This window comes from Vicugna pacos, chromosome 36, assembly GCF_048564905.1.
Source record: "Vicugna pacos chromosome 36, VicPac4, whole genome shotgun sequence".
NCBI lineage: Eukaryota > Metazoa > Chordata > Mammalia > Artiodactyla > Camelidae > Vicugna > Vicugna pacos.
In genome coordinates, this window is record NC_133022.1 from 3,954,067 (window position 1) to 4,026,155 (window position 72,089).

At 41.0% G+C, this 72,089-nt stretch overlaps 3 pseudogenes; 2 read left to right on the forward strand and 1 right to left on the reverse strand.

The window, feature by feature from the left end:
* Nucleotides 1-5,028: 5,028 nt before the first annotated feature.
* LOC140691717 (H(+)/Cl(-) exchange transporter 3-like) lies at nucleotides 5,029-46,393 on the reverse strand (annotated as a pseudogene).
* A 10,528-nt stretch (nucleotides 46,394-56,921) lies between these two features.
* LOC140691637 (olfactory receptor 6C2-like) lies at nucleotides 56,922-57,475 on the forward strand (annotated as a pseudogene).
* Nucleotides 57,476-64,889: 7,414 nt separating this feature from the next.
* On the forward strand, nucleotides 64,890-66,620 carry LOC140691638 (olfactory receptor 6C2-like; annotated as a pseudogene).
* Nucleotides 66,621-72,089: the final 5,469 nt, after the last annotated feature.

Genomic DNA, 72,089 nt, shown 5'->3' on the forward strand with positions numbered 1-72,089 from the left:
TTTTAATCATTAATATATTCTAGATGACAATAATAATCCCATTACCAGCTGCCCTAGAAGCCAAAAGAAGTGTATGAACAAGGAATGTCAGGTCTGCCACATGGGGTAAAATATGAGATGGCAGAAGGTGGGCCATGAGATTTAGCAACTTTGGGGGTCATCTGTGACTTTAGTAAGAGCAGTTTTGGTGAAATAGTGGGTGTGAAGGTCTGGTCACAGGGAGTTTAGGAGAGATTAGGAGAGAAACTGGAGAGACTGAGTAAAGACCGTCCCTTCCAGGGGTTCTGTTGCAAAGACTAGAAGAAATAGTGTAACAACTAATGGGAAGGGAGAGGACAGTAAAAGATGTGTTTTCTGTTTTGCTTTTTAAGATGAGAGAATTAATATCATGCATATGTGCTGATGAGGATGATTTTGTAAGGAGAAAAAACTTGGCAATGTAGAACAGGGACAATGCTTGGACTAATGTCTTGAGTGTGCAGCAGGGTTTGAGATGGAGTACCCACATGGAAGGATGGGCTCGAGAAAGACCATAGAGAATCCTTTCCAAACAGCAAGGCAGGCCGAGTGAGCACAGGTTCCCGTGCGGGGGGAAGGCAGCGGTGGGAGTTTCAGCAGGTTCTCTTCTGAGTGCTTCACGCCTCACAAGGGGCAGGTTGGTGTGGGAGAGTCACCTAGAGAGGGGACTGGGAATGAACCAGAAAAGCGCTTCTCCAAGGGCGACACCGGACAGCAGCAACAGCGTCATCTGGAAACTTGTGAGACATGCAGATTCCCAGGACTTCCTTCAGACCCACTGCAGACCTGGCTTTGGAGGCCGAGCCCAGCCGGTCCTCTGGAGCCCTGATGCACACGGAGGCTTCCAAGCCACTGGAGAGGGAGTTAGTGTATGACTTTGGGGGCCACCCTAACTACCTCGAATGCGAAGAACATGCAAAGTGAGATGAGTCAGCTAGCATATTGCAGGGTTTTCTCCAGACAAAAATCAGGTATTTTTTTATTGGATAGGCAGAGTGGGATGTATGGTCATTATTTCATAAAATATTAAATGGTTAAGTCTGTAAAAATTACAGTAAAAAGTTGCTATGGCCTGAGATGTGTCCCCCCCACCACGCTCCAACATTCATGTTTAAAGTCCTAACTCTCAGTACCTCTACACGTGACTATATTTGGACACAGGACCTTTAAAGAGGTAGTTAGGTTATAGGGTCTCAATAGGGCGGCCCTAATCCAATGACTGGTGTTCTTAGAAGAGAAAGCCAGGAGACAGACACGTAAAGGGGAGGAAGATCATGTGAAAACACAGGAACGATCAGCCATCTATAAACCAAGGGAGAGTCCTCAGGAGACACCAACACTGCCAACACCTGGATCTTCCACTCCAGCCTCCAGAAGTTTGAGACACCTGTGCTGGTTAAGCCACCCAGTCCGTGGTACTTTGCCCTGGCTGTCCAAATAAATGAACACGAAGATGCCAGGAAAGTATTTTATTTTTTAAATACTTAAGGTGAAAAGGGCCAACTTTCTGCACTGGATCAGCACCTTAGCCAACGGACTCCCTCTAAGTACCTTTATTCCTTTGTGCAAAGGGGAACCAGAACAGCATCTTCCTCAAAGGGCTGCTGTGGAGCCGAAATGAGGTAATTCACGCAAGGCTGTAGCTCAGTACCTAACCCACGAAGTCCTCCAGCATCTCAGCCTGAAAGAGCTGGCAGCACCCGGAAAGAGCATGCGTGCGTGGCCAGGACTGTTCTCCCTGGCGCAGCCACAGCTAGGACTCAGATTGCGAGGGGTGTCCCCGAGCCTGGTGGCGCTGCCCTCTTCTTCTTCCCTAGGGCTGATTTCCGAAGCAGTCCTGAAGGCCGCAAGGCAGGGCTGGACTCCAGGGTTGGTTTTCTGTGTTGACACAGCAGGCCAGGCCCTGTCTGGTTCATAAATTGATGTGATGCTATTTCCAGGTCTCCTGTGAAAGTGAGCCAGGAAAATCACTCTAACAGGGCTGCTGGACCTTCTCTTGTGCTGTTTTGTTTGTGGGGCTGCAGAGGCAGGGAAGGGGGATAGAGAGGTGACTGGGAGCAATCCTTTTCTTCTCTCAATTTTGTATTTAGCCATTTCAAAGTGTCATCACCAAGAAATTACTACTTAATTGACAATATGATAGTTTCTTAAATAAGACTGAGCCGGGGGGGTGGTGTGTTGTGTGGTTATCACTTCTAAGCGTGGTGCTTTGTTGAATTTTTCCTCCGCAAGCAGTTATTTCCTGGTGATGGATTTCCCTAAGCCAAATCACGTCCCCTCTTTAAGGATCATTTTGACTGTGCATCTACAACATCCTTTTCAGAAAGCACTGATTATTATTGGTAGGGATGGTAGACAGATTCTCCCTGTTCTGGGCAGTTAAACAGCCTCTCATCCCAGTTTACTTTGCATGGGTCTGCCACTGAACCAGCATCCTTGATTTGTGTTTAAACTACAATAAAAAATAACCTTAGGAAGTCTTACTCTATCCAAAAGCCAGTGCTCCTGTGAGCCTAAAGCCTTTTAAAACTTCTGCAGGTGTACTGTCTGTAGATTTCAGACTACTATTAGGGTCACTCAGTGTAAACTAACCATCTGTAAATGGCTTACTTGACCATTAAGGAAAGAAGCAAATGGGTGGACTAGGGTTGAATCAGTACTGCATTTCTAAGAGCTTTGTCCACTTACCAGAGTTTTATTGTTTTTCTTTTGGTTGCATGGACCTTGGTTTACTTAGAATCTCAATCCAGCATCTTCCATATTTGTTAAGCACTTTTTTCAAGGTCGTATTGGACTTTCCATTTTATGGATGGTGTTTCCTATGGTGAGTACTGTAATGTGTCTATATTTCTCTATTTATATTTTCCTCTTTGATGTAAGGTGAAATTCACTGTTTCACTCCAAACCCCAAGAACTCAATAATTATTTCCACGTTCTTCTATCCCTCCTTGACTTGACATGCCTTTCTTATGTAGTATTCTCTCCTCTCTGCTAAGGAATCGATCCCAGACATCTGGCTGGTTCTGTGATGTGTAGGTCTACTCCTTTATCAGTGCCATCCTACAGAGGAGCTTAGAGTCTCCTTTCATACACAGTAAGGGTTGTCCTCATCTTTTACTCTCCTTTATCAAAACATCTTGTTTATTCTGAGCTCTCTGTCATTTCACATTTAATTTTTTACATTGCAATTACATACTGAATACTTACATATTTTTCATTATAAAAATCATCAAATGAGGAAGGATATCACGTTCAAAGTAAAAAGCCTCCTTGATTTTTCAACCCCATCCTAGAATCAAACACTTAACAACTCTGAGTTTACTAATGGGTCTTTTCTATGTATTTCCATGTTATGTGTTTTAAAAGTAGTTTTGGGACACAACATTGTAAAATGACTATTACTCAATAAAAAATGTTAAAAAAATAAAAAAATAGTTTGGGAGTTTTATTCTTACATGAATTATAATAATAAACTTTGTTTTTAGTATGTATCTATTAAACAATCACTCATCATGTACCAGGCACTGGGAGACATGGGCAACCAGGACAAGCAGACATCACTGGGCTTGTGGTGCTTATATCTGAGTGGAGAAAAGCAGGCAATTAACAGTGAACATAACATACAATTAAATCATTTAAAATTGCAGAATATACCAAGTGCCGTGGAAAAAGCAAAGCGGAGTAAAGAGTGAGAAGTCCCGGTGTGCACAGTGGAGGGTGCTGCAACATCAAACAGGGCACGCAGCCAGCTTCCCGAGGAGGGAAGGTCTGAGCAAAGCCCTGGAGGAGGGCTTCCCAAGCTGGGTTGTAGCACTTGCACCCTGAGGATCTTTCTTGTTGGCACATAAAGATTCCTTCATTCTTTGAATTGTTCTTTAATATTCCATAGCATTTTAATGCCTTTTTCTTAGAAACTAACCAAGTATAGAAGATTTAAAAGCTACAATGAGCAATTCTTGTTTACTAGACATAGAAGTGTGTAACCCAGATAAGGAATACTCATTTCCTAACATTATTGAAATACCTACAAATAATTTACCATACGGTAAGCATCAATCACTATCTCAGTAACTGACAAACTAAAATAAAAAATGGATATCATTCAAGCTATACCCTTAAACTATAGTGCAATGAAATGAAATAATAGCCAAATAAATCACTTCACATAGGAATAAAAAAATGGAAAACTGTTACAATTCTTTATTGGCCTTTAATATGAATTTTGAGACTCAAAATTGGCATTAGAAACTCTTTTAACATAACTCACTATTGTACTCCTGAAACTATGCTTTAATAAAAAATAAACTCTTAAAGTTAGTGAGAATAATATTCATCAATTCCTATGAGACAATAAAAGCAATAATCAGAGTTAATTCAGATGCTCTAAAGTACTTGAAAAAACTTTAAAACTAAGTATTCTACTCAAAATCTATAAACAGGTAAGTAATGTGCAAGTAAAATAGAACTTTTTAAGAAAAATGTATTAAATGATATTTAAAACACAAAAATATACACGGTAGTTTGAAAAGAGCCATACCAATGCACTTTGCAAATTAGTTGAAGGAAATAAGGTAAGTGAATATAACTACAAATAATGAGAAAACTTTCTTCATTAAAAGAGATCTATGCATATGTAAAATAATGCATATATTTTAAAAATCTAGAATCTAAATGAAGTACAGTTTCTAGGAAAAATGAAAATTACTAAAATTGAGTCAGGAAGAGTAGATAATCCTGACAGACCAATTACAAATAAAGAAAATACACAAAATATAGTCCAAAATATTTTCTTAAAAGGGCACTAAAAAGTTTCCATTCTAATGTGGCTGGTCAAAGCCTTCATTTCTCACTTACTCTCTTAAATATAAAAAAGTAACTGGAAAAAATAAGAAATAAAAATGTAAACCTAATGTTTTGCTGAGGTATGTGGACTACTTAAATTCCTGAACAACAACATAGGAGGGGGCTGCCCAAATCAGTAAATATAAAACAGAGAAGGACACGGGAAAATAAGTTTTATTTTTTATTTATTCATTTATATTTTATTTATTCACTTATATTTTAGTTATTTATTCATTTATTTTTATTGAAGTACAGTTAATTTACAATATTGCATTAGTTCAAGGTGCACAGGATAGGGATTCAGTAGTTCCATAGGTTATATACTCCATCTAAAGTTATTGCCAAAGAATGGCTATAGTTCCGGCGCTATACCATATATCCTCGTTGCTTACCTGTTTTCTGCATAGTAGTTTGTGTCTTAATCTCCTACCCCTATCTGGCTCCTCCCCCTTTCCCTCTCCCCACTGTTCTCTGTATCTGAGTCTGTTTCTGTTTTGTTGTACATTGGTTTGTATTATTTTTCACATCCCACATATAATAACATAGGGTATTTGTCTTTCTCTGTCTGACTTATCTCACTAAGCAAATAATCCTAAAATTTGTATGGAACCCAAAAGACCCAGAATTACCAAAGCAATCTTGAGCAAAAAGAACAAAACCTGGAGGTGTCACACTTCCTGACTTCAGACTGTGCTTACAAAGCTACAGAACGCCCATGACTTTGAAGCTCAGAAAGTGTTGATAATGCTTAACTTTCTAGTGTAAGTAGCACACTCTAGAGCAAAAGCAACATTTTTTCTTTATAACAACAGGAGCAGCGCCTAGAGGACATCACTGGGAACGTGCACGGGTTTGGTTCCGAGAGAGGAGGAGAGCTCACGGGCAATCTTCACAGACAAGCTGCATTTGCAGGAAGCAGGAAATGAAGCGGTGGACACAGGGAAAACGCACACTGGGAGCAGCTCTGCAGAAGTGATTCTGGCAGACTGGGGAGAGACAACACTGAAAAAATCCTAATTTTATCTTTCTGGACTGGCACATGACTCGGGCACCTCTCTATTTGGAAAAGAGCTCGGCCTGGATTTCTAGTTGAAATGAAGAAAAAAAAAGAGTTCTTAAAAAAAAAGCTAGTTAGTATTTTAGTATTTATACAAAAATACTATTTAAAAAGAAAAAAGAGAATATAATAAAATGGCAGATAATGAAACACTCTAGAAAACAAAACAGCTTTTCAAGAATGGTGAAAGGTGTTAATGTATTATGAGAAACATGACTTATTAAAGCAATCATTTTTACAAAACAGAAGTACAACAAAGATAAACAAGAGTTTAAGGAATATATCGGAAGCCTATAAAAGAAAGATGAGTTGGCAAATTATAGAAAATAAACAGAAAATTAAAAGTAATCAGAGCAAAAAAGGTGAAATGGAAGCAGCACAAACACACAAAGGCTAGACAGCACTGAGATCACAGTAAATTATACTGAAGGGTACAGAGACCGTGAGCGACTTAAAACAAGCAAATGGAATGGAAGTGAGCAAGAGTTCAAAAGAATGAGAGAGAAAATTATAAATCAAATAAACATCATCCTGAAGTGGCTTCTGCCCCTTTAAAAGAAAAGAACAAATCTGACTCCATATTAGGTCTGTTCCTCTGACTTTAACCCTGTGCCCTGTTTTCCAGGCTCAGTCTTGTCAGCGCCGCACCTTTTGTGAAACAATGTTGCCTTCAGCCTGAAATAGACAGGAGAGCCTGTTCTCAAGGCTCTGACCTTTAAGGATATTTACACTTTTGCACTCCTGCAAAGATAACAGGTTGCAGAATAGACAATCACGTTTGTTTTGTTGGAGGTTTACAGGGATCTGACCCAGGTGGAGAGCTGCAAGAACAAAGGATTCTAACAAAGAATTCCTACACCAAGAAGTCTGCAACAACCAAGCATACCCTTTTCCCCTTTTTAATATAAAAGGAGCCTGAATTCTGACTTGGGGAAGATGGATCTCCAGAACATTAGTTGGCCATCTTCTTGGTCAGCTGGCTTTCTGTATAAAGCCGCCATTCCTTGCCCCAAAACCTGGTCTCCCGACTTACTGGCCTGTCATGCAGTGAGCAGAACAAGCATGGACTCGGTAGCACAAAAATACGTTGGAAGTATCCATTTGGTGTATTTAATGACTTGCTTCCACTGGTCTTTGTTCCTGAATTTTCCTTTTCTTGCCCACTCCTGCTGTTTACGAAAAATCTGTCAGCTGCTCATGTGGACACATTTCCATCTCGAGCCACTACCCTTCCAGGTAAGAACTGATGCCAAGAAGACAATGGAAGTTGCTAAGAGTTATTACCTGGTCAGAAAAGAGCAGAAGTGGGTTCTGGCTGGTGTTCAGGAGCAGGCTGGGACACCTGACAAGATGTCATAAGTACGGATAGACAGCTGGGCACCAAAGGAGAAGTTTCTAAGGCCCCATGAGGGACTTGCTGGATAGGAAGGAAAAGTCCCAGACTGTAGCACTGATCCCACCATGAGTTTCCTGGCTGAGGCTAGGCAAGTCATTTAAATTCTCTAGGCCTGTGCTGTCCACCCTGGGAACCACCAGCCAGGTGCAGAATTATGAAGTTATTCTGTAGCCAGGCAGAATTATAAATAAACATTTTACTGCAATGGCTCAGCATGTATAATGTTTAGAAACATTAGTGGTTTTCTTGCCCTAACAAGTTAGTTTTGTGTGTCTAGCTTTCTGTGGTTTGTAATGCCTGTGACTAGTGACTCCCCTATAGTGAGGTATTTTGAAGCTGTAAGTTACTGGACACAGTACCCTCATATCACAGTTGAAAAAAATTGATCCACAGAAGCCAGGCCATCTGATTTGGTAGTTAAAGCAGGGGCTCTGGAGCCAGCCTGCCTGAGTATAAATTCTCACTCTGCCTCCAGGGGGTTCTGTGCGAATCTTTGACAAATAATAATAATAGTAGTAATAGTAATAGTAATAGTAATAGTAATAATAATAATAATAATAAAATAATTAATACTAATATACAAATAATAATATTATTATATAATATATAATTATATTATAATAATATATTATTATTATTATTTACTAACTTGTGCCTCTTTTTCCTTACCTTTTAAGTGGTGAGGAATATGTAGACTATCTCCTACTGTGCTGGCAGGATTAAGTGAGTTAACATCTGTGCTGCCCACTTCCCGGGGTTTCAGCATTCTCAAGGCAGTCAGTTCCAAACTTGGAGGCATTCTCCGCTGTCTTCGTCAGTCTGGGATGCTGTAACAAATCACCATGGGTCAGGTGGCTTAAACAACCAGCATATTCCTCAAGTTTTGGAGGCTGAGACTTTCAAGGTCAGGATATCTGGGAAAGGACTGGCTTCATGGCTTGAAGATGGCTGTCTCCCCATGATCTTCATGGGGCAGAGAGCAGAGAGAGGCAAGCTCTCTGGGGCCCCTTATAAGGGCACAAATCCCATTCATGAGGGCTCTACCCTCATGATCTCATTTTACCCTAATCACCGCCCAAAGGCCCCACCTCCCAACACCATCACACTTGGGAGATCAGGTTTCAACATACAGGTTTCAAGGGACACAAACATTCAGTCCACACATCGGCTAACTCTCCCCAGCAAGTAGTCATCAAACCTATACTAATTCCTTCAAAGTAACACTTATATCTCTGCCCATTTCCATTCCTATGTCCACTACCACTGAAGCCCTGTGACATTTTACTCCTTATTTTCCTGGTAGAGGTTTAATTGATTCCTCTACTCCAATGCTCTCCTCACTACAAATAGTCTGCTTCACAGCCCTGCCAGGTAGTTCTCCCTAAAACTCGGCTTGAGGGTCTACCTTCCCACCGCACCTCATTGTTTTTTAGGTGTAAATGTCAGAATCCTCTCCACACCCCATCCCAGACCTTTAATCCCTTACACAACCCCTCCCTAATGTTACTTTTCTATTACTACTGTGACAAATTTCCATTAAGCCATTAAGTAATGGCTTAAACCACCACGGATTTATCACCTTATGGCTCTGGAGGTCAGAGATCCAGCACAGTTCTCACTGGGCTAAATTCAAGGTACCAGCAGGGTGCCTGCCTTCTGGAGGGTCTAGAAGAGAATGTTTCCTTGTTTCTTTTTTTCAGTTTCCAGAGGTCACCCACCTTCCTTAGCTTGTGCCCCACGACTTCCACCATCTTCATGGCCAGCAACCTTTTTGAACACTGCTCCATGGCTGCACCTCCCTCTGACCCTAAACTCAGCTGGGAAATGTCCTCCACTTTTAAGGACGCCTGCGATTACACTGAGCCCACCTGGACAATCCAGGCTACTCACCCTATCAACCTCATCTCAGGATCCCCTTTTCCCACCCCACTCAGGCATTATGTATATGGCTGTGACACTCACCTTGGGTAACGTGTCCTCTCGTGAGCAATTTAACGTTCAAGACACTTATGAATGGCTTTGTTTTTCTTCCTTAGTCTTTCCACATTCAGTACGTCTGGTGAGACTACATGAATCCGTTTATTTGTGGCCCAGCACTAATCTTTAATAATCTATCATGTGTTTAAAAGGCTAACTAGTAGACACTTTAGAAGACAGAAATCCTCTAACATTTTTGTCCTAAAATATCTGCTGTCCCTTTTGCCGTGTACAGTGTAACATGTCACAGGTGGCTACACTGTTGGGGGGAGCACGCACATTGTTCTACCACCACATTCCCCTCATTCACACCAACGCGCTGGTCTCCTAACCGAGGATCTGTGCTCCCACCTTTGCTCACTTCCTCCTCCTTTCCGTTGACCATTCTGTTCCCACAGCTTCCTTCGTTCACCACAGCAGGATGTCATGGCCACATTCTTTTCTAAATGGAGTGGATATTGTGCATCTAATGTCTGATAATTGTTCTTATTGTATACGCACACACTCACCTACATGATCCACATCCATCCCTATTTCCCTAGACTCTTCCAGAGGAATCAGTTGCATGATGGTGCTGATGATCCTGACAGTGACGACAGGGCCTCTCAAGGACTCTGATAAAGAGGGAATCAGTAAAGAGAGGGAATCATTGCAAAATTGCCACAGAAACAGGCTTAAAGGTGAATAAGTGATACAGAGTTTAATGAAATCGACTAATATTTAATTATTTAAAAAATTTTGTATCACCGTACTTAAAATTTTAAGGGGAATTTTCATTCACCACTAACCAAAATTTGACTTTAGGACTGAAATCTAAGAGGATTTCTATCTTCTAACAAATTGTCCACTGGCCTTTTAAACACGTGATCCTTTAAAAAAGACGAGTGCTGGTCTGGAAATAAACAGGACTCATATAATCTCACCAGACACAGTGAATGTGGAAAGACTAAAGAAGAGAAACAAAAAGCCATTCATAACATCTTGAACCTTATGTTGCTCACAGGAGGAAGGTGAGTGTCACGTCAACATAATGCCTGAGTGGGATGGGGAAGCTGATCTTCCTCATCAGACATTTATGCTGATTTGTTAGATGCCAACACGATTTCCTCATTGGATTTGCTTAAAATAAGCATGGAACAGTTTAGGCTGTACAAAAAGCAGACTAAACATTTTCCCCTGCTGCCAGATCTCTGGACTGAATGTCCCCACAAGAGGGACAAGATCATATTTCATAGGGAAGTCTTCCTGAGAAACAGTAGGCTTTTAGAGGGCAGAACTGCAGGTCCCCCATGGAGGGCTGGAGGAGGGCTAGAGGGGACACTGGAAATACAGAAGGATTGAGTTCAGATACTGCTGCTCAGGTCACCAAAGACAGCAGTGCTAGCACTAAGGATATGACATGCTCCCAAAAGTGCCATGAGTGAAGGAGCCTGTGAACACTAAGCAGGTTGTTAAGACACAGCAGCACATAATTAGCATCACAAGTCAATTACAGCATGCTTTGATATTTGGAAAATAATTAGCCCATTGCTCTTTGAAAGTGTAGCAATAGCAATAGAAATAATAAAGTCTGAGCTGCCTTGGAGATAACAAACAATAAACAATTCTAAATCTGCAGGATTCCTTGACAATATGCAAGCAATGAGCTAGATGTCGGCTGCAGATACCTCTTACTGCAGGGCTCACTCCTGCAAAGCATACAGCTTAGTTTTCTCAGCAGACAGAGGGAATCACATCAAAATTCCTAATCTTGAGAGGTTTACTATATGGCAGGAAAGATCAGACAAGTCCACACAGCCAAGTATGAATAAATGCAATCAAATATCATGAAGTGTGAATGGAGCACAGAAGAAAGAGAAATTCCTTTCACCTGGGGTCTAGAAAGACCTTAGAAAATGTGGCTTTGCAGATGGCCAAAGAAATGGGTGAAATTTTGGCAGAACAGCCTGTAATAAGGAAGAGAATTTAAAAACTGATTCTAAAATTAAAAAAAAAAATGCAAAGCATTCCAAATATCCAAAACAACTTTGAACAAAGTTGGAAGACTTACACTATCTGATTTTCAGACTTTTTAAAATAAAGCTACAGTAATCAGAAATTATGGTACTGATGTAAAACAGGAAAGCAGAATAATGGAACAGAATAGAACATTCAGAACTAAACCAACACTTAAATGGACAATTGATTCTCAATAAGGATGCAGTGGAGGAAGGGTCTTTTCAACAAGCAGTGCTGGAACAATTAGATATCCATATGCAAAAAAAAAAAATGACCTCTGATCCACACCTCACCACATACACAAAAATTAACTCAAAATCGATCACAGATCTTCACAGAAAATCTAAAACCATAAAACAGCTAGGAGAAAAAGCATAGGCTTAAGCTTTATGACCTTGGGTTTGGCAAATATTTCTATGCTATGACACCAGAAGTATCATCTTATTTAAAAAAGAAACTGATACAGTGAACTTCATCAAAATAAAGACACTTCAAAGCTCTTCCTAAACACTGCTAAGCAAGTGAAAAGCCAAGCCATAGATAGACAGAAACTATTTGCAGATCATATATCTGATAAAGGTCTCTCTTTGTATCTGATCCAGAATAAAGAACTCTAAAAACTCAATACTAAATCAAGGGACAATGAGCCAGACCTGAAAACACACTTCACTAAAGATATCCAGACGGCTAATCAGCATGAAAAGATGTTGATTAAAGATGCCATTAGTCATTAGTGAAATGCTTTTTAAAACCACAATGAGATACTAGTACACATACAAACTAGAAGGAATACAATTACAAAGACCTCACAAAGCACCGGCTAGGAAGTAGAGCAACCAGAATTGATACACACCATGAGGAACTTACAATAATACAATCATTTTGGGAAACTGTTCAGCAGTTTCTTAAAAAAAAAGGTAAACAGCTATCTACCATACGACCCAGACATTCCTCATCTTGGTGCTTTAAAAAACAAAAGCATACATCTATACAAAGACTTGTAACCAAATATTCATTGCAATTTTATTTATAATAGCCCAAGTTGTAAATAACCCATGCATCCATCAAGAAGTAAATGGAGAAACAAATGATGGTCTATCCAAACACTACGCACAATAAACTTCTCAGCAATAACTCAGCACTAAACAATACTCTGCTGTAAGAAAAATGAGCTATTAATACAGCAACACAGATGGCTCTGAAAATAATTATGCTGAATGAAAGAAGTCAGACAAAACAGAGTAGATACCATATGAATCCATTCATACACGGATCTTGAAAATGCAAACCAATATGTTGTGATAGAAAGCAGATCAATGGTTTCCAGGGGAAGAGATGGGGAGGGAGGGAGGGAGGGATAACAAAAGGCAGGAGAGAAGTTTTGTGGGTGATGGGTATGTTCACTGCCCTGAGTGTGGTCATGGTTTCTTGGGGATATACTTATGTCAAAGTGTATTAAGTTGTACACTTTAAATATGTGAAAATTATTCTGCCAAGTATACCTCAAAGCTGTTTTAAGGAAAAAGGCACTTCAGTCCTGACCCAGCTCAGCACCTGATTGGTGTGACATGATCAGTCCCTCACCCTGTCTGCCCAATGGGAAGGTAGAAAACCTCTCATGGAAGATAACATATGGATTTTCCATTTGCAATGTCTGCCATGTAATAAAGAATTTCTAGACATGCAACATGTCAAGACCATATGACTGATACTATGAGAACAAGAAACAAATGCAAACCCCCAGGTGATGTAGGCCTCAGAGTTAACAATAAAGACTATAAAATGATTACTTTTAATATATTCAAGAAAATAAGGAAATGATGGGGAAATAGATAACAGGATAAAGATTTTCACCAGAGAAATATACTGGAATGTATTTTTAAGAAAAATCAAACAGATAGTCTAGAACTGAAGCTTTTAAGTCTGGAAACAGGTGAACAGAGTTAATTTGGATCTTTTTTTAAGTAAAACTTTGAGTAATGCTGCATAGAATACAACAAAAATAATACAGAGCTAAATAATAATAACAATAACAACAACAACAACAACAATAATAATACAGAGCTATCTATGGAGAGAGAAGTTCCCAAGTGACAATATAAAGAGGTTTCATGTTTGTCAAAGCACTGTCCTATCCACGTATCTCCCCTGATTCTCAAAACTGACCAGTGCAGTCCCACTGGGCAAGAAATGCCACACCATTTCACAGTGCATACGCAGGTTGCCCGACTGATCGATACAATCAGTGATAGGAGAGGGGACAAAACTCAGGTTCCTGATCCCTTGTTTCACTTACTGTGGGACAAATGACCAATTCAAGGGTAACAATTCAGTGAATGAACGAGTAACATAACTCTCAATTAGTCCCACAAGTGCCTGGAAGAGCGCGCCTGGGCACACTGTGTAACGTAACCGCCCATCTACTTTAATCGCCATCCTTTCCAGATTTATATAAAGGTTACTTCCACCCAGGCAGTGACTCCTGAAGGGCAAGAATCATGTCTGAACATGCTTTCAAATCCACAGCAGAACCTGACAATTCGGCTCTGGAGCCTGTGTTTACTGAGTGTGGAATCTCAGTGATTCCAGCTCTTATGCCTCTGCCTTCCCACCCACCTCTCACAACACGGCCCTTATGACCAAGTTCTCCCGGGGCTGGGGCCACAGAACCCATTTACAGGATGGGAAAAACCTGATCATATGAACTAACCTCCAAATTATTATCGAGTCACCTGCACTTCAGGGATCAGTAATCCCAGAAGCTTTGCAGTTCAGGCAGCTGAGGGAAATTTGTATCGGCTGTATCTTCTACTGTGACTGCCTGGGTGACATCAGACAAGGAATTGTGCTCAAAAGCCTGAGTTTCTCCTTTCAGGGGTAAGCCTGATTAACAGATCTCATCTCTCACTCAACAAATGGGAAGATCAATGCTTTACACAGGAGTGCAATACTCACTAGGTTCTGGATTTAGACTCAGAAAAATCATTTGAGAAAGACTGACAGAATGCTGCTTTAATGCAAATTCAAGTAGTCTTACCTTTCAGTAAATCATCTTCTTCCCCTACTTGTCACTTCATCCAAGTTTAAAAGATGTTGGAGAACAGGGACGAGTGTGCCAGCAATCTGTGACCCAATAACCTAAAATGTCACCTAGGAAAAAAAAGGGAGTAACACATTAAGAAAAAACATGGTGAGGATGGCGGGACCATCCCCCAACTCCAGGCTAAGAAGATCTGAGTAATAGCCTTCCTGCCTGCCTGGGGCATCAGCTGTTGTGAAAAACTGACCCGGAAACCACACTGTGTCCAGCAGCTCTTCCGTAACACAGGCTACACTTTCTCAGGGTGAAGAACTGGCTCCATTGACCCCTTTGCTGAAGAATAAAGACAAAGGAGACCAAGAGAGTTCTGCGCCTCCCCAGGAGAGAGCCCACTTCTTGGTCTGACTCCACTGTGCTCGCCTCCCAGGAGCAGGATAAACTGGAGACAGGCATCCTGTGAATCTGGGGCAGCAAAGGTTGCCCCTGTGCCAGGCTGCAGGGGGGATGGGAACAAACTGACCGGCTGGCCAGGGGCAGCCCCCTCAGGGCAACGTGCCCTGACTCCGGTGGTTAGGCCGTCAGGCAACCTGTGTCTTTCGACCTGGAGCAACAGGCCGCCCCCAGGCCAAGCTGCAGGGAAGACAGGAGCTAATCCCCGGCTCCCCCGTGGCAGGCTCCATACCCCCGCCACCACCCCACAGCCCCCAGGATGATCTGGTTAAGAGTGATCAGCAAATGAGGGGCAGCAGAGGCTGCCCCCAGGCCAGGCCCCCAGAGAGATGGGAGCTAATACACCATCTCCCCCGGGGGCAGCTCTGGCCCCCAACCTCACCCCGCCGGCCTCTGCTGAGGGAGCAAGCTGAGTAGGACAGGTGTGTCCACCGACCCGGGGCGCAGAGAACGCCCACAGGACAGGTCGCGAGGGAGAAGGAAGCAAATTGACTGGCTGGACCCAGGCAGCACCCACTCTGCGGCCACAGCCCCCCACCGCACCGCGCCCGCCTCCGGGGGTTGGACTGACAGGAAACGTGTGTCCTGCGACCCGGGGCAGCAGAGGCCCGGCCCAGGCCAGGCTGCTAGGGAGATGGGAGCTAACCTACCAGCTCGCCAGGGGCAGCACCCCCCCCGCCACTGCACCGCGCCCGCCTCCCAGGAGCAACCTGACCTGGAGTGGGGTGTCAGGTGAATCTTGGGCGGGAGAGGCTGCTCTCAGGCCAGGTCAGGAGAGAGAAGAAATGGACCCGCCAGCTAGGGCAGCCCCCCTCCACCCACCGCCGCTGCCCCGTGACCGGGCTGGGCCCGCTTCCCGGAAGCAAGCTGACCTGCTTCTTGGGCAGCAGAGGACGCCCCCAGAATTGGCCCCGGGGAAGAGGGGAGCAAACTGACTGGCTCCCCTGCGGCAGGCCCTCTACCCCGGCATCCCTCCCCCAGCAGGCTAAGTGGGACAGGTGTGTCCGGCAACCTAGGGCAGCAGAGGCTGCTCTCAGACCAGGCCGCTGGGAAGATGGGAACCAATCTACCATCTCCCCAAGGCAGCCCCCTCCCCCCGCAGCCGCCACCGCTCCCGTCCCCTGACCTCACGGTGGCCTCCTCTGGGGAGCAGGCTGACCTGGAGACGGGCATCTGGCGAACTTGGGGCAAAAGGGGCTGCCCCCAGGACAGACCGCGGGGGAGATGGGAGCAAATGGACCGGCTTCCCCGCTACAGGCTCCCTACCCACGCCGCCCCAGCACCCTGACCGCCCCGCCCCCCGCACGCAGTAGGCAAAGTGGGACAGGTATGTCCCAGGACCTAGCGCAGCAGATGCCACGCTCAGACCAGGCGGCGCAGAAATGAGAGCTAATCCACAAGCTCCCCCGGGGCAGCGTCCCTCCCCCCGCAGCCGCCACCTTACCTGGCCCCTGACCACACCGCGCCCGCCTCCCAGGAGCAAGCTGACCTGGAGTTGGACATAGGAGAATCTCCGGTGGCCGAGGCCACCCCCAAGCCAGGGGGCGGGGAAGAGAAGTCGACCGGCTTGCCAAGGCAGCCCCCTTCTCCCCGCCGCCGCCACTCCAAACGCACCGCGCCAGCTCCCGGGGTCAGGCTGGCAGGGACACGTGTGTCCCGCCACCTGGGACAACAGAGGCTGCCCCCCAGGCCAAGCCGCGGGACAGACGGGAGCAAATGGACCTGCTTCCCCTCTGCAGACCCCCTACCACCGCCGCCGCCCCGCCGTCCCCGCACCCTGACCGCACCGTGCCCGCCTCGCTGGGACAGGCTGACCCGGAGTCGGGCCTCTGGCGAATTAGGCAGCAGAGGTCGCCCCCAGGCCAGGCCGCGGGGGAGAGGGCAGTAAACTGCCCGGCTCGCCTGGGGCAGCTGCCACCGCCGCCGCTGCCGCTCAGGGTCCTTCTCCTCCTGCCGCCGCCGCCGCTCGGGGTCAACGCCGGCTCGGGACGCAGGAGGACAGCACGGCCGGGGGCGGGACACCTGTACCAGGTCTCCCAGGCACACAAGCCCAGGCTTTACTCTCACAGGTGACCCTGAGGGAGGAGAGACGCACAGCCTCTCACCGCGCCACAGCCTTTCGCACCGTGTTGACACGTCAGCCGTACCCAAGGTCTCATCCCTGCAAAGCTCACAGCTCCAGCACAGAAACGGAAACCAGCAAGGGAGTCTTTATACCTTCAGGCAGAAAACAGCAAAGAGGATCCAGGCCATGCTGTAAATGTCACATTAAATACACGCTTCATTCTAAACCAATCTGTAAAACATTCAGCCTCACTTTTAGATCCGGACACAGACTGCAGGAGGGACGTCTCCATTTGGACTAAACTTGCACACAGTAAACTGTCATTTACTGCTGGGGAGAGCACATGGTGCAGTCCACAAATACCTCACTAAATGACAAATGCACCTCTCTGATCCAACGATCCTCTGCCAGTATCTTCCCACAGGGGCACACGGGCACAACGACCACTGCGCGAGGTTCTCAGACTTACGAGGCGACAATTTTTATCACAGAAAAGGCTGCAAACGTCAGCGGGAAACTGATGTAAAACATCATGACGCAGGCCCTGGTACACCACCCCATGGCACCCTCCGTAGTGTAAAAAATGAAAGGAGAAAACTCTACACTGATCTGGAAAGATGTCCGAGAAAACGTTGCTTAGTGAAAAAACAAGATACAGAGCAACGTGTATCAGACAGCATATACAGCGTGTCTAAAAGTAAAGGAAAAAGCATACGTACTTATCATATAAGCACGGAATGGCAGCTACCGAAAACACGTGAAGCCAAGCAGAGGGCTGCCCGCGGACAGTTAACCTGGACACGGCGAGGCCACGGGTGATTCCTCACTCTATACTTTTAATCGTCTTTTTCTGTTTTTTCTTATTCTTCCTTTTTTTAAATTAAAGTACAGTTGATTTTCAATGTTGTGTTAGTTTCTGGTGTACAGCACAGTGATTCAGTTATACAAATATTTCTATATATACTTTTCATATTGTTTTTGATTACAGGTTATTACAAGATATTGTAGTTCCCTGTGCTGTACAGTAGGTCCTTTGCTGTTTCTCTATTTTATATAAAGTTGTTTGTATCTGCTAATACTTTTAATCTCCCTGAATATGAACTATGTCAATGTACTATCTACAAACTAAAAAAAAAAAATGTAATGAAATAACAAAAATGCAGTTTAAAAATAGAAATGGGGGGAGGGCACAGCTCAAGTGGTAGAGCACATGCTTAGATGCACAAGGTCCTGGGTTCAATCCCCAGTACCTCCTTCAAAAAAAAAGTAAACTTAATTACCTCCCCCACAAATTAATTAATTAATTAATTTAAAAAAATTGTGGAAAAACTGTTCTTTTAAAATCTTGAGTTTTCCTGTCCCTGGACATGGCATATAGGTCACTACTTATTCAAGCACTGGGTTTTTTTGTCCTTTAATAAAGTATTTTATGTAAGTATATAAAAATTACACATATTTCACAAAACCTAGTGTACAGGTATATTTTTCCCATTCAAAAATGAAAACTTCACAGAAATACATGTTGGTAAATATTTAAGGTCTGTTAAAGAAGGCAGCGTGTGGCTAACCATTCTGATGACACGATTTGCTACCTCACGTCTGAGGTAAACCTATTCCCTGACACTGACATTACCTGCTATCCCCATATTCTATTTCTCAAGACAGTAACAAAACTTTAAAAAATATATCCACAGAATTAATGGGAATACAAATAATTCTTAACTTTACCATTTTCTTCATCTTATAAAAACCTGGGCTTTTTCCTTTGAACTTTTGTGAAAATTCCCAAACTCTGACCCCTTTTGTTCCTTCCTCATTTACTGTTAAACCTGAAAGTACAGTCTCCTCTGACCGCAGGGTGGCCCCGGGCAGGGCTGAGCAGCAGCGCCCCTGATCTCAGCCACGCCGCAGCCACAGCAGCCACACTGCCCGCCCCTCGGGTACCTGCCAGGCCAGCACTTCAAGTGCAACCTGGAATGATGCAAAGTTATTCAAAGCTGCAGTCTTTTCCTGAGCTCAACTGGGCATTCTCTGTAGGCTCTTCTCTTTTCCTCCTTCTTTTTGCTTTAGCAGCTCTTGTAAACTGAAGGCTTCCGGTCTGATCTGAGAAATACTCCCACCCACACCATCTAGTCTCCCCTCTCCAAACAGCACGAGAACTGAAGTAGTTCACAGTCCACCTGCAACAGCCACAGAGGCAACTGGAGGGTGGTGACGGGCTCGGGAATGACCTCGGGCACCAGCTCAGGTCTCAGCGTCCCCTACCACCCAGCGAGGAGCACCACGGCAATGGCTGATGGGTACACCCCCGACCTGGAGCTTTGTGGGGGGCTCTGGCCCCCTTGTCAGCACTGCAGGGCTACAGGGGAAGAGCATAAAGAATTCTGGAGGGCAAAACTGGCTTCCTCCTCAGAAGAAGTTCAACTTCTCTCCAAGAAGTCACATAGCAGGGCTAACACCTTTATACTATACTTTCAGGAAGGTCAGCACAGAACACGGCAGGACTCACAGGCTTTCCCAACCTGCATTTAACCAAGAATACAATCTCAGTGATTTTTTCACTTTAAACTAGGTATTACAAGTTAATATTGTAAATCCAAATCCAAAAACTGAAAAAGCAAAACCCTGTGAATCTGATACGAAACAGACCAAAGATGATGGAATTTTTAATAACTTGCATTCAAATGAGCCAACTTTATTAAATACAAGAATGTATTTAGCTGAATGCCCGACACTCACTAAGGGCTTATATCACGTGCTATTATGAATACTGTCACCTTTACAAGATTTATTTTTCTGAGCCAGAAGAGAAAGAATCGGACTCCAATCTCTGAGAACAATGCCAAATCAAAAGATATGACTACATTCAGCGGGGAGGCAACCCAGAGAAGTGTGAATTCCTTTCCTAAAGAACAGAAGACTTGAAGGTACATAAAGCAGACCACTCGCCCCACAAGCCCAGCCAATCACATGGCACAGCTTCCCTTTCTTCCAGAAACCCACTGCACACGCACGCCCACCCAGCCAGGTGCCGGTGCTGACAGACACACACAGGCGCAGGCAGGTGCACACGCACGCGTTCCTTCAGGAGGGTACCTTTTGCGATCGTCAGGTCTCTTCGGAGGGCAAACCCCACCAGTCTGAGACTCCCTGGACGTTATGAAAGCCATTGTAGCTGGTCTCGTTGATCAGGTTTTCTAAGTCATCCACCGTCATGTTGTCCTGCATCAGGACAGCCAGGGGAGGGTCGCTCCTTCGTGGTCTTGTGACATCAGCGGCCAGCGGGGTGGGTGTGAACTCCTTCTTCGCATCCAAGAAAGGGTATCCATTTAGCCAGATGTGAGCTTCCTAAATGCCTTCCCTCCCAAAGGCATCTCCAACCCATTTACTGGTCATCACTGCAGCCATAAGGGGAACGATGCACTCCAAGCCTCCAGTGAGCACGAAGACAGTCATCGCCAGGGAGACCGTCATCCTGGTCACGCCGCCTGAAAGGAGCAAGCATCGCTGGTCAGGGGGACAGGACCCGGCAGGAGAACTCCTGTAACAGGCGGTCAAACACAAACGGTAAACAGGACTTAGTGACAAGGAGCATCATTATTTTAACAAGATCTACAGGAACACAAGTCTTCTTGGTTCAAACACAGAGACTATGAAAATAACATTTCAAAACCGGTTAACTTCATGAAGTAAAAAATATCACAGCTGACCAACTAACAGTTTGCCACTTTGGTTTACTGCGGTAACAAGGACATAATTTCTCCCCACGAAGTCTTCTTGTTAGTTTTTAAGGAGTTTGCTGAAGCACATCATAGCTCATTTGTTTACTAACAATTTACAAATTAAACTCAAGTGGGCAGAATATTAAATTAATACAGTTCTTTCCTCTAAATCTTTTCAAAATTAGTAAAATATTCTGACGTGTGATTTATGTTAACAGTATAATATCCTTCCATTAGAAAACGCATCTGAACTATTCAAATTATCCACCCAAACCACCGCTCTGAGCTGCCACCTCCAGGCTGAGGCCTCCCTGACCCACATCTCTCCCCCTCCTGCTGAGTGTCCCGTGTCTCCACCCGTCACATCCTACGTGCTTGACTCATTTTCCAACTGTAGAAAGACGCTGGAAGACCCACTATCGCACAAACTATCCCACACTTAAAATCAAACCCTCTTCCCCCCAAGAGAGCTCCCCACAACTCGCTGACCCCAACGCTGGGCCCCACCTTCCTCCCGACAGCCTCATGGCCACGCCTGGTTCACCCGCTTGCTGTACCCAAAGTCCAGACTCTCACAAGTCCTACCTGACTTGCTCTGTAAAGGATCTACCTGGGGTCCCTTCCTCACCATTACTGACCCAGCATAGACGCTCAAGACTCTGCTCCTTGACTTAGTGCTCTTTGATCTCACCTCCCTGACAGCAGGCCCCACTGCCTTCCACCCACTTCACAAGCTGCCTTCCCACGTGACTCATTCCCAAGTGCTGCCCTCACCCCGCGGCTCCTTTGCTCAGAAACCTATCAGGGCTTGTCAGCTTACACTGCAGGAAGGTTGAACTCTTCTTCCCCGTTTCTAACCCAAACACAGAAGGGAGAAAGAACCTATGGGGCGTTACACACCTACGCCACACCAGGGATGCCCAGGCCCCTTTACAAAGGCTTTTGACCTAACCAACCACTCACTTTACCGGGAACTGCTCGCACAGCTTTGTTTGCGTGTTATCTTCTATGATCCTCGAAAACAATTGTAGGAGTGGTTGTTATTTGCAGTTTAAAGATAAGGAAATAAAAATCAACAAGTAAAAGACCCTTCCCAAAGTCATGGCACTAAAAATGACAAAGCCACAACAATCCTGCCACAGATCTGACTGACAGCAGACACAACTCGTCCTGAACCCGGCTCCATCTCCCCAGTCCGACTCTCTCTCCCCAGTGTCCAACGCGCAGTCTCTACTTCAACACCCTGTTTCTTCAAAGCTCCACGAACACTAAGCATACTCCTACCCGGTCCCTTCACTTCACGTCACCACCCTCTTTAACAAAGCCATCTCTCTCAGTTCTACTGATCCCTAGAAGAAAGCACACGTCCCAGCCGCCCTGAGCTCTCTCCCTCTAGGTCCCCGCCGAGGTCACGGGCATTCCCAGCTGTCCCTGGTCCTCCGCACTGCTCATACTGTGGAGCCAGCGCTGGTCTCCGCAGCACGCCGCTCGCGGAGGGTGGGCCCACCTCTGCATCACTCAGCACAGTGCCCCGCACAGAAACGGATGAGCATCTGCTCCTCTGGACAAAAAGGCTCTCCCGTTGCTTTCACTGCATTTTACACTTACAAGATCAGTAACTTCTTTACCCAACTTTGAGCCACTGAACAAAACTAAGTCAAAATACCAACTGTAATTAAATACTATAACCGAAGTTTAGCTGACATTTTAAATATAAAAATAACAATTTTTCACGTCCACAAGGACAAGAAACAGACTCTTAAGAAGGTAATGCAGATACTTGGCTTTTCTTGGCTCACAGTGACTCACCACAGAGTCAAGGAAAGGTGCTCTGAAGCTCTGCTGGAACGTAGGTGAGCCAAGGTCCTCGACAAGGAGAAAGAAAAACCTCCCTGGACAGGAGTCAAATGAAGCCTATGTGGTACTGAGACGTCATCTGTCTTGAAGCATCACATGATGTTAAAAAGGTACTAACTATTAGATTTCCACAGTGGCAAGTGTTCAAAGACAGGTAGGATGATGCCACCCACGTGTGTCCGCACCCCCATCCCTTAGATGGGGCCTCCACCTTGATTACAGCCGAGCACACAGACCCCTGACTCACCTAAGCACGCGGCGGCACCCAGCACGGAGTACAGGCCGGGGGTGATGCAGTCGGCCCCGACCTCGCACCGCTTCTGGAAGATGAACCAGTCATGCTGGTAGTGGGCCAGCTGCTCTACCGTGATGCCCACCGTGCAGCCAGCGATGGCACCGACGGCCATGCTGAGGATGAACAGGCCCAACAGCACCTGCGAGGGAGACCCCGGTGAGCCTGGTGCTCAGGGCAAGCTCCCAGCACAGGGAAAGCACTGTGGCCCTGCGCCTACCGGCCCTGGACAGTCCCACACACCCACATACCAAGTAACAAGCCGCATTCTCAGGCACAGAGAGAAGGGACTCCAGGGTTCCTCATCCTCCAGCTCAGGTTTCTGAACGCCTACCCCTCGTATAAACACACACACACACACACACACACACACACACACACACACACACGTGAAGTGATCAGAAGGACAAGAGCTGTTCTTGGTCCAACCCGGTAGGGGGACGAGCTTGAGTGCAGACTGTGGCTGGGAGGCAAGGCCAGCACAGAGGGCACACTGACCAGCGCAGGTCACCACAAGGACACCCAAACAGAAGGGCTCAAAACCTGCGTCTCCCTCTCCCACAGGAAGGCCCTGCAGCCCCGTGGGGCCAGGGAAGCCGGGTTACAGGGTCCACACACTGCGCCCGCATGGCTGAGCGCTCTACCTGGAGTCGCTCAGTCGAACAAATTTCAAGGTGTTTCTATTATTTAACCTTTATGACCAGGGGACTAAGACAGAAGACAATGGAAGAGAGCATCCGTACTTCAAAAACTGACATGGCTCAGGCTGGCTGAAATGAAGCTGTGACCCACCCAGCTACACCATGGACGACCGGTCCTGAGTGATTGGCAAGGGGCACATGAATCACAGGTGCAGCCATTTAGAGACTGGGGGCCGCTGCCATCCCACCCCATTCACATCCTGACAATCGTGCAGGAACTGCACTGACCAGCAAGTCATTAACTAACAACTGCAGCTGCGTCCCAGGGCACAGCTGGGCCTCGGAACAGAGCAGAGTGTACAAGGCCCTTGGGCTGCCACCCCACAGTGACACACGGGCAGAGCACGGGCTCCACAGACAGCCACGCCCCAGTCCCCAGGAGTCTGCCGTTTTGCACAGCCCAGAGAAATCCCGGCATCAGCAGCTGACCTTAAACAGGAGACCATCCCGGGTGATGTGGGTGGGCCCAAAGTCATCATAGATGCCTTACACGTGGAAGGATTTAGGACTAGTGTCAGAACACGGAGATTAAACAAAGACTTGATGAGCCACTGCTGGCTCTGAAGATGAAGGAGCGGCCACGAGCCCAGGCCCATGGAAGCTGGAAAACGCAGGATGGCCTCTCCCGCACCTCCTCCAGACACCCTGACTCCAGCCCAGTGAGACCCAGCCCAGGTGCCTGGTCTCCGGATCTAAAACAAACGTGTGAGACTCGTGGTGAGGGACTCTGGCAGCAACAGGAAACACGACCACCAACTCTCTGTCTGCGCCCTGGAAGTTCAGAGTGTGCGTCCGTCCCCTGCCCCCCCGGGCCTTTGTGATGACCCAGACAAGAGGTGTGCTGTGGGGCATCCCTGGCTGCAGTGGGAACAGTCCTCTCCTGACACTCACTCTTGGAGCCCTGAGCTGCCATGGGAGGAATCCACCAACCCCGAGGCCGCCGTGCCAGGAAGACCAGAGACAGTGAGCGGGGGAGACAGTGCAGGAGGAGCCCAGATGGTCCCCCGTCTCCCTAGTGTCTGACCCTGCTTGGTCCAGGCGCCCAACACAGCCTTGTCAGGTGACAGCCACGTGAGGGACCACAAGCAGAGTGTGCCCAGGGAGGCCTCCCTGTACAACCACGCAACACCAAGAGCGCGGTGAGCCATCGATGTCCTTAGTGGAGAGGTTTGGGGTAAGTGGTTACACAGCAAGATAGCATACTCAACAATATATCCAAAAACTCTTTTTTCATTATTTAAAATTAAACCAAACAGATAGCTTTTTCAGTCTACATGTATGAAGCAACCATCTTTAGATAAACATTTCAGTTTGCTCCACAATTACTAGAATATCACCCCCACCAGCAACCACCTTGACCCCAAAGGTGAACACCGTCATTATGATCTCAAATACGAGTGCTAACCCTAACTGCTGTGTAGCTGAATACACCCCGAGGCCAGCGGGCCGGTCTGCAGTGTCATCAACAATTTTACTGGCGTTCATGTCGCTTCTGTAGTCACAGAGAGAGGAGGGCTCCAGGGGCCCGCAGTCCGTGGAAAGCTCCTTGATGAGCTGACTGGTGTTGAGCCGGGTGTATGGCTTGGGGAAGGCTACCACGGCAGTGATGGCCGTGACCACAATGACTTCCAGAACAGGCTACTTCCCAAATCTGGTAGACTTGCGCCGCTGACACCAGGCAACGTTTGCCCGAATTGAAAAGGCTCCCCACAGCCCTCCAAACACCCCGAGGAGGATAAAAGGAAACAGTTCAAAAAGGTACTGTGGCGTGTGGTGCTCCATGTAAAAGAGGACCTGGCAGCTGTTACCACACAGACTGATGGACCTTAAAACAAACGCCGCCACCAAAGCAGCGAAAAATGACCTCCATAAAGTCTTAAGAGGGAAGTAACAGCTAATCTAAAACAGGGCAAAAGGAAAAGAAGAATCAGTGCTGTAATTTTATAAGATATTTCTGATATGTTAAAACTTGAATGGTAAATATCAATGCTCTAAATTTTACTGCAGCTAGAATTTATGTATATTAGATGTTACCGTGGTAAGGAAAATACTATTTTATAGCCATTCTGGCTATCACATCATTACACAAATTCACAATGTCAACTGATGATAAATGTCTGATAATTATTTAAAACACCTAGCTCTGTGTTATTTTCAAAGTGAGTTCCACCCCCAATTCAATCACGGCAGTTAAAAATAAATGTACCATTACTAACTCCTGCTAGCTTATAAAGAAGTATTTAATTTTCCTCTTTGTTATTAAAGCAAAAGGAATACAAACAACCCAGAGAGAAAAGTATATTTTAAGCCATTCCTAAATCACATTTTTTTTCCTTAGTCACATTTTTGTACAAAGTTGTAAAAAGTCTTAAGCACCAATTAGAAAACAAAAGATATTCCACACAAGTGACTAAAATTATTTTCTTAAAATCAGTAACTGCAACAGAAATAATCACACAAGAAAAACTTTAAAAGATGACTTAGAAACCGATTAAAAATTTTAAAATAAAAACAATCCTGTAAGTTAGCCAATAAGGATTGTTTTAAATATTTTCCATTAAGTCAAATTCACTTCTGCCTACTTTTAATTATGTCAACAATGATAAACTTTAAATAAATACTGACACTTATATATCAATAATAGTTTAAAAAACTTCTCTCAAGTAAAGAACATATATATTACTTTTTATGTAAAAATGAGTGAAAAATAACTAAGAAAACAAATCTGAAAACTTAAAAACAAAGTCTGTGTCTATGACACGAGCTGTAACACTGGAAAGTGTGCCACAGGACGTCTGTAACAGTACTACACAGAATTTTAATTGCTGGTTTAATTTACCTCCTCCAGGCTAAAAAGAACTCTGATCCGTGCACCAAAAGCTACAGAAACACCTGCAGCCGAGGCAGCGGACAGCACCTGAAAGAGGACGTGGCCTATTTCACAAGTGCTGACAGACTCACGTGCACCAGGCCACACTCCGCGTGTCACTCAAACTCTCAAAACGCTGCTTCTGAATTTGACTCGCATGTCTCCCTTTTCCCCCCTGACCCAAAGGTAAATACTTCTTTTCATAAGATTATTTTTCCTCCTCTGCTTTAATTGAAAGGTCATTCATGTATTCAATATTCAGTTAAACATCGGTGGGAGATACACCAACGTAAATAAGATGGAAAGAAGAAAAGGCAATGGACGCAGACACATCAAGATGTTTACTTGTGAAGACCGTGGAGAGAGCATAACTGGGGCGGGGAGGGGATATGTTTATTTTTAAAGAGGGTATCAGTTCTTCAGTTTCCAGAGCTAACCACTCCATCGCTAATAATTACTCTACTCCTAACCCTAGTAAAATATACAGGGGACCTGAAACCTCCTGAGTTCCCTACATTATCAGCACCCCAGTCCTCTGAAGAGACCGCTATCTCAAGCACGGAAAAGCCTCACCTGAATGAGGAACCACTGCCACGCCCGGGCACAGTCCCACCACCCAAAAGCCCTCCGAGCCAGTCACAGGAAGAAAGACCCAGCACCCCGGGTCCTGGCTCCAGCTCCCTCATCCACCACGGGCAGCTGCCCACCTCCCACCAGTGGGACGCCAAATACACACAAAAATTCACTGGGCATCTATTTACCATGACTTTTCTAAGAGTCTTTATTCCTATGACTGCTTTACTCCAGTAAATATTTGAGGCTACCAAAGCATTTCATCAAATGGTGAATTTTTACATCTCTGAAAGAGAAACTGGAAATAAATAAAATTAAATTGTAAATGTTAAGAGCATGAACTCCACAGTCAGGCTGCTGTTTGGTAAATTAAAAATGAACGAAGCCTTGTTGGAATTAAATTGCACCTGGCTGGAGAGGGCACACTGGGAGTGCTCCTCTGGGAGAGCCAGGAGAACAAAGGTAACTTAATATTGTTTCTTTCCCTCAGAACTGCAGACAACACATTTAACTGAATCCTCGGATTCTACATTTAACACAATAGAATTTTACAATCAAGCCGACATCCACATACCTATAACTCACACACTTTCAATCCATTTCATAAGTATCTAACAACCATTTAATTTAAAAATGCTAAGTGGGCAGAAGAAGAAAGTGAAATATGAAGCCTAAATGCTTCCAACTAACATGTAAAGTCTAGTCATTTACATACCAAGGCACCAGAATAAAGTTAATGTCATAAACATTACTAATCATCACAGTGTGTGCATTAAAATCTAGACAAATTTAACTTCTATATTTTCTGATAAATTATTTTTTGTGCTTACAATAAATAAATAAAAATTAAAATCTTTTACCCCCAAAATGTCAAGGTACAATAGCAAGTAAAGGAACTGAACCAGGTAGACACATGCCAGAGGGCCGCCTTAGCCACCAACATGCCACGTTAGAGCCAGGACAGTTTTAGGTATGGTTCTGAACACACACACACACACACACACAGAGCTGGTGAAGGAGGAGGAGGGGGCGGGGGTAAACAGTGGGTGAGACTTCTCAGTCTGGGAGAAGCAGGAGCGAACCAGTGGCACACCTCACACTTCAGGGCAGGGGAGGCGTGAGGCAGAGCAGAAGCAAAGGGAAAGACTTCTGTGAAACTCAACTGTGACAAATGGACACCAGCCGTCTGTCTAAAACTTTCCTAAAATACAGGAGCAAATGAGCAGCACTGGGGACGGACTGCAGAAAGATGCTAGATGACTTAAAGAAGAAAAAAGAAGCACAAACAATTCTCAAATTAAACTTTAAACCTGAATACAGAATTTATCCAAGAAGGAAAGAATGAAACATGATCTTTACACTAGGAAATTCTTTGCTGATGTAAGTCTATGTAACAGATATTTATCTGCCAAGACACTTACCTCCCTTTCCTTAGCTTCGTTTGTGCTGTACTTTGGAAAGAGGCAGGAAAAGAGATTTCCGTAGCAAAGGGCAACATGCACCAGGGATCCTTCTTTTCCTAAACTCAAACCTGAGGCCACAGCCAGTACTAACTAACGTGATGGTTTTAATCATTAAAGTCCATTTTCCCAAGTAACCTCTGATAATGAATCCACTCAGGATAGTTGTAATCTACAAAGGAAGGATCAAGGCAGCTTAATTTCCTTTGAGAAACATAAGAACTTAAGTTATTCTCTTGTCTTATTCATCTTGCAAATTCTGGCACAGATGGAACAACTCATAATGCATTTTTCAGAAGCTTGAACAACTACACTGTATAGAACAAATCTGCATGGTACTCTAATCCTCTCCCCAAGCAAGGAGAGAAGGCGACCCTATCTCATGAACAAAACTAAAATGCCAGGCCATGTTAAGGGGATACAGGGTTTAACACAAGGGACATAATTACAGAACCCGGAAAAATTAAATCTGAATATTTCTGTTGTAGAAACATAATATAGTTTGATACATTTTAGACATTCTGTGTCAGAAATAAAGATATTATGCCTTCTCAGAATATTGTAATTATGTGTAATATTTTCCTACATCAAGAAGGATGAGTGACAACTGCTAAATCCTACATGCTATTGCTCCTCATTAAACTTAAAAAAAGACAGTCATAATATAGCCTTAAAAATCACTAAAATTGTTTTTAACAGACATGCACTAGAAAAAGCTAGTAACTTGTTTAAGACAGAAAAATAAAAAGAAGACAAGAAATGAGTTCACATCATAGTTAATCCTAAATACCTTAAGTTACTATCAATAAAAAACAAAATCCAAAATTTTGTACTACTGACCACTATGATCATTTATTTTAAAGTATAAACCAGTTATAAATATTATCTGCCAATTTCAAGGATTATTAACTTATCTAATTAAAAGATAGTTACAAAAAGAGGATGAATGTGTTCAAACTCAGTTCCTAAGAGCAAAATATCAACTCATTCATCAAAGAACTTTAGGCTGCAAGGTATTTTGCAGGTTCTTGGTGTTTAACTGAGTCTCTTGGGATATTTATATAGTCATATGCTGAATTAGTGGTGACAAAAAAAAATCAACCTCCACAGAAATGGGGAAGAATTTCTTTCAGCAATGTCTACCATCAGCTTACATTTTTAAAATTTTCTTTTTCATATTCCAGACAAATCACTCCCCAAGAAAAGCCACTACCTTTTACCCCACAGGCAAGAAGCAAGTGTCACAATTACTCAATGTTAATGACACTGAACATTGCACAGCTTACCCCTGGAATCCCAGAGCCTCAGGCATACGGAGCAAACACCTTTACCAGGGAGACGGTGAGGAAGGTGAAACTCAAGGCCCAGAAGACATACATTATGTAGTTCATGATATACGAACCAGGACCCTGGAGAGCAACACGATGAACTTCATGGACTGGCACCGCTCACACAAGCACCTGCCACCTAAGCAGCTCGGGTAAAACCTGTGAAAGGCTCCCGGTCACTCCCACGATAATGAAAGCTTTATTAGAACGAAATAGTTACGTGGAATCCAAAAACATATTTGTTATCATACCAAGGAAACAATCTACTTAATATTTCTCTTAGCTTTTTCCTGATTCCTAAAGCCTTGTTGCCAAGACTCTCACCTCACTTCAATCCCTACCCACCCACAAACCACTGTCCAGATACTGTCACTCTCAGCCTTCGTGTTGCTGCAGTTCTGCTGAAGATGGAGTGGGAAACAGCAACTGCCCATCTCACCAGCAGGAGGTACATTCTTTTTGGCTCTAAAATTCAGCTGTGAGAAAATTTTAAACACATATCCATATCAGATCATACAACTATATTTATATTATATAATATTCTAGCCTCAAATTGTTCTTCCCTATAGAACATCAACAGTAGGAAGACAGCCATCTAAATACTGCAGTGCCACGAAGACAAACCCAGGGGTTTCTGCCAGGTATCTCCAGCTAGGAGGCTACATTAACTAAAACTTCTGGTAATTCACACTTCCCGAACAACCATGATGCAGTACATGACCCAGCTGCAATGAGCTGACTCCACGTGGACTTTCTGTGAGTGCACGGAACCCTCCCGCACATCTTTTCCACGACAGGAAATACATCTTATACCATAACGCAGCAGACCTGGGAGCGCGCGGTTAGCTAGCAGGCGCTTCTGGGAGCACATGCACGTATTTCACTTGCTGCCCTGTACTCGCATATTTTCCGTTCTATCCCAACACACGTCTTCCTCTTTATTCTGTAGTGCAGCCGCAGGCATCTCACACGTGATGAATTCTGTAACTGCGTGCACTGGGGACTCACTTCCCTGTGTCAATGACCAATGCACTTGGAGCCAGAGCGCGCCTCACCTCCGCCTGGCCGATGCCCAGCTCGGCCCACGCCGCCCACTGCAGACACCTGCCCCTCTCCTTGAATGCCGTCTCGTTGGACCCCCAGCAGCACTGCTTGTGGCTGTACCACGGCACGCTGAGGCACACGCTCTCCTTGAGGTGGGTCATCCAGTCAGCAGCGATGCCTATCAGCCCAGCCAGCGCCCCTGGGGAGAGGGGGCGGACGCAGGGGTCAGGCCCTTTGCAGGGAGTCAAGAACGACCAGGTTAAAGGGGTCCAAGAAAGCTGGGGGCCCCCTATGAATAAAGGGCTGTGAAGGGAACACTACAAATTTAAGAATTCCTAATCTTTGTTATAAATAAGTTTATTTATATATTACTTTGTTAAAACTGTAAATAACTCATCTTTAAAATTGTTATTTCTTTGTTTGAAATTAAAACCAATTACATCATTCAAATTCATGGTTATTTTAAACCGGTGTCTGAAAGATACTAAAACATCTTCCAAAGACAGCCACCTGGCAGGAAGGTCTCAACTCTGCTGGTGAAGTCAGAGTTTTTACTAGTGTGTTTCAGAAACCCAATACACAGATTGACAGATGATGTCAGTCTCATGAAAACGTAATGTCCATTAGAAATAACTCGTGGAACTCACGGCAGTAATGCCTTATTGTGACAGATGATCAGTTTTCTTCTTCTAACAGAAAGCCAAATATACCAAGATCATTTTACGAACAATACAAGAATACACAGATCTGTGGTCAAAATCTAGGTCCTTCTCATGTGAAAAGACCAATGGGTCAGACAGGTGGTGGCCATCACGACCCCAGTGCTTCTCTACTCGCCGCAAAGATTTCACTTCCCTTGAGTTCTTCTGCACGTCATCTCCTCTGGTGGAGCTGAAGGTCATGAACACTGTCAAAGCTTCAAGTGTGTTTTCAGACCTTCACCTGCCATCACGTCCCCCACAAAGAGCCTTGGCCGGCGCTCTGCAGCTCGGAGGTCAGAGCATGGGTCCCTCCAGCCCCACGACCTCAGTCTGGTCACGCACCCTCTTCGTGCTCAGTCCCCTTGCTGCCAGACTGAGCCCAGGGGACCGCCATGAGTTTTACATGCACGGAGAGCTCTGGAGCACTGCGTGAGGCCTGGGAAGCACCCAGCATGCACTAGCTATTTATTATGCTGTTCACACTGAAGGTACTTTGCACTGATCATCTGGTCCAAATCACTGACCTTACAGGTAAAGAAACAGCGAGAAAGAGCAACCGAGCTGGCCGGACACGAAAGGGACGTGGCCAAGACTGGGAGTCTGGAGCCTCCTGCCTCTTAGGCTTATGTTTAAGAAGGTGTGATGAAGAAACAAAACACATGCTTTTAAAAATCCACAAGTACTTGAAAAAACTGCAGTTAGGAAGGGAGAACTACTTACTGTCCTGTTAAACAAAAAAGAATTGCATTAAAAACTTCCTTTACCTGATGCCAGCCAGCCCTGTTAGTGTCACCACGAGCCACCCTGACCACGCGTCACACAAGCTCTTCATTATCTCCCACGCTCATTCTTTCTTTTTGCTGTTGATCTGAAATTGGAAATGTTTACGTTTCATTTTTCAGACTATGAATAGAAGCCACAATTCTAGAATCTAACAACCATCTCAGTTACTACACATGTTACAGCACTTTCTAAACTAAACAATGGGACAGGAGAGTCTGGGGCAGAATCAGTGTCAAACAGCTGCTACACCTGCAAACGAGACAAGCACCCACCCAGAGATCTGCATCTGTAGCAAGAACCTCAGAACTCGAGAGCGAGGGGGTCCACAAACCACATCAAGTCTCCTGGTAGGAAGAGCTGAGTCCAGGTTTGGTGCAGGAACCAGGCAGGTTGAGTCTTCCCCAGAATATATCAAAGTCCACTAAGCCATGTCAAAGGACACGGCACCAACCCAAACAAGCTTCCCGCAGTCAAAGCTGGAACACTGTGGGCATCACGAAGGACAAGCTGTGCTGCGTACCCCGCCTCAAATGTGTTCAAGCGCACGAGTGCTTGAAGACGCAGAAACAAGACCCTGCCGCGCCCGCCTGGTGGCTGCTTGGGAGCCGCGTGGTTTCACACTTCCTCCCTCCTTCCTGTACAATTCAAACCTGAGGGTACCCCACTATCGGGTGAGGGAAAGGCTCTCTCTATGGAAATAGTCAAGCTAGTAAATAAAATAGGAATAGAATTAGATTACAGCATTGCTCAAGATACTGAAATAAATATTTGAAATGATACAATGTTGACCTGCCTCCAAGTAACCTGGGGTAGAAGGACTACAGGATAGGCAGGAACAAGCACTGAGACAGTTTTTTCTTTTAATTCGACGTTTTAAGAACAACAGTAAGAACAGTTCCATGTAGAACTTCCCAGCTTCCCAAGGGTTTAGGCTTATACAAGCACACATTAAAGTGCTGAAAATGGTATCTGACCTCCCTAGGGAGAGAGATGACGGATGTGAAGAGCTGGGACGTTCACTGACTGCTTCACGTATGGTGACGTTACTTGCAGTGTTTTCCAGGGCCGTGGACTACTTACACAATCAGAGAAAAAAGCAACATGCTGTGGTTTCTTTTAGTTTCAATTTTCACTAAAATTTTCTGAACACGGTGTCTTACGGATCCTCTGCCACCCTCACTTTAGAACACAGTCAGATCCTCCCTGATGTTCCCATGACTCTCAAGTTTCATCCTTCCAAGAACAAATGCGCTCACCTACCAATCACACAAGACACGGGGCGTGCGGTGTCTGATTCAGGCACGCTGGGCTGACAGTGGCTCCCATGGCTACAAAATCATCCACCAAAGTTCAAGGGACTTTAATGTAACAGAAGACAAAAAGTTCCCTGATTCAGTCTCACATCACACACTGCAACTAATCTTTAAGAAACTACCACCTGTCAGCGTGGTGCAGGGTCAGAAGAGAATATCCACAAAGATCTGAAAAGGTTTTTAAAACACTCACGGCTTTTCTAACCACACGTTGTGTGAGGCTGGATTCTCTTCATAGACGAGAACCCAGCAGTTTTAAATAAACCAGATGATAATGAATGAGATTATAAAAATGTAACACAATGTTATTCCCTCATTAAATATTCTGTATTTTGGAAAATGTAGTTATTTTCATAAAACTTTTTTTAATAATTTCATTCTCTTTATATAGTATTATTGGGGGGAATTAGTTTATCATTTATTTTTAATGGTGATGCCGAGAACTGAACCCAGGACCTTGTGCATGCTAAGCACACACTCTGCTTCTGAGCTATACCCTCCCTCCTCATAAAAATGTTTATTATGCTAAAATGTAATGGGTTTGTCAGTTATTTTTTAAATGAATTAATATTCTTTTACATTTCTCAGTTTTAGTATCTAATATGGTAAATACATATTAATATAACCACATAAACAAAAGCTCAGGCATCCTCAACAATCGTCTAGAGTTTCAAGAGGACCTGAGATGAGAAGGTTTGAGAACTACTGGTCTTAGAACACTGACTGCATGTATTACGTCCCATTTTCAGTTATACCTATTTAAAATGTTTCCAGAAAAGGTAAATATTGACTGCTGAATCTCAGAAGCAGTACCTTTTGTAAACAATATAATCTAATTTCAATTTCAGGTTTCATACACGTGTACATTAATAAGAAAGGTTATGACTAATATACACAAGTAGTTATTTACAAGTAAATTTCAGAGCTTAAATTTGTAAACAGTCTTTTGGAATTTGGAATTTTATTTTCAAGAATTTTTTTCCCCTTTCAAAATTTGTTTTTGTAAGCCTCCATCAACAACAAAACACAACACCTAAGTTGTAGTTTTTAGTGAAAGCTACTCTTCTTTTGATTAGTGATTCACTACGACATTCAACTTGCCCTACAAAGGACTTAATTTGAGACATACTCAGAATTTAAAACCACGGAAGCAGGTTAGAGGAAGCAAACCCCACGCCACAAAAGCCTCCTTCTCTAACAGCTGGAACCACGGCCGCAGCCTCCACGCTGCTCCAAGCCAAGCACTATGCTGACCTCCAGGTTGGACCTTGGCCTGATCCTCCCCCAGCTCACATGCCATGGTTCCCCTCCCTCCCTATTTTGTCTCATGACACTTCAATTCTAAGCTACTTCAAATCCTTTCCAGAAAGACAGGGGATATTAAAAAAAAAAAACTTCTAAAAAAAAGTCACATAGAGAAAAAAAGTATTATTTATAAAACAAAGAAATTTACTTACATCTACTTATAATGTGTAACAAATTTTGGCAAGCTGAGGTCACTGGCAGAAAGTCATTATGAAATGATCTAATTATGCACTGTACTTTAAAAGCTCCTGGAAACGCTCACCTGCTGTGCCTCTCTCGGCCCTTACACTTCTCCCACACCCAGTCGATGGTGTGGAAGTCATGATACGTGCAGACACCCGGGATCGGCTCATCCAAGAGGTCCAGCAAGTGCGTGGAGCCACTGATGCTGCCTCCGTTGGTCACGGTGTAATGAGTCCCTACGGAGCAAAATAGGAACAAGGAGCCTGTTTTATGAGAGACAATGGTGAACTGTGCAACCTTCTTAGCAGCTCATTAGTGATTCATAAAGAAACAGTATCACTTGAAATAACTGCAATAAAGTAGAGGAAGGAAAGCATTAAGAAAATGGAAATAAAGCAGAAAGACTATGGCCTATCCTTTCAAACTCTTGCTGGAGAATCAAACACACCTGCCTAACAGTCATTGTAAGCTCTGGGGGCTGGAACTCTGCTGAACTTACTATTTGCTATTGATTATGGCACAGACTCTGCAAAGTTAGTTAGATAGTGACTTACAGAAGATTGACAAATCGAAAGTTATGACTGTCATCTGGTAGAATGTAAATGATTTCTGTCTAGTAGAAAAGAAAATCCCCAGCTGCAGTGCTGGTTCTGCTGTTTAACTCCGACCTGTAACAAAGTTCTTCCTCCCATGCACTACCAGTGTCCGGGAGCCTCACGCATCCTCCTCTGAATCAGCTCCTCATCCAGCTGGTCCCCTCACCAGAGTTACAAAAATCTTTGACAAGTGTCCACTATATACCTTATAAGAGTGTAACAGACTTGAAGCTACAAGGAAGGAGACTGAAAGACAATTCACAATAAAGAAATGAAAATGGCTCTTAAACTTGGAAAGATGGTCAATCTAACACAAAAAAATGAAATAGAGAGAGGGGAGGGTACAGCCCAGTGGTAGAGTGTGTGCTTAGCATGCACAAGGTCCTGGGTTCAATCCCCAGTACCTCCATTAAAAAATAAACAAACAAACCTAATTATTCTCCCCCCAAAAATAAAATAAAAAGTAGAAGTGCATTAAAAAAAAAAGAAACACAGATCAAATCTATAATTTCATTTTCTTCTATCAGATTAGTAAACATAAAAACAGTTGGCTAGTGCACTGAGTTGGCAAAGTTATGCAGAAAAGGGCCCCTGCCACAAAAATCATTAGTTCCAATATAAAATGGTATAACCTCTTTGGGAAGGCAAAGCTACACAGATGCCCTCCAACCCAGCAAGCACACCTCCAGAATTTTTCAGCACTTAAACCTGCATAAATCTATAAATTATGCACAGGGGCAGGACACCTTCCCAGTGCTCTAGAAAGCAAGCACAATGAAGGCTAAAGCACTTTTGATCTGAAAGAGCGGTCGGCAAAGGAGCCGGGGCGTAAGCACGTGAGATTTTGGAGGCCGTACAGTCATAACGACTCAACTCTGCCACAGAAGCACTGAAGAGGTCACGGACAACACATAAATGAACGGATACGGCTGTTTCAATCATCACACTTTATTTACGAAACACGTGAGAGCAAGGTGTGGCTCGACCCCAGACCTGCAGTCTCCACAGCACAAGCCAAAGTCACCTGAAGACACTTATCAAGAACTTTCTACGTAAGTGGCACTTTTCTATATAGTACAGGAGATACAAAGGTAACAAAAATATCATCCCTGAGTTTAAGGTACAAGTTGGGGATTCCAAATTCAAAATATACTTTAAAACCAAGTTCTAACATCAAAGCACTAGAAAGTCAATTTTAGTTGCGTTACCTATGTTTAATTTGTGATAAGGAAATCTTAAGACTGAAGTATCTATAACTAGGTGGGATTAGTCTAAGAAAACTTCTTTAAGAATGTAAATTTTAAGTTGTAATTTGAAACCATCATGCTACGATTTCACAATAATTACAGCTAAATATTTGATGTTAGATATGTTTATACCTATTTCTGAAAAAAGAAACATGTATGTGATATGAATACTGACTGTGAAAGACAGTTTATATTACACCATTAGGAAAGAGTTTGAAGGACAAAAACCAGGCTAGCTAAGAAACATTCACCCTAACCCAAGAGTGAAAATTAGCAAACTTGAGTGTTCCACTGCTAGTGGAAGTAAAGACTGATGCAACCATATGGAAGGACAATTTGGAAATATCTATTAAAATATAAAGTTTCCACTTATAGGAATCAATTCTACAAGTGCACAAAGACTTAAAAGTTTTCACTGAAACTTTATTTGTATACTGCAAAAGTCAAGCCAACAGAAATGTCCCATTCATTGATAATTAAATGAATGATGGACATCTGTGCAATGGAATACAATGCAGCAGTTAAAAAGGATGTAGCCCAACATATGATCTAGGAATCCCACTCCTGGGCTTATATCTAAAGAAAACCCCAATTCAGAAAGATACATGCACCCCAATGTTCACAGCAGCACTGTTCACAACAGTCAAGACATGGAAGCAACCTAAATGTCCACTGATAGATGACTAGATAAAGAAGCTGTGGTGTATATATACACGATGGAATATTACTCAGCCATAAAAAAGAATGAAATAATGCTATTTGCAGCAACATGGATGGACATTATCATACTAAGTGAAGTAAGTCAGACGGAGAAAGACAAGTATCATATGATATCACTTACAAGTGGAATCTAAAAAAAATGACACAAATGAACTTATTCACAAAACAGAAACAGACTGCTACCAACCGCCCAGATTCTAGTCCTACCCACCTAAGTAACTTTGGACAAAGTCGTCTTTAAATATTAAGCATCTATAAGGTATATGTACCTTACAATAAAGATGTATGTATAAGCAAAAAGGCATTTAGAATTTTTCTAAAGCCCTAAAAACTCAGCAAAGCTGGTACATAATTTTTCAAATAGGTGATTTTAGCATAAGTGATTAGATTACATCTTCATATTCTGTGGCAGTAATACAGTCCTCATGCCAAAAATAAACACCTAAAAGTGTGTCATTTAAATGAAAATGTACTAGTTGATACAGAACACAAGGTTGATGGTATACACAAACACTGTAAAAATGAAACCTGTTCTATTTTGTGGCTTCTAAGAGAAGAGCAAAATTCCCAAACTTCTCTTCTACAAGTCTGATGGTTTAAACTGATGTGTGTCGTCTTTTGTTTACCCACAAAGAAACTACCATAAATGCTGAGCCATTCACAAAATGCTCGTGTGGCAAAGCTGGGATCTGGATTTTCCCCTGCCACTATCAGTATTGCCTCGATCAGAGCAGAAGAGGGTCTTGAATCAACTGGGGTAGGTGGAAGGGAGGTTCCCAGAGCCACCGTGCCAATACGGGGACCAATTCTATAACTGTGCAGGCAGAAGTCAACTGAACTGCAATGTAGGCTGCAATCTGTCCTTCCTGATCACTCAGAGAAGCAGTGAGAATAGGAATTAATACAGAAAGGGTTACAATTTTAAACAATGAATGCTGCTTCTGCCCACCTGGTAACCCTTTCCCCATCTTTCTGAAACAAGCCAATTATTTTTTGAAAACTTCTAGCGAACACTGAATGCAGGATGTCAACCAGAGCATCTTCCCCTCCCCAGCTAAGGAAACAGCACGCCACCCAGGGTGCGCTCATCAAACTCCGTCTCCTGGATATGCAAGCCTCGAGTAGAGTGATACAAAGACAGGGGAAGTCTATTAATCTTAAGGACTGAACTTTAAAGGACACAGGACAATTCCCGTTACCTAGATCCCTAGACCTCGGACTGTAAGAGTGAGATCTGAAAGTAGCAGCAACCAAAATTAAGACAAAAACTTTTCTGGAGGTCTGATCGCCAGCTGCCGGCGACCACCCTTCTACTATCTAATGGCTGAAAACAGCATCTAGAAAAGAGTAAAGATCACTTTCTTTCCAGAGTTGCCTGGTAGAGAGATTCTGCGACCTTAGCACACTCTGAGGTCAGAAAGCCCAGAGTCACGTTCCAGCTGCACCGCGTGCCCGGCTGCAGGCGCAGCACAGACCACTCAGTAACCTCTTACAGGCGCCTGGGTCTTCTCGCCTGCTTCCAGAGCGTGGGGCGTGGACCGGAGGTAAAACATCTGTTAATAATGTCGACAAATAGGAGATCAATAAACGCAAGTTATCGCTTCTGCTCAAATATTTTGGCATTTAGAATTTCATCAAGCTGTATTTCATTACTCACATGGTATTAATCTTAACCAAAAGAATAATAATATGACAAAGAGGAGAAAAAAGTGTTTCACAAATTTAAGCTCTGGGTTCGCCTACAACTGCATACTGAGCAAAAATTCTGTAGATTTTTAACAGATAATCAAGCCTGGTATGGACAGAAAAACAAATTTCTAGAATGCATGTTCAGTGACCAATCTTTCCACAAAGTGGACATTCTATAATGTAAATATCACAACAATACCTCACAGTTCAAGCATGACTAACACTAAAACACCTCAGCCAGGAGGGAAAACTGTCCAGTCAATGAGCTGTAACTGGCCTGCAGCCTTCTTGCAAAAATAACTTCATTGATAAGAGGACTTTTTGCCTTGTTTATTTTTTCCCTAGACACAAAACTTTGTAAATTTCATGCATACCCATGTAAACACAGATTTATTGTTTATTAATATCTATAATCTAAACAAAAAGTTTAAAAATTATCTGTAGGAGAATTAAATTTTACGTGATTATTTAAAGAAATATTTTCAACAATGGGTAAATAACAGCCTTTTCAACAAACGATGCTCGGACAATTGGCTCCCTACATGTAGAAGAACGAAGTCAGACTCTACCTACCTCACACCATACATGAAAATTAACTCTACACAGGTCACAGACCTCCATGGAAGGGCTGAGGCTGTAATGCCTAAAAAGAGGAGTAAATCCTTGTGATCCTGGGTGTAGATAAAACAAGCACAGGTGGCAGAAGAACACACATAGTAAACCAGATGACATCAGAATCAAACCAACCTTTCCCACCTAGCGGCCAGGTGCTGTGTTGTGACGATAAAACAGCTAACACGCCCTGAGCGCGCACGGTGTGCTACATGTGGTTCTCAGCACTTCACATGTATTAGCTCATTTAACCCCCGCAAACACCCAGGAGACAGATATTAAGATCTCCATTCTATCAACTACAAAGATGAGACCCAGAGAGTTACGAGACATGCCCAAGGCCACACAGCTAGTAAGCAGTGGAACAGGGATCCAAACTCAAGCACTCTGATTCCAGAGATACTTCTTACCACTACACGCTATACGGCCTAAAATACTGCCTAAAAATAATTCTATGGTTTATCTGCTGGCAGGTTTTAGGACACGTGGACACGCCTCTTTCCAAGCAGGTTAGGAACTGTCAGGTGCTACCTCCTCCCAGGAGGCACGTAGCACTCAGACTATCAGGACAGCCCAGCCGCCATCAGAGCCCCCTCTGCCTCTGGCTCCAGATCGCCTTCTGCTACAACAGCTGTCACCAGCACTGCTCTGGTACCGGCCTCACACCCCGTGCCTCAGCAGAGGTCTAGGACAGAACACGCCCTCTTCCTGTCCTCAGGTAGTTCCAGACTCATCTCTGGCACACGACACCGACCCAAGTGTCCCTCCAGGTATATACTTAGAAACTGATTTTCAGACTCTTTGACTGTGGCCCACAGAGCAAGAAACATTTCCCACTGACACAGTGTACAGATACACACGTGAGTAAAACCAAAGTTTAGCATATTTAATATCTGGCATATATTCTGATATTTCCACTTCCTATTTCCTTCCTTCCTTTCTTTTTTAAAATACTGGTCACAACCAAACATGATGAAACCTGTAATTCGACAAACATAACTACAGAAATACAGACGTTAGTGAAATTACCTGCTTTCCCCATAAATAAAAGCCTTTATATTCCCACCCACTAGTCCTCAACATATATTTGCTGAACTGATCTGAAAAAAAAATACTAAACTGTTACACTTAAAACTGAATGAATCCATTAGTAAATTTCACCATCACACACCTTCAGCAGTCTACGCCTCTTCTCAAAGAGGAACATCCAAACAGTAGTTCTACATGCAAAAGTAGGTATTTATTTGTCTTCTGAGACTGCTACTTGTTACCTCCGGGGTCAATCCCAAAAGATGTGACAGCAGTGATCCCTGCCACTTAAGCTTACAGACAGATGACTAACCTATCACACACACACAAAACATACTTTTTAAAAAAAAGTTATGAAAGAAGGCAGGCAGAAATCTAAAATTCTACATATTCCCTGACAACCCAGTTTCTACCATACATTTGGAGCCGGAAGTCTAGTCCCCAGTGTGTTTTTCCCTTCCCTCGGCCACCTTACTGGTAAGAAATGGTCACCCTGGTGAGGGAGGGGAAAGTGAACGTGGTAAGCTGATAGTGGAAGTTCCAGAATGTCAGCAAATGGCCAAATGAAAGATGAACAGGGTAACACAGAGCCTGTACTCAGCAGGTGGCCAACTACACGTCTGCTGGATAAACGAAGGTAATGGAGCATTTGCTCTTTAAATTCATCCCACCACCCCCAGTCACATTTAACTGCTGTCTATTTAAACTGCAAAGACTTGGAAGGTAAAGCCAACTGTCAGCAGCAGAAGACTCCTCCTTAGGATGGAGACCCCACAAAAGGTGGGATCTTCCCTGCCATCTGGAAAGAATTCACAGCTGAAGCAGAGGGACACAGCAAAAGCTGCTTTCTTTCTCAACCGAGGAAACGAGGAAATGGAAGGAAAGTGCTGGAGAAGGGAGAAGGGAAGAAAAGTGCTTAAGTGAGGAAAAGGCGCTTGAGTGGGGAGCCGGCAGCCAAGCTGGCCGGTGGAGACAGCTCCACCTGGGTCGGGCCATGTGGACTTTTATGGGAGGTTTCTGCCATCATGTCCTCCTTCTGGGTGTGATGGAGCCAGTCAGCCCTTGTATGGGCCTTTCTGGTTGTTGTCATGGCAACAGCCAACTGTTGTGGCACTGGTGGATATGTCTTTAACACATTACCATGAGCATATAAGGAGGCCCAAGGTCCACTGGAAGCCAGATCCTCTGCCATCTTGGTTCTAACAGGTTCTGTGTCTTCTTTCTGAAGCTGCCTCCTGAGACTTAGATAATAGTAACTGGTTTGTAGTCCAGGGAGGGGCAGGGGTATGACCCTGGGGGCAACAGCTTTGGTAACAAAAAGGAAAGTTGCTTTTAGTTAGAATGCCTGCAACCTGGTGGACCCAGTATGCCCCCCCAATAAACCATCTCCAAAGATTCTGTTGAGCCATGAAAGTTTTAAAGGGAAATGGGGGAGTAATCTCAGTTAATCAATGAGACAGGTGTTCAGAATCGTCATTCCCCTAGTGCCTGCAGGCTTGTCCTATCAGCTGCTGGAGTCTGCTCTTCTATGACTCAGTGAGGCCTGGGAGACTTCAGGTGTTCTACAAACAAGAGGCAGGGGTTGGGGGGAAGCCCACAGAGTCCTGCTTGACATCAAAATCCCAAAGTTGACAGAGGATACACAATCAGTAAGTGGCGATGCTGAATTACCCAATTCACTGTCTCCTTCTCCATTCTATCGACACTTGAAAATAAAAGGCCGTATCCGTAGGCTAGGGTGATAAAGCGGACATTAAGACATCAGCATAACTGAAAACAAGTTCCATGTTTGTTTAGGACCTCTGCATGTAAAGTGATTTGTAAATCACATAAATTAGAAGACTCATGAAACTTGCTCTTTTAAATGGAGGCAGGAATAAATTGATAAACTAAAGCAAATCCATTTTGATCTAATTAAGGTTGTAAAGAACTGCAAAAAACTACAAATTAAACATGTCTATTGAAAAACAGAAACAAAACTTTAAAATACAATTGAAGCCACCAGTCTCCTGTGGCCTCATATCAGCACAAAACAGAGACTCCAGTGCTGGTAAAACAGGCAAAATCCCAAATCTAATCTACGTGGCAGGAGATCTGCTCATGTTTTGATACTTTGAAACACAAAGCATTTTTAACCACAGCAAGCTATGAGATGGTATAAAATTAATCATACTAAGAGTGCCAGTTATTTTTAGAAAATAGAACAACAGGCAGTATATGAACCACATTTTACAGAAGATTTTAAATCCATATACTGTGGCCAAAGTAAACTTAAACACAGTTTTGTTTAATACTATTTTAGAATACAAAGAGTTTCTGATCTCAAATAATCTCTATTTGTCTTTTTAATTTATAGACACTTTAGATGAAATAATTTGTAAGAAGAGGCTCAGTTTTGTAGTTGACTAAAAGTATAATAAGGACCTGAATCCCAAAATCATTTTACAAAGAACCTATAGGATTGCTTCTGTGGCTATAAGAATATCATCTAACACCTAGATTTCCAAATAATGTGCAAAAAGTGCTAACTACTGATACTTTTAGGAGGGAATAAAAATGAACAAATTCATCTATTATAGCAGGAAGAAAAAGCTTTACTTAAATAGATCTCTATGCTAATGGATGTCAAGAAATGATTTCAGGTAGAAATGTACAAAAAAATAAGACCTCAAACTTTGTTTCAAAAGCAAAGCCACACTTGCTGTGGTTTGAGACTGCTACAAGCCTGGCCTTCAAGGTCCTCTAGGGTCGGGCCTCTTCCCTCCTGAAGCACCCCTTCTACTGAGGCGCAGACCAGTGAACAGCACACTAGGCACTCCCTCCCACCAGAGCACGTGCGCTGCTACCCTCTCCACCAGGGATGCCCATCAAATCCCCATGTGCACGTGCAAACTCCGCCAACTTGGATAAGGCTCAAAAATGGGGACTGTAACAGTTCCTACTTCACGATCTGTGACGAGGATTAATGTCTTGTTACACATAAATGAATTCCTACACATAAAGCACTCACAACAGCGTCTAAGTACTAGCTGTTGTTAATTTCACTATTACTACCACCATGGGTTCTCCACAGCACCCGATAGTAGCTTTCAGATGCAGGAGCTCAATAAACACTTCCAATGAAACAAGAAATATTTAAATGATGCTGAAGGTCCCCCAAATCAAACCACTCTAAGGGTCTGTTAGAGTCATTCAACCTCCAAGCTACCTAAACGTCATTAACAGGGAAGAAAGAGCATAAAACTTAAAATCTAAATAAACCAAAGGTTATTTTCCCTGATAAAATTGTAAGAGACATTTTATGAAAGAACTTAACTTTCTGTACAGGAAATATACCCCAAAAGATAATAATTTCTAAAATGTCACCTTAATTTCTGATCTACCAGCAATATATTAACAAATTCTAATCTCCGTGCATTTCCAGTGTTACTATTACTCACTTAAATAGGAACCTTCATCACTTACCATCTCACTGTGACAAGTGGCATCAAGTTTAGTTTGCTCCACAAAGGTAATCCCTAACTCCAGCACTCAGGGATTCACTAAAGAGTCGTGTTTACTTTGCTGCTATGCTTTACAATTTTATACTTTGATTATCTACCTTCTCACTCTTGATCAGCCCCAAGAGATGTTTCTAGTCATTCTAATTCTGTCCTCACAGGGAAGCTGACTCCTCTTCTTTATTTATGTTAGCTGCCTGTCTCCACATCTCCAGTTCCTTTGTTTTGACCCATGGCCACAAAAGGTCATAAACTATGGATAACAAATAACCTCGAATCCATAGATACGAGCATACTACAGTAGAGTCAAGTGAGCCTAATTCCCAGCTTGGTCTGCACTACAAAGACACAATGTTACTTTCAAATAACACTGGCTTCTGCTAACTGAGTAAGTGCTCATCAAAGGATAAGGAATCTGCTTAGGCTGCCAAGAGTGGGACTGATTTCCACCTTGAGCAAAATTCCTGAAGGACTATTTATGAAAATATAACAGAAATAAAGAGCTTATATTTTAGTAATAACCATACCAGTAACCATGCCTACTCTCATATAAGCTATGACTTCGTTCCCATGCAGAGGTGGGGTCCATACATACATTCTGTCCAAGATGGTCAAATTTAACACTAGGAATTTAAACGTCCCAAGCCCAGGTCTTCTGGTTTATTATAAATCAACAAACAAATGTTATAATAGCTCAGAGAAAACACAGTTTAATTACTGATTAACAAATACTGTGACATTTTAAAGGTCACCATTCATTCACGTAGCTTCCTGTTTAAAGAAAGCCTTACCAAAAAAAGGAATCATGGGAACAGAGGAAAAAGGAGAGCTTAGGAACACATTTGAACTGGAAAAACTAACAAACCCAACAATTCTGGGTGCTAAGACCATTAAATTTTAATTTCTTTGTGCTTTTAGATATTTCCCCAAATGCACCAGAATAATTTATATATACATAAATGTATTTTACTAGAAGGTAACTAACATAAAGCACAACATACGTAACATGATCGTCATATATTTTTTCTCAAAATCTGAAAATCAAGCTTTTACTAGCAACAGAATACTACAGGATATATATAAATAATGTTGCCACTGTTCAGAGCCTAATACTGTCTTGTCTGGTAGACACAGTGCAACCGATAAATATTTGTTAGGTATGTTACCATTTTCTAATCCTAATGGAACTTAATGCTTTAAAAAAAGTGTTCTCAGAATACAAATCCTATTTTAAATAAAAGAGGCTAAACACGCTCAGGAAAATCATGACTTCCTTATTTTCTTCATAAATTAAAGTTCAGATTAAACCATAAAATGAGTTTACAACATCATGCAGGAAATTCAAACTAATGTGGCTCATAAACGAAGTCATCTAGCTAAGAGATTTTTCTGGCGGTTCAAGTATCTTTCTAGAACTGTAAGCCTATTTTTAGAATAATCAGTCTAAGAAAAATGAAAAAAAAAGGCAGTTTAACATGTAATCAGTTTTGGCAGTGCCTGCCAAACGGTTTACATGAATGCTGGGCGCTTTTCTGGTTTTCACAAACTACTATTATTTTTTCTGACGTGTGAAAATTATCCTCTATGTTTTCATCGAGTAAGTTCCTACGAGAGCCCTGTGGCAGGCACTGTAGCTAACCACTTGAACGTGTATGAAACTGCGTTAATACAGAAGCGTGCTCATCGTCACCGCCGCCGGAGCGCTCTAGGACTCAGGCAGCGCTGCTCCTGCGCGCCGCCTGCGCGGTGCCCGGCAGCGGCCGAGCCCGCGGCACCTGGACGCACGCCGGAGGCCGCGACCACCGGCGCCACGGCGGGAGCGCCGGGGACGGGCGGGACGGGGACCGCCGCCCGCTTACCTCGCTCGTGCGGCTCCCGCAGCGGGATGGCGTCTCCTCCCCCGTCGTAGGGCAGGAGGAGGCCGGCGGCGGCGGCGGCGTCCATGGCCTACGCCGGTAGAGGCCGGGGCGGCGAGCTCGCTGCCGCTCCGCCGCAGCCCCAGGAGCCGCCATAACGGGCGCGCGGCGCAGCCTCCGCCGTGACGTCACCGGCGCGCGCCGGTTCCCGGGCGACAGGCGGCTCCCGTCAACCGCGCCGCCCTGCGACACGTGCGACGGTGACTAAGTCCGGGGACCGACAGCCTGGGAGTGCCACCCCTTCTGGCAGCGAGCGCGACGCGGGCACGGGGCAGGCCCCCCGCTCCCAGCAGCAGGGGAAGAATGGGAGCGACGCTAGCGAGGTGGCGGGCTTTACAGGATCAGTGTGCTAATTTTTATATAGCAACGTCAGGTGAACCCTAACGACAGAACTAGAAGGTACCAGGGGCGTCCAGAGACTTGATGCAGAAGCCTGTTCTTCATTAGCTGAATGTGCTACTGCAGACTTGCGCTGCGGATCCATTTTAAGTGAACCGTTACTAAACCCCGCAGCATCTCGTTCCCTTCCTTGGAGGAGCGAGCCAGCAGCACGTCCAGGCTGGAGGAGAAAGGCACTTACCGGGCCAAGTACCGTAGCTAGTTAGGAAATACGCAGACAGATTTCCTAGGTGGGAGGCTTTCCTCTCTCCTAACTTCTTGTTTTTCCTACCTCACAAAGATTTTGTTATGCTCAAAAAAAAAAATTAAAAAGGTTTTTGGTGAAATGTGTTTCGAGGGGTACTTCAGTTGTCTCTTTGCTAGAAATTTTATAAAATTCAGAAATGAACTTTTTCTAACGTTTCAAACTGTCATTCCAAAAGGAGCGGGAAAAAAAAAAAAAGCGGATGCTCACTGAAGCTGATTTCAAATTGTTACGGCCGGCTCTCAGAGGATTCCTCTAGGCTAGGAGATTCTCCTTCTGAAATACTATGTTGCCGCAGGGCCACAAAACAAAAATGTTCTATTCATTAGAAGCGATGCCAAAGGACTTGGTAAAATTTGTTTTCCTAAATAGCGAACGGGCCAACCCTAAGGTTTACTCCAATTCAGTGCGTTTATATGAAAGTTGGGAGCAAGAGAAGGAAAGAGAGGACTCATGGCAATAAAGAGAAGAGAGAAATTCTATTCAGTTTGTCTAGTACATTTTAGTTATTTGGGATCTTTTAAAAATTAGATTAAATAAAGTTTTTATATTGCAATAAGTTTGAGCCTCAGAGAGACCTTCTTATAAAATCCCACCTGGGATTTGGAGGAAAGGGTTCTGAGAAAGAAATCCAGACTACTTACTGCCATAATCTGCCTGAGTCTGGCTATTAACATTTATGATATGACCATGTGTAGGTTTTTTTTCTGTTTTCTGTATTTCTCAAATTTTCTTGAAGATGATTTTTTTTAACAAGAAAAGCTAACTTTCAAACAAGCTAACTTTGCTAAACTAATTGTAAATTTGGTCCTTTTTGGTGCTTTGGTAGGTTAAGTTCTATTTTAAGACTTTTAAGGGGGGAGTGGATATAGCTCAGTGGTAGAGCACATGCTTAGCATGCACAAGTTCCTGGATTCAATCCTCAGTACTTCCACTAAAAAAACAAACAAACAAACAAAAACTTTTCGAAAATGCATGCTATATGGCATTTATAAATGGTTTAGTTTCCATACTACTTACATCCTTTTATGCCTTTATATGAAGTGGAAATCTACCTACAAGTCTTCCTGGTATTTGTAGGCACTCTCTTAACCTGTTTTTCCTGATTTACAACATAGTCATACAGGAAAAATGAAAAGGGCAGCTATCCAGCACTAACTGCAAGGGGAAGAATACCTTTCCTGTAAAATACATTGACTGTTGCATAAGTAAAAGCTCTGTAGCATAAGTAAAACCTTTTGAGTATCTTCAAAGAACAAAAAACTATGTATGTATACAAGTATATATAATATATTGGGTGTATCTATTTAAGGTTAAGTTTAGAATGAGATGTGCAAACTTAACAATTGTTACCACTGAGGAAGGAGTGAGGTAGAAGTGGACAGGACCATGGTACAGTCGGTTTTTACTTCATATAGTTCCACATTGTTGAAAATTTTAAAACAAATATATTACTTATTTACTTTTTAAATAAGTGATTATTTTTGTAATAATCGATCTGAAAATTTTTAAAAAATTTCAGACAAATTCTCATGCTTATGCGGTTCATGGCTGCCACTTTCTCTTAGAGTGAAAGAATTATTACTCAGGATAAAGAGCTTTCAAAGGACACTTTAGAAAAGGACAAGGTAAACTGGAAGGTGGGGCTCAAGGACTTTGACACGGATTAGATATTATCAGACTGAGAACTTGAATTACAGTTAAAGAAAGTAGACAAATTCAAGAATTCCTAGGCACAGCTGGAGGAGGGGGTGGGATGCTCAAGATGGAACCTGCGATGAACAAAAACACTAAAGTGGCAGCACAAAAAAGGGCTTAAAATTCAGGAAAGGAAGGTATTTCCACTTCCAAATGCACCCTTAATTCTAACCACAACTTGATGTGGGATTCTGGATAAATCACAATCTCTCTGAGGTGTGGGAATCAGGGAGGCACAGTAGATGAATATATCATTATAACTGTATAACTATATACACCGTCTAATGCCCAACCTTTAAGCCCCTTTAATGAAACAATTGGGGGAAATGTGATTATAAGGATTTATTCATTTTTTAGATGTAATAGTCTTTAAAAGAAACATTATCTTTTAGCAATACACAATGAAATATATATGGTAAAAAAACAAACAAACAAACAAAAACCAAGAAGGAAAACCCCAAACCCAGAGCTGCATAGTTAAGACAGACCTCAATGCAGAATTTGGCTCGATTTTCTCTGGATTAGGGTTTGCATGTTCCATTTTGGTTTTTTCAGTCCTTTAAAAAAAACACTTGCAATCACCATCACCATGTAACAGTTTACTGGAGGTCCTAGCCAGTGCAGTAAAGGAAAGGCGGGTGGGGAGGGGAAAGCTACAAGGGTTAGGAAGAAACAAACTGTCACTAATTGCCAGTGATATGACTATACCTTAAAGACATCAGAAAACATGAGAATTAGTAAGAATTAAACAAGGAGATGAATTTTTTAAAAACCAATCAAAATTGAATTTCAAAATTGAATTTCAAAATATACCAGCAGATAGAATATTAAAATTTAAAATAAAAATAGCATTAAAAAATACCTAGAAAAGAAAGAAGACAAAAGTCAATGGGAAAGACTAAAGACATTTAAAAAGACCCAAATATATGGAGAAGTATACCATGTTCACGAACTGAAAGATTCAAACTGATCTATAGACTTAATAAAATGCCAATCAAAAATCCAACAGGGACTTACACCATATTGTACATTAACTATACTTTAATTAAAAAAAAAGAAAAAGAAGAAACAACAAACTTTTTTTGTGGCAAACTCTGCTAAAATTTACATGATAATATTAAAAAGGCCCAGGAATAGTCGAGATATTCTTAAAGATAAGATGAACAGACTTCCTTTACCATGTACTGAGAATGTTTATAGTTATAGTAACTAAAACAGAGTGCTCTTGGCATAAAGCTAGAAAAATAACCAACAGTAAAGAATAGGGAATCTAGAAATAGACACTTCTTTATATATGACCCTTGATACATATCAAATGTGGCTCTATAATTGTGGGTAAAAAATTATTTTCTTAGTAACCAGCATTGAGACAACCACCTGTCTACACGGAAAAAAACCTAAATACACCCTAATCCATACAGACACACAAAAATCACTCTGATGATTATAGACCTGAATGTGAAAGGCAAATAAAGCTCTTACAAAATAACGGGAAAATATCTTCATGACCTCAGGCTAGGGGGATTTTTCTTAATCAAGACACAAACAGCATTAACCATAAAACAAGATTAATGCACAGGACCACATTACAATTAAGAACATTTGTGACTGGGTCACGAGGATGGATCCCTTGTGAATGGGACTAGTGCCCTTATAACAGGAACGCCAGCGCTCCTTAGAGGACACAGCAGACTATGACCCAGAAACAGCCTCTCCTTACCAGACATGGACTCTGCCCGTCCCTTGGTCTTAGACTGCCAGCCTCTAGGACTGTGAGAGATCACCGTCTGTTGTCAAAGCCACCCAGTCTATGGTGCTTTTGTTATAGCAGTCCAAACAGAGTAAGATGGAGAGTGAAACACAACCCACAGAATAAAAAATATTTATAAAACGTGTAACCAACTGAAAGCTTGCATATGGAAAATAACTTGTAAAAATCCCTAAGATAGACATGCCAACAGACAGAAAAAAAAAACCAAAAAAAACCACAAAAAACAAAACAAAACAAAACAAAAAACCAGCAAATGACTTAAATAAGTACTTTAGAAAATTCTTTCAAATGGCCAGGTAGCATGAAAAGATGCCCAATCTCTTTGGCCACCAAGGAAATGCAAATTAAAACCTCCATCAGAATCCATCACAAAGCCAGCAGACAGACAAAATGAAAAGTGGGACATCAGGTGCTTGGTGACTGTGGAGCAAGGGAAGCTCACACATGCTCATCTGAGTATAAACTGGATGCCACTACGGAAAACACAGCCTATGACCCAGCAATTTCCCAATGAAGGGGTGGGCCCACCCGGGTGGGCCCACCCTGGGCCCACCCTACCACCCTGCCACCCTACCGCCCTACAAATGGCCAATAGGCACAGGAAAAAATGCTCAGCATTGCTAGATGTCAGAGACATGCAGATCAAAACTGCAATGAGATATCACCTTACACCAGCCAGAATGACCACCATTGAGATGTCTACAAATGATAGATGCTGGAGAGGGTGTTAAGAAAAGGGAACCATCGTACACTGCTGGTGGGAGTGCAGATTGATGCAGCCATGATGGAAGACAGTATGGAGGTTCCTTCAGAAACTGAAAATAGACCTACCATGTGATCCAGCAATCCCACTCCTGGGCATATATCCAGAGGGAAATAAAATTCAAAAAGACACATGCACCCCAGTGCTCATAGAAGCACTATTTGCCATTGCCAAGACATGGAAACAACCCAAATGTCCATCAACAGGTCACTGGATAAGAAGATGTGGTATATATATACAATGGAACACTACTCAGCCATACAAAAAGAAGAAAATAATGCCATCTGCAGCAATACAGATGGACCTGAAGACTGTCACTCTAAGGGAAGTGGACGGGAAAGAAAGAAAAATGCCATATGACTCTAAAAAATAATAACAATAATAAGGCCACCAGTGGACTAATTATCATTTTGATTTCTTAAATATGTGTAACCACTGTGTCCTGTAGCCTCAGACATTGGCTGTGCTGTGGCACACTAGGCCTGATCTCCCACTGGTGGCAGTCGCCATGGTGGAGCCCAGAATTCCCCGCCCCACCCGCAGAGTAAGGGGTGAGGGTATAAGCTCCAGGTAGGGTGCACTCTGAGTGAGGGGGTATCCCGCGATGAAGTGGGGACAGGCTGAGGGGTGTTGGGGACCATCCGGCTGGCCCTCAGGCCATGGCCTGCTCCCGGAAGGCGAGTGTGGTGCGGCAGTAGCCCCAGTGGCTACTGAGGTGGGATGAGGGCTGCCCAGTGCAAGCCCCTGGATTTGTTCCCTATTCCACCACGGCCTGGACTGGGGTGGCCTCTGCTTCTCCATGTGCGCTGCGGTGCATGTGTCGCAGCCAGCCTGCAGCTGGGAGGTGGAGGCGGTGATATCCGCCGCGGCAGCTGGGAGAGGGGTCTGGTCCCATCTCCCCCACAGCCTGGCCTGGGGACGGCCAATAAAGCCCCAGGTTTGCAGGACCCAGGTTACAGGTCGGTCTGCTCCTGGGAGGCGGGCGCAGTGCGGTCAGTGTGCTGGGGCGGCGGCAGCGACAGCGGGAAATGGTAGCAAACCCCCGCGCTCTCACCAGGCAGCCCCAATCCCGCCATCACTGCCGCTGCCACTCCCTGACAGCACAGCGCCCACCTTCCAGGAGCAGGCTGACCTGTAACCTGAGTTCCACGAACTTGGGGAAGCAGAGGCCAAGCCTAGGGCAGGCCATGGGGGAGTTTGAAGCAAATCCACAGGCTGACATGGGCAGAACCCTGAACCCTGCCACTGCCTCTGCTGTCACCGACCACACAGCGCCCGCCTCCCGAGCGCAGGCTCACCTGGGGACGTGCCAGGGGCAGCAGAGACTGCCCCCAGGCCAAGCTGAAGGGGAGATGGGGACAAATCGACTAGTTTGCCAGGGGGCAGCACCCCTCTCCCCGCCAGTGTCCCAGATTCAGGGGACACATTTTCCCAGGTCAGTTGGCTCCTGGGAGACAGGCGCGGTGCAGTTAGAGCTCGGCGGCGGGGAGGGGGTTGACTTGCTCCCATATCCCCTGGGGCCTGTCCTAGGGGCGGCCTCTGCTGCCCTAGGCTCACAGGAATCATGTCTTCATGTCAGCCTGCTCCTGGGAGCAGGGCGCAGTGTGGTCAGGGGGCAGCGTCAGCAGCGGGAAAGGACTTTAGGAGGACTGGGCTCCATGGCTTACTCTCCTTTCATCCCTTGCTTCCTCAGTTGGTGGCTGTAGCCACTTTTCTATTATAAATTATTCCCAGATATTGAACATAGGTTTCTGTGTTACACAGAAGAAACTTTTTTTAAAATCTATTTTATAACTAGTGGCTAATATTTGTAAATCTCAAACTCCCAAATTTATCTCTTCCCACCCCCTTTCCCTGGTAATCATGATTGCTCACTAAGTCTGCAAATCTGTTTCTGTTTTGTAGATGAGTTCATAGTGTCTTTTTTTTTTTTGATTGCACATATGAGTGATGTCATATGGTATTTTTCTCTTTCTGGCTCACTTCACTGAGAATGACGATCTGTAGTTCCAACCATATTGCTGCAAATGGCACTATTTTATCTTTTTATGGCAGAGTAGTATCCCATTATATAAATATACCACATCTTAATCTAGTCATCTGTTTCATTTAGGTTGCTTCCATGTCTTGGCTGTTCTATATAGTGGTGCTATGAATATTGGGGTGCATGTGGCTTTTCACATTGCTGTTTCCTCTGAATATATACCCAGAAGTGGGATTCCTGGATCACAGGGTAAGTCTATTTTTAGTTTTTTGAGGAAATTCCATACTGTTTTTGATAATGGCTACACCAAACTACTTTCCTACAAACAGTGTGAGAGGGTTCCATTTTCTCCACACCCTCACATACACTTCTCAATGATGGTCATTCTGGCTGGTGTAATGTGATACCTCATTGCAGTTTTGATCTGCATGTCTCTGACAAGTAGCGATGCTGAGCATTTTTTCCTGTGCCTGTTGGCCATCTGTGTGTCTTCCTTGGAGAATTGCTTGTTTAGGTCTTGTGCCCAGTTTTGGATGGGGATGCTTGTTTCCTTGGTATTAAGGCATATGTGCTGGTTGTATGCTTTGGAAATTAGTCTCCTGTCAGTCACATCCTTTGCAAAGATTTTTCTCCCATTGTGTAGGTTGTCTTTTCATTATGTTGATGGTATCCTTAGTTGTGCAAAAGCCTGTGAGTTTAATGGGATCCCATATGTTTATTTTTGCTTTTATTTCCAATGCTCCATGAGCTGGTTCAAAAAAATACATGGCTGTAATGTCCACCCGCGAGTGTTGTGCCTGTGTTTTCCTCTAGGAGTTTTACGGTATCTGGTCTTATGTTGAGGTCTCTCGTCCATGTTGAGTTTAGTTTTGTACGTGCTGTCAGAGAATGTTCTAATTTCAGTCTTTTACAGGTAGCTGTCCAGTTTTCCCAGCACCACTTATTGAAGAGACTGTCTTTCCTCCGTTGTATATTCTTGCCTCTTTTATCATCGATTAATTGAGCATACGTGTGTGAGTTTATTTCCAGACTTTGTGTCCTGTTCCAATGATCCCATGTGTCTCTTTTTGGACCAATACCGTGCTGTTTTGATTGTAGCTCTGTAGTATTGTGTGAAGTCTGGGAGGCTTATTTCTCCAGCTTCATTCTTTTTCTTCAGGAATGCTTTGGTCATTCCGGGACTTCTGTGATTCCATGTAAATTTTAGGATGCTTTGTTGTAGTTCTGTGAAAAATGTCCTGGGTAATTTGATAGGGATCACATTAAATCTGTAGCTTGCTTTGGGCAGTGTGGCCATTGGAACATGATTAATTCTTCCAGTGCAAGAATATGGGGTGTCTTTCCATTTCTTGAAGTCCTCTTTAATTTCCATCGCCAGGGTTTTGTAGGTCTCTGCGTAGAAGTCTTTCAGTTCCTGGGTCCAATGTATTCCTAAGTGTTGTCTTGATATGGATGCCATTTTAACAGGGATTATTACTTTCGTGTCAAGAAATGCCACTGATTTCTGTGCGTTGTTGTTGTGTCCTGCTGCCTTGCCAAATTCTTTCCTCAGCTCTAGTCAATTTTTTTCCTGTGAAGCCCTTTAGGGTTTTCTATGTATAATATCATGTCATCCAGATATAAAGAGTTTTAGCTCTTCTTTTCCAATGTGGATCCCACTTCTTTCTTGTTCTTGTCCAATTGCTCTACGAGGACTTCCAATACTCTGTTGAGTAGAAGTGGTGAGCGTGGGCATCGTTGTCTTGTTCCCAATTTTAGCAGACAGGCTTCCGGCTTTTCTTGGTGGAGTATTCTGCTGGCTGTAGGTTTGTCACAAATTGTTTTGATTCTGTTGGAGATGTGTTCCCTCTATACCCAGTTTGGTAATACGGTGGGTTCAGTGTCGTCAGGGGGCTTGGGAGGTGGTGGCAGTAGCAGCTGAAGGAGGAGGGGGGTTGCCCCTTGGGAGCCATTCATTTGCTCCCATCTCTCCCACAGCGTGACCTGGGGGTGGCCTCTGCTTCTAAGTACAGTTAGGTCCCATTAGTTTATTTGTGCTTTTATTTCTGTTGCTTGGGTAGACTGCCTTAGGGGAACACTGCTGAGGAGTATGTCAGATAATGTTTTGCCTATGTTTTCTTCTAAGAGTTTTCTAGTATCTTATCTTATGTTTAAGTTGTTAAGCCATTTTGAATGTATTTTTGGGTATGGTGTGAGGGGGTAGTCTAACTTCACTGATTTACATGCAGCGGTCGAATTTTCCCTATACCATTTTCTGAAGTCAGTGTCTTTACTCCATCGTATGTTTTTGCTTCCTTTGTCAAAAATTAGTTGACCAAAGGTCTGTCGGTTTACCTCTGGGCTCTCTATTCTGTTCCCTTGATCCATATGTCTGTTTTTGTACTAATACCATGTATGACTGTAGCTCTGTAGTATTGTCTGAAGTCTGGGAGGGTTATTCCTCCAGCTTTGGTCTTCTTCTTCAATAATGCTTTGGTAATTCTGGGTCTTTTGTGATTGCATATAAATTTTAGGATGGTTTGTTGCAGTTTTGTGAAAAATGTCCTGGGTGATATGATAGGGTTTGCATTAAATATGTAGATTGCTTTGGGTAAGATGGCCATTTTAACAATATTAATTCTTCCAGTCCAAGAGCATGGCTTGTCCTTCCATTTCTTTAAGTCATCTTTAATTTTCTTACAATGTTTTGTAGTTCTCTACGTATAAGTCTTTCATTTGCTTTGCCAGATTTATTCCTAAGTATGTTATTTGGGGGATGCAATTTTAAAAGGGATTATTTCTTTACTTTCCTTTTCTGGTATTTTATTGTTAGTGTAAAGAAATGCAACTGAATTGTATGTTAATCTTGCATCCTGCTACCTTGCTGAATTCTTTTATCAGCTCTAGAAGTTTTTGTTGGAGCCTTTAGGGTTTTCTATATATAGTATCATGTTATCCACATATAGTGACAATTTTACCTCTTCTCTTCCAATTTGGATCCCTTTTATTTCTTTTTCTTGTCTAATTGCTATGGCTAGGACTTCCAATACTATATTGAATGGAAGTGGTGTGTGTGAACATCCTTGTTCCGGATTTTAGCACAAAGTCTTTCATGTTTTCACTATTGAACATATTATGCTGGCTGTAGGTTCATCATAAATAGCTTTTTATATGTTGAGATATGTTCCCACTATACCCACTTTGGTTAGATTTTTATCATAAGTGGGTGTTGAATTTTATTCATTGCTTTTTCTGCATCTACTTTCAACCCAATCTAAAAATGGGCAGAAGACCTAAATAAGCAACTCTCCAATTAAGACATACAAATGGCCAATAGGCACATGAAAACATGCTCAGTATCGCTAATTATCAGAGAAATGCAAATCAAAACTACAATAAGGTATCACCTCACACCGATCAGAAATGGCCATCATTCAAAAGTCCACAAATGATAAATGGTGGAGAGTCTGTGGAGAAAAGGGGATCCTCCTACACTGGTGGGAATGTAATTTGGTACAGCCATTATGGAAAATAGTACAGAGATTCCTCAAAAATCTAAAAATAGACTTACCAGATTATCCAGCAGTCCCACTCCTGGGTATATATCCAGACAGAATCTTCATTCAAAAGACACATGCACCCCAATGTTCATAGCAGCACTATATACAATATCCAAGACATGGAAACAACCTAAATGTCCATTGACAAATGACTGTATAAATAAGTTGTTGTCTATTTATACAGTGGAATACTACTCAGCCATAGAAGAAAATAAAATAATGCCATTTGTAGCTACATGGATGAACAGTAGAGTTTGCCAGAGACTTGTTTTTTGCTCTTGGTTGGCTGGAATGTTGCTCATAACCTCCCAACTTAGTCTGGGGCTAAATCTGAAATTCTGTGAGTCAAATTGATCACCTTCTCTGTGATGATTTCCCCCTCCTTAAATATCATGTTCAGACACATGGTTCATCAAGCAAATTGTTGTAATCTGTGCTTTGCCAACCCTCACTTTACTCTTATGTGTGTAATTCTATCCTATGCTTAAATCATCAAGACAATTTTAGGACTTCCATGTGCCCAGCAAAGAAAAAAGGCCTTTTCCACCTGTCTTCCCACATGATTGTGGTTTCCATCACTTGTGGTGCATACATGTTCATCCACATAATTCCTACAGCCAAGGAAGAAGTGACTATTAATAAAGTGGTCTCACTACTCATTTCTTCCATTTCACCTGTTAGATCCATTTATTTATACACCGAGAAATAAGCAAGTGAAGAAAGTCATCAATGACTCAATCAGAAGCACTGCATCATTCTTAAGGAAGTCAAATAAAATAGCGGTCAGTAAATGAAGTTAAAATAAAAGGTTAATGGCTACTAACCTTTCTACTGAAGCTTATAATTGTCCATCTTTAATAATCTATATTTCAGTTGTTATGTTTTTCTGTTCCTCTTTAGATTTACTTTACACTGCACCTTAATCAACTCAATTTATTTCCTTTGGTTTTTACTCAAATTCTTAAAGGAGATCTGTCTCAGTGAACAAAGTGAAAGAATATTTACTATCATTTATTTATACATAAATACAACCCCATATAATTAAATTTCATGGTTTAATAAAGATCATTCTTTAGTTCTCCATAAAACTGGCAGCATGATACTGCTGATTACTGTATGCAGATTTGCAAAATTTTTTTTTAAAATTCAAGTAAGAATTGAAACTGTATAATAAAGTACTGAGTAGGGTGATTGAAGGCATGACGTCATAATGCAAGGAACAATTGAGAAAGACAATAATAACATTTCTAATATTCTAGTAAAATTCATTGAAAACAAAAAACTATTCTGGGTAAAATCTGACAAATACTCTTTGGAATATAGCTAAGAGAGAAGGTTAAAATATCAGCAATCACAAGGTATCAGAGATACAGAACAATCAGAAATGAAGAAAAATAAACCGATGTATAACCCTTGGATTTCCAGGAAAGCACTAAATGGAGGTTGGAGAGGGCCAAGTTCTGGGATTATGAGTTAGAGGCTTGGGTTTGAAAGCCCACATGGAGATGAGAGATGAAGTGTCAGGGTCTAAGTGCTGACAGTACACGGGACTGACATAATAGTATAAAATCAAGACTTTCAAAATGGAATTTAAGAGAAAAAAGTGGCCACCCTCATAAAAGAAAAACAATTTTCTCTTAGAAATTCTTCTGTCTCTTCTTGACTTATGAGCTACAAATGTGAACATGGGGATCATTAATATGTTCCTCTTTCTATCCAAGAGAGAGATTTCACAGCCCAAATTCTATATTTGCTAATACTATGTATGAAAAATTATGTTGTGAATCCAAATTAATCTTTGAAAGCTTACAATTACCTATGCCACGAGATAGAGACACTTCGTAACAATTCACCTAAAGCACAAAAAAGCTATACTCAGAAGAAATCAAAGAATTTTTTATCCAAACATATATTCATTATTTTTAAAAACTAAACTGAACAAAAAATAAAACAACTCCTGCTCAATATAAAATTTTGTAAACCATGAAAGTAAACCAAAGCATGTACAACATGAATTTTAGATAAAAAATGAATAAAATTTAAATGATAAATAAATCTAAAAGTTGATTCTTTAAAAACTTTCATGAAAATTGATGTTTCTCAGAAACATAAATGAATACAAAACAGCAAAATGTGTAAGGTTACCAATCTTAAAATATAAATACTGAAGCAGTATGAATTAGAATAACTTGATAGATGAACTATAGCAATCCCACAACAAAAATGAAATATATATGAAGACTCAAAGTTCATGAAAAAAGATTTAGCAAAACAGAATTTCAAAAATTAATTCAAGGTGTGGAAAACAAATATACCGATCTCCATAAAATATTAAGGAAGGCAAATAAAAATAACTTCTGAAGAAATGAAAGGACCAAATTAGTATAAAACTAACCGTGGTAAAACACTAGAAAATCTCATTACGATTTCAACTATGCAAACAATTAAAGAAAAAAAACTCTCCCCATGGAATTTTATGAAAATGTCTTAATATTTGAAAAAATCTGATGAAGACATTATAAGATAAATGATTAAACAAATTCACTGCTGAATGTATATAGGCTATTTCAAATAGAATCTAAAAAAGTCAAAAATTATACTATGATCAAGATTAATCTAAATAATACAAGAGTGGAGATAGATGATAGTGATATAGAGAAATGTATACGGATACAGAAACATATGTACACATACACATATATATGAAAAATAACTAGTTTTGTTATAACAACAAAATAAAGGAAGTTTATACATGGATTTTGATTAATTAAATGATCACTGGAAGAAAAAAAATCAAAAATCTCTCCTAACAAATTTAAAGTAAAATATGAATATGATGAACTACTAAAATAAGATTAAAATTTCTAAAGAAATAAAAATACAGAATTTTATAGTGTCTTCTGCTCTTAATTTAAATCAAGAAACAAATGAGGGGGGAAAAAATGAGGATACTCACTTTCATCATTGATATTCAAAATTTCATTGCCATCTTGAAAATGCCATAACATGAACAATAAAATGGTTGGATTATCAGAATGAAGCTATGAAACTAGTGTCGGTAGAAATTATGAAAGCCATATTTTTTTCAAGTTTTTACATCTTTGAAGGGTAGATATGCCTTCTTAATAGTGTGCATATTTTAATCACTAACATTTCTCATAAAGACACCTATAAGTCCTTGAAATAATGACATGCACTTAGAGTCAGTAAAACATATTTCCTTCCTGATAACATTACTATGTACCTAGAAAACAACAAAATCTAATAGGAAACTAATAAGACTTAACAAGAACATTTAGTAACTTTGATAAAGAAAGAATATATTCAAACAAATCAATTGACAATATTTTAGTTAACAATAAGATCCTGGAAATCAAAACAATCATTATGACTGCCAAGGAATATATCCCATTATGGGTTCAATGCATTACATCATAAAAATACCAATTTGCTCACTATTAATGTGTAAATTTGACAGAATTCCAATTAGAAACAGCTTATTGCATAAACTACCACTAAATTAGTATGGAAGAATTAAATCTCATGAATGTAAAACACATACATGAAAAATAAAAATTAGCAAATAAAAACTTACTTTATACAATATCAAAACATATTATAGATCAATGAAATCAAATTAATATGGTATTGGCATAAGAAAAAAATAAAATGTTTAGTAGAACACTTCAGATCATGAAAGTATAGACTAACAGCTTTTAATTTTATATAAAGTTTTATTTTGCTTCTTATATAAAAGTGGGCTATTTTTAGTTCATTAGGAAAATCATGGTTCAGTTAATAATTACTTCAGTCAGAAAAGCAATACCAAATCAAAATGTTTTATCTTTCATCCACACAGCAAATAGTTTACACTCTAAATGGTTTAAAATTTTAAGTACAAAAATAAACCAGTAAAAACTGATTAGAAAATACATGAAGTGACAGTAATGTACAGGAATAAGAAATTTTCTTACTTAAGAATTTAAAGGTAGACAGTGACAAAAGAAAGGGCACCTGTCTGAGTATTTATGTAGTAACCATTTTGACTAGCAAAAGATAACACTGAAAAGTTCATGTCAGATAATAATGTTGAAAGTAAATGTATACACTGACAAACAACAAGATGATTTCTCAAGAATACAAAGAGCGCTTATAAGTGAATAATAAAAGTGAAAAAAACAATAAAAATAAGCAAAAAACAGAAATGAGCAATTTTGAGGATATTAAATCCCATTTCATAAGTTATGATTGTCAACTGCTCTTAAAATCAGTCTAATGTCAAAAAATTTATACTGAGGTAGAAATTGATACCAATCAAACTGCCAGTTTTAAAAGCAAAAGGCTACTTTCCTATAGTGCGTGGAAATTTAAATTACTAAAGATTTTAGACAAGCAATCAGAAAATTTCCAATTTGAAAGTATACTCTGACATTTCAACTCAATTCTGCAACTCTATCTCATTGCAATTAAGCACCATTTCTGAAAGGATAGACAGTATTAAAATCATAGTATGAAAAAAAAAGAGTACAGAATGCAGCATTTCTGGTAACAAAAAAAATAAAACTCAAAGCAAAAAAACCCACCAATTAATGGAATGCCGTGCACATCATAAACCTAAATCTATTAGAGTTACATCTGGAGTATATTAGAGTTTGATCTGGAGTAACTTCTGTGAATAATTTTTTCCAAAAGAGGGAAAAGGTGGAAAAGTAAATTTAATATAATCAAGTTTTCATAATGGAAATCTTGGCAAAAACCCTTCAATGTGTGTATCTATTATATGTGCACATATATGTATGCTGATAGATATATGTGTACAAAATACATGTATGTGTAAACATGTTTTAATTAATCTTTACCTATTTATTCATATCAAGATTTTTAGCATTAATAAAATTTATGATGCTTACCAGGGAAACTAAACTAAAAAAATTCTAAAAACTAAATAAATAAAGCAAAACAAAACAAGCAAAACAAAATATACCCTCCTGGTGAAACAGTTTTTGGAAGGGCTGGAACTGGGGGGGCAAGAGAGGAGCCTAGAAGACCTCACTGTGTAATAGCATAATGTTGGCAGGACCAGGTTGTTCACAGCCTGCACATTTCAAAGAAAGACCTGTGTAAGACTGGCTCTTGATGACCTGCTGGGAGATAACCTCTGAGCCCTTGGGATATTCTGCCTGATCAGAGTGGTTTTTCATCATCTGAGGCTCTGGCCATCCTCTATCAGTCTGGCCCCTGGGGGACTGGAGACTATGTAGCCCTGGTCAGTCCCGGGGGCCCTGCAGACTTGTGTGACCAACCACCAGTAAGACCCCTGGGCCCGAAGGCTCAGGGGAGCTTCCCAACCAGCTGGACTTTGCACATGCAGGCACACATTGTTGCTGGAGAATTAAGGTCTTCCCTATGTGATTTCACTGTGAGGGGACTCCTGAGAGCTTGTGCCTGATTTCTCCTGGACCTCATCCATTGGATGGTGGTCCCCATTTCCTAGCTCATTGTCAGGCAGTGGCTACTCTCCACTCTGAGAGGGGGAGTGCCTCGTGACCTCCTCTGACATCAGAGCCAGAAACAGACAGTCTTCATGTCAAGTCTTACATGTTTCAAATTGCTTTCACCAGTAGATGCCTCCATCGTTTTCAATGGTTCATTTGATTAAGTAAGGCTCAGCAAAGATAATTTCCTTGTCTTAAAGTCAACTATTTTGACCCTTACTATGTATGCAAAATCCTTCTACAAATAGCACTTGTAATCTTTGTGACTGAAGGCAATAGAAAGTGTGTGTTCATCACATTCTCGGAGTTCAATTATTTCCAAATTAATGTATAGATTCAAGTCATTCTTTTTTTAAATTTTTTTTATTGATTTATAATCATTTTACAATGTTGTGTTGATTCAAGTCAGTCTTAATCAAAATTCAAGCAAAATTTTTTGGTGAAAATATTGTGCACTTGAGTATAAAATTATTCTGGAAATTGAAAAGGCCTAGAATAACCAAGTCAACCCTGAAAAAGAACACAGCTATACTGCCTACCTTATTCAAACACAAAGAAAGCTAAATAATCAAGACAGCATGATATTGATGTAAAGTTACAGAAATGGGTGAGTGAAAAAGAACTAAGAATCTAGAAGTAAACCCTTATGTTTATGGTCAATTGATTTTTGAAAGAAATGCAAAAAGCAATTATTGGATAGCCATATTTGTAATGAACTTTGATATGTATCTTATACTATTTACAAATAAATTTACAAAAACTAACTCAAAGTGAGTCACGGACCTATACATAAAATAAACTGTAATACTTCTAGGAGAAACATATGAAGAAAATTGTTGTTCAATTAAGCAAAGACTTTCAGATAAAACAGTAAATACCTGATGCATTTTTTAAAATGATGAAATGCCATTCACAAAAACTAAAAATTTCTCCTCTTAGAAAGACACTATTAAGAATATGACTAGCCATAAACTGGGAGAAAATAATTTTGAATCACATATCTGACAAAAGTCTTGTACCCAGACTATATAAAGAATTATCAAAACTCAGTAACACATATTTCACCAAGGAAGATAAACAGATAGCAACACACAAATGATTTTCCACATAATTAGCTTGAGATATATGAAAATTACAATCATAAAGGGAAAACACTACATACTTACTAGCCAACATTATTAATAGTGAATAATTGGGAAATTATATGATATGATAGATTAAGATATGTTTAAATTTTAAAAAGTTTATCTTTTTATTGTCATGAAATATACATAACAAAATACACAATTTTGATCATTTTTTTAAGTGTAAAATTCAACAGAATTAATACACTCATTTTGTTGTACAACTACAAAAGCTTGTTTTGTATCCGATTATCAGATGTGGTTGCAAATTTTTATGTAATCATGAGAAACACTTACAGTCTACATATTTACAGAAAAGAGTATCTGGAAAGATAAGGCCTCTAATGTAAGCAGTCACCTTGGATAATGTTATAAACTATTACTTTTTCTTACCTGATTGAAATTCTCCACTAATAATAAACATTCATATAATAAAGGATTTTATTCAAATATTAAAGAATTACAATATTCAAAATGTCTTAGTATATGTGAGGTTTTTTTAATGAGCTGTGTAATTGAAATGCTACAGCTGTCCTCCTGACTTGTGTCAAACGCTGCTGTAACATCCTCCTGTCTCAAGGACCCAGTCCCCACTGATGACTGCTTTACTTGTGTCTGTGCCACACTTCGTTACCCAGGAAATTAAGTAATGGTTCTTGACTGCAGGTCAGTAGGGACTGTTTCTTTTTTTCACTTAGTGGCATTTTTGGCAAATTAAAGAGAAAAGTCACATTGCACATTGGAAAAGCATGTCTCTGTGTCCTGATGGTTTAAAATGCATCTCCTCCACCCAGTGGGGAGACTTCCTCAGCCCTTAATATGATTTATTTTTGTTTTAGTGATGGAGAAAGCAAGAAAATATTTGAATATTTATAATAGCACTAAGCGCAGGATATGCAAATCTTCCCAATTTGTTGGAGATGCTGAACAAAGGGAGATCTATGTATTCCCAGACATGCCCTGAATGTGAAGATACAAATACCTTTATTAAAACATGACTTTAACATTGTAATTTTAAATTTGTTGTGTTTAAACAACCATTAGAAGCTCTGATTTATTAACAGAGGAGTAAGCATGATAAAGTTTGTCTCTTTGATTGTAATTGCCTTTGTAGGATCTAGGTTATATTTTCCTCTGGAAACAAAAATGAAATTTGGTAATAATTTACATTTTTAATGTATATAAGATACATTATTCAGATGTCAAATTTTAGAATGAATTTCCCTTATGTAGATAAATCTCACTGCCTGGGAGATTTCTTAAGATACGTAAAAAAAATTTCTATCTCACTAAATATAAGAAATACACAGTGTATTCAACCTCAAACTAAAAAGAATGTCTTCCTGTATAAAGAAGTATACAAGCATGCCCTTTCATTCCTCTTCTCATCCTCCCTACAAATAACACTGTGACTGGAATGAAAACCTCTTACAGATCCCTGTGTTCACATTCAGCACTCTGAAAGATACAATACTCAGAAAACAGATACTTACACTTTATTGTCAATCTGTTTACTAATTTCTATTATAAAGTAAGTTTCAATGTCTTATAGAAAGAGATATATTTCAAGAACTGAAAAATGGTCAAAGATGAAGAGCAGAGTAAATTTCACAAGGATGCACATATCATCTGATAGGTTAGGAGAAAAATGAAAGGAAGGTGGGTAGACTGAATATGAATATATATATGTATTTTTATATTCCTTCTACATCTCAATTTGATATAACTACTTGAATGGAAGACTAAATTTACTAAGAGAATTTTAACTTTTTTGTAGCCATAATCCTCAACTAGTGACTTTTCTCTATTTTGGAAACACTGGAGCTGAGTACACGGTCACAACCTAGACTGCCCAATCTCAGGAAGAAGAGATTGCAATAGGTCAAACAATAAAGCAAATATACTCATAAAACAAATGAACCAGGTACACAAGGGGAAAATAATTTTTCTTGATTGATGTCAGAAAACTCCGAGACATCAAACACGAATTGTACATTAGAAACATCTGAATCCGTACTAGGTGAAGCATCAATGAAGATAATTCATTGACTGGAAGGTGCAGAAGGGAAGAGAGGGCAGTCATCACATGCATCAGCAGGAAACATACACACATTCAGGAAAGATAATGCAAAAACAGACACGTGGACTATGTGGCAGGGGTTGGTGGGTGAGCATCATGGCTTAGGTAGTTTATAAGAATTAAACACACTTAACCTAAAAACTAGCAACACGTAAAATGTGACTACACATATTTATTTATAGACAATATTGTATGATTAAATATAAAAGCTTAAAAACATTAATTTTAAGTCAGTTAAAATACTCTACAATCTATAAGCAAATTTCTGTGACTATCACACAGAGATTGGAAAGAAGTCAGAAGTCAGTGACAAGAAGTGGTACAGTAACAACATTCATTCCTCTGGGACTCACAGATGACCCTGAGCTACAGGTGCTGATTTTTATCTTTCTATTTATCAACTACACACTGAGTGTAACTGGAAACCTGACCATCATCACACTCTCATTTGTGGATTCCCATCTTAAAACACCCATGTACTATTTTTAAAAAAAATTTTTCTCCTTCTTAGCTCATTCACATCTTCCTGTATCCCCAGATACCTGCATAGCATAGCAACAGGTGACAGGGTCATCATCTACAATGCTTACTTCATCCAAGTGTTTACCACTGACCCATGTGGAGTAACAGAGTTTTATCTACTGGCCGCCATGTCCCATGACTGCTATGTGGCCATCTGCAAACCCCTGCATCATGTGACCATCATGAGCAGCTGAGTCTGCAGGAGTCTTATCATCTCTTGTTGGATGGCTGGTCTGTGTATTTTAATCCCACCACTTAGGCTGGGTTTAAACCTAAAATTTTGTGACTCTAACAAGATTGATCATTTTGCCTGTGATGCATTTCCCTTAGTGGAAATCTCATGCTCAGACCCATGGTTAATGGAACAGACTGTTATAATCTGTGCTGTGCTGACCCTGAATAAGACTCTTACTTGTGTGGTTCTGTCATACGTTTACATCAGCAAGACAATTTTTTGGTTCTATTCTGTTCAGCAAAGGAAAAAGGCTTTTTCCACCTGTTCTTCCCACATGATTGTGGTTTCCCTCACCTATGGCACATGCATTTTCATCTATATGAATCCTGCAGCAAAGGAAGAAGTGACTATTAAAAAAATGGTTTCACTGCTCATGTTTTCTGTTGCACCTACATTAAACCAATTTATTTATACCTTGGAAATAATCAAGTTAAGAAAGCCTTTAAGGACTTAATCAAAAGAACTGCCTTGCTCTCATCTTAGTAAGAGAAAATAATATTTTTAAAACATTGTGTCAAGACTGGCAGTTCAAAATTTGTAGATACTGACAGGCATATGTAGAATAGATAAACAAGATTATACTGTATAGCACAGGGAAATGTATACAAGAACTTGTGGTAGCTCACAGCAAAAAAAATGTGACAATGAATATATATATGTGTGTGTTCATGTATAACTGAAAAACTGTGCTCTACATTGAAATTTGACACAGATTTGTAAAATGACTATAACTCAATGAAAAAAGTTTTAAAAAATAAGAAAAAAACCCCAAATGTGGCACCTCATTTGAAAAAATTAAATTAAATTAAATTAAATTAAAAAAACATTGTGTCAAAAACAAGAATAAATAGCCACAGAGATTTATTTTTGAAGCTTGTAATCTTCTTTGTTTTTTAATAATACACATGTGAGTAACAGCAAATTTCTCAACCTTTCTTTAACTGAGATTCTGTTGAGCCCTACTCAAGCCATTTTTGTATCTTTATTATTCACACCAATAACTGATAGTTTTGCATGTCAACTTCTTAAAAAAATCACTTTGAAAAGAAAGTAACTTTATAAAATTACTTTAATATAAATAAAATTCACTACTCTGGGTATAAGGGTAAATATAGGGTAAAATTTGATAGCTCTTCTCAAATATAGACAATAATTACATGAAAGGCATAATTACATAAAATGTCTATAATGAATGATCACATAATTTGAAATAAATGTGAGAGAATAATACTCCTTCCAATACTGAGAAGACAGAGAAAATATGTATTACTACAATGAACACACATAAACAGTGGATGAAATTTAAGAAATATTCTTTTGAATCTATAGCTGAAATTATTGCAAAGTGTTGAATAGAATGGATTAGAAGTAACGATTTAATTTAAGGTAGAGCAATAATCTATAAAATGACATGACTACTTAAGAGAATACAGACAGGGTATGGGAACAAGTTTTGCAGAGTGATCACAGAGACTTAGGTCTGAGTTTCAGCATAAGTTTAGTGAGCACACTTGATGATGCATTAGGTGCACACTCAACGAAAGTCTGAATTAAGAAAAATCATGCTCTTTTTAACAGAAAGTTTACATTTTTTCCTGAAAACTATTGTCTACTGCTTATAGAACTATGAGTCAAGCCAGAAACATTCCCCAGTGTATCTGATACCTGTGCCAACATCTAACACAAATTAAGCTTTTAGAGTCCAAATTTGGTCATAGTAATCTCAATTGTTAGATACACTGAATTGAAAAATCCACACAAATAAAATTCCTTAGAAATGATGGTACTTACACCAAATTAACTAATTGGTATCTGGAATGCAATGAAATACAGACAAGGCTTCACAAATTACTCGGAACACTGAGAAAGCTGTATTCACTAGGAATTCCATTATCTTACACGTATTCATTACTTACAAAAATGTAAACTAGCCAAAAAGAGAGAAACTTATCCTAATAAATTTGAAAAATAAAAATAAAATAAAACAAAAGTAAATGAAAAATGTAACTTACTAAGGGTAGAAAATGAAATCAATTAAATAAGCTAACAAATTTAAAAGCCAGTTCTTTCAAAAGTCCAACAGCATAGATAAACCCCACACCAATGAATGTAATGAATACAAAACATAAATGTTCAACATTTTGTTGGAAAGCCTTGCATATGCAGTAACAGAAGAAATTAAAACATCAGGATAAATATGGGAAGGGATAAATAAAACTACTGAATTGATTTTAAAGACATTCACATTTTGCTTTCTGAAACGGAGGTATGTCATACAATGGATGATATCAATCGTTCATAGTTTAATTGGCAACATTTTTTTCAAAACTGATATTTTATATAATGATATGTCTTACAATTGATGATATCTTAAAATGGATGCAATTCAACATATTTCTTTTATCCTGAGGAAATTCTTCCATACCCAGAAAACTGAAGATATTCTACTAGGAAAGCAAGGAAGTTAATAAGGAATTTATTACTTTTGTCAAAAAAATTGGTATTATTTAAAAATCAATAGGCTGTCATAGCAATAAGCAACAGGAAATCAATGAGCAAATATTTTTTCAGTCATAACAGCTGTAAAAATGTAACAACAAGAGAGTAAATTTAACACAAAAGAACAGCACACATGTAAAGAAGGTATAAATACAATTAGAACAAGAGATATCATCAGTATACTTGGTTTCAAAATTTTAATATGAGCATGCATATGTGTATAATTATACATTACTTATGTATTGTGGAAACACATTTTTATCTATTTATTTGTACATAGTCATTAAGCAAATAGAATATTAAAGGAAAACAGATTTTAATGCAGGTTATCTAAAGTAGAAACAAAGTGGTGCAATCAGGAAGAAGAATGGGTAGAATGAGAAAAAATGAAATAAAAATAAAACATTGACCATACAGTCCTATGAAATGTGCAGGTCTGGGCATACATACATTTGGGTGTAAATAAAGAAGCTTTTTTTTCAAATACATTTCCATCTACAAAATGACAGCTGATCAAATTTCTGTTGCCAAGTGAAAGAAATTAAGTCACAGTTTATTTTACACTGATTCAGTAAAAATAAATGAAAAGCGCAAAAAAAAACCCTTGAACTGTAAATGTTTCACATTATACAATGGAATATTATTCACCAATAAAAAATAGGAAATCATGCCACTTGCAACAACATGGCTGGAATTTAAGGGTATTATATTAAGTGAAATATGTCAGATAGAGAAATACAAATACTGTAAAATCTCACTTGTATGTGGAAACTAAAAAACAAACAAACAAACAAAAGACCAATCACATAGGAGAAGTCATCACATCTGTGGTTACCGGAAAGGAGAGGGTAGTGATGATGGGGGACGGGGATTTGGATAGATTGGAAGAAATTAGGCAAAAGATACAAATACCAGTTATAAGATAAACAAGTATTGGGGATGTAATGTAGAACATGATGACTATAGGTAACACTACTGTGAGGTATATTTGGAAGTTGTTAAGAGAATAAATCCTAAGAGTTCTCACCATAAGGAAAAAAAATTGTATCTATATAAGATGAATGTTAACTAAACTTACTGTGGTCATCATTTCAAGATATATGTAAGTAAAGTCATTTTGGTGAACACCATAAATGACATGCAGCACTACTGTATGTCAACAGACTCTCATAAAACTGGGAAAAAATTTTATAAAATTCCCATAACACTATCAGGAGAAGAGAATGCTAAACTCAAAACAAGCATTATGAAGAATGTTAAAAAAGATTAGAGGGGAAATAAATAAAAAAGAAAATTGAAAGCTATATGAAAAATCAAGAAAACCAAAAGTTAGATATTTGAAAATATCAACAAAATGGGAAAATATTTATACTTTCATTGAACATGACAAATAAACAAAGATTCAAGTGACTAAAATCAAGAAGAAAAAGGAGGACATTACTAACATCACAGTAATAAAAAGAACTATAAGGGAACACTAAGAACAACCATAAACCTGTGAAGCTACCTACAGAAGATGGACAAATTCCTAGAGAGATACAAACCACCAAACTTGACTCAAGAAGAAATAGGCGATTTCAATAAATTTATAGAAAGTAGAGATATTGAATTAGGAATCAAAAAACTTCCCATAGATTAAAGGAGTAACACAAGATGAGGATATTACACTTGTCAATATATATGCACCCAATATAGGAGCACCTAAATACATGAAACAATTACTAACAGAGATAAAGGGGGATATTGATGGGAATACAATAATAGTTGGAGATCTTAACACCACATTAACATCACTAGACAGATCTTCCAGACAGAAAATAAATAAGGCAACAGAGAAACTAAATAATACAATAGAAAAATTAGATTTGGTGGATATTTTGAGAGCATTACACCCCCCAAAACTAGGATTTACATTCTTTTCAAGGGCTCATGGGACACTTTCTAGGATTGATCATGTACTTGGGCACAAAAGAAGCCTGAACTATTTTAAGAAGATAGAAATTATATCAAGCATCTTTACTGACCACAATGCCATGGAACTAGAAGTCAACTACAAAAATACAAAGGAGGAAAAAAGGAAAGCATGGAGATTAAACAACATGCTATTAAAAAACCAGTGGGGCAATGAGGAAATCAAAGTTGAAATTAAAAAGTACCTTGAGACAAATGACAACAAAAACACAACACACAAACTTTATGAGACACAGCAAAGGCAGTGCTAAGAGGGAAGTTTATAGCGATACAGGCCTTCCTCAAAAAAGAACAATCTCAACAATCTAACCCACCAGCTATAAGAACTAGAGAAAAAGAGAAAAAACCCCCAAAAGGCAGCAGAAGGAAGGATATAATAAAGATCAGGGAGGAAATAAATAAAAGAGACATTTAAAAAACACAGAAAAAATCAATCAAACCAAATCTGGTTTTTTGAAAGAGTACATAAAATCGAAAAACCTCTGGCCAAACTCACAAAGAAGAAAACAGAGAGAGCACAAATAAGCAAAATAAGAAAGGAAAATGGAGAAATTACAACAAATAACATAGAAATACAGAATATCATATTAGAATATTATGAAAAACTATATGGAACCAAAATGGATAACCTAGAGGAGATGGACAAATTTCTGGAAAATACAGTCCACCAAGACTGAACCAAGAAGAAACTGACCACTTGAACAAAACCAGTCACTAGAAATGAAATTGAATTAGCAATAAAAAAATCTCCCTACAAATAAAAGTCCAGGACCGGATGGCTTCACTGGAGAATCATGCCAAACATACAAAGAAGAACTCTTTCCAGTCCTTCTCAAGTTCTTCCAGAAGATTGAAAAGGAGGGAATACTCCCAAACTCACTCTATGAAGCCACCAAAACCAGGCAAAGAGACAACTAAAAAAGAGAATTATAGGCCAATATCTCTGATGAACATAGGTGCAAAAATCCTCACCAAAATATTAGCGAATAGAATCCAACAGCACATAAAAAAATTATACATCATGACCAAGTGGGGTTCATCCCAGAGACACAAGGGTGGTTCAACATATGCAAATCAATCAATGTAATCCATCACATCAATAAGGGAAAGGACAAAAACCACATGATCATCTCAACAGATGCAGAAAAAGCATTTGACAAAATTCAACACCCATTTATGATAAAAACTCTCACCAAAGTGCATATAGAGGGAACATATCTCAACATAATAAAAGCTATATATGACAAACCTACAGCCAGCATAGTACTCAATGGTGAAAAACTCAAAAGCTTCCCACTAAAATCTGGGACAAGACAAGGCTGCCCAGTATCACTACTCCTATTCAACAGAGACTTGGAATTCCTAGCCACAGCAGTCAGGCAAGAGAGAGAAATAAAAGGGATCCAAATTGGAAAAGAAGAGGTAAAAGTGTCACTACATGCTGATGACATTACTATTCATAGAAAACCCTGAAAGGTCCAC